The sequence below is a fragment of the Ostrea edulis genome, chromosome 8, assembly GCF_947568905.1.
Source record: "Ostrea edulis chromosome 8, xbOstEdul1.1, whole genome shotgun sequence".
In the NCBI taxonomy this organism is placed as follows: Eukaryota; Metazoa; Mollusca; class Bivalvia; order Ostreida; family Ostreidae; genus Ostrea; species Ostrea edulis.
In genome coordinates, this window is record NC_079171.1 from 15,807,233 (window position 1) to 15,879,321 (window position 72,089).

The window sequence follows — 72,089 nt, forward strand, 5'->3', positions numbered from 1 at the left end:
TTGAATTGGGGGACTTGTAAGTTTACTCTACTTGGAATTAATTTTGATGTAGAATTACAGAACATGTCAAAACTAAATTATCAGCCAAAGCTAAGCAGAATAAAATCAATCTTAAATCAATGGGAGAAAAGACATTTGACACCAATAGGAAAAATTACTGTTATCAAAACTCTGGTCTTGCCTCTATTAAATCATATTTTATGGCAATTCCAAATCCTGATGACAGCTATTGTAAAGAATTAGATAAACTATTCTTTTCTTTCTTGTGGAGCCATTCTCAACATAGAATTAAAAAAAGAGGTAATCGTAAAGCAATATGAGGATGGTGGGTTAAAAATGATCACTGTAAAGGCTTTTATAGCCTCTTTAAAATTGTTTTGGATGAGACAACTCCTTTTTCAGATAGGGGTTTACATAATTTTATACCAAATTTAGATCTTAATAAAGTTACTACATAAAAAACATAAAGACATCGCTGAAAAACAAATTTTGGGTTGATGTATTTGATTCTTGGATTGAGCTACAACTTAAACAAAATCCATTTACAGTAACAGTAGATACTCCAATATTTTACAATTCTAACTTTCTTGTGGGTGGGAAAGCATTTCTTAATAAATCCATGTTTCTCAATAATATTAAATACCTTAATGACCTTATTGATGAAGAGGGTTTGTTCCTGACTTATGAATCTTTCTGTAACATTTATCCAAAAGTAAAAATCAATTTTTTAGAATATATGAGTGTCATAAATGCTATTAAAGCATGGATGAAAAAAGTCAAGTTTGATAAAAAAAATTAATTAAATTAACAAACCCTCTGATTATGTCGAGTATATACACTCTTCTACGATGCAAAAAATCAACACAATTTTATACTCTTCTCAATCAAAACTGCACAGAACCTACTGGTAAAAGAAAGTGGAATGAAATATTTGAATTAAATGACACAGAATGGAAAATGATCTTCAGACTGCCCTTTAAAGTTACAAGTAATTGTAAACTGCAGTGGTTTCAATACAGAATTCTGAACAAAATTTTAGCTTCAAACTCATACTTATTCAAAATCAAAATTAGAGATGATAAGAATTGTACATTCTGTCAGATAGAAGAAGAAACAATTGAACATTTGTTTTGGGAATGTGATAGTGTTCAGCATTTCTTAAGAGAATTTGAAGTTTGTTTTGAACATAAGACCAATCTTCAAATATCAATAACAAAAAATAATTTTATTTTTGGATTTTTGGATGAAAAGAAAACTATACAAAATAATCTTGTTCTTTGGCTGAAATATTATATCTATACTATGAGGTGTAAAGGGAAGACACTGAATGTAAATGTTGCGATATCGCTAATGAACACATTTTATGAAACTCAAAGACATATTGCATATAAAAATGGTGAAAAAGATTTGTTTGACACCTGCTGGAACCGCTGGAATCAATTATTTCATTGAGTGTTTGTTTGCTGTTGTTGTTTATTTTTTTTGTTTTTTGTTTAAAAATTATCTTTTTTATAAATTTCAATATATATGTACTGTTTAAAATATATTAAATAATGACTGAATTCATCTCTCTCTCTCTCTCTCTCTCTCTCTCTCTCTCTCTCTCTCTCTCTCTCTCTCTCTCAGAAAATAATATATACATATACCTTTGATAGTTCTTATAAACATTTTGTACAAGTTTCTTTGCAGAATGTATGTATATATATACTGTGTGTATGTTTAAAATAATAAATAAATATATAAAAAAAAAAAAAAAAAAAGAAGTTTAATTTTAGCAGAGTAGCTCCTCTAGTTAAATTTAAGACATCCGAGGTCAGGTCATGGTCAATGAAGCTAATTCTTTTATCAATTTTTGAAATTATGCATTTCACCTACAATCAATAATGACTAAATCCATGCGTACATCTAGCATGTGTACATCAACATTATCAAATACGAATCAAATATTATGGAATATAAATCGAGATTTATATAATTATCGAATATAAATAACAAAGTTACCAAATGTAAATAAATAACAAGATTATCGAATATAAATCAAAATTTTCGCATATAAATATTAAGATTATCGAATATAATTAAAATTTTCTCATAAATGAATAACAAGATTATCGAATATGATTACAGAGTTTCGTATATAAATCAAGATTTGTATAATATTGCAACGTTTTACACACCGTAAGTGTATCTGTTCAATGCTGAATTTTTATATGCATACATACAGTACATCGTCGCAAACCACGGGTTATTGTTTCATTCTATTTCACAAACGTTTGTGAAATAGAATGAAACAATAACCCGTGGTTTGCGACGATGACATACAGTAGTACATGCAACAAAATGTAGTCTGTACAATTGTCATTTGATAAAGTCAATTAAAGTATATGTACCAGATCTAGAGCAAAACATATCTATGAGATACACATGCTATAGCTTAAATACCTTGTATACTATTTTTAAAAATCATTTTAATTTAGATCATTCAAAAATAATAAAAGCAACTTTTTACGTTTTAGCTAGACATAGGTTGTGTACATTGACGTCGCGTCATTGCGCGACAAAATCACATGGGACATTTATTTGGACATTAAGTATCTTTTCCTTTTCCTAAATGGACGCGGGATAAAATGAAATGTTGTATATTCTATATAGTAAATGTTATGTACTTTCTGTAAGTTATATTCATTAAAATATTCGCGTTGGAATAATGCTTAGAAATAAGACATAAAATGGTAGAATTGTTTAAAAAGCGCGGTATTTGCAGAATAAGGACATTTCACTGGACACCGATAAAATCAATCTACTTCATGGATATACTCAGAATTTTATAATACTGGTATACATTGTGCTCTACGATACATGTACATTATAAATGTAACAAGGATAGTCAACTTCCCCCTGTATTAGGCGTGCTACTGGTCATGATGATTTACATTTGCAGTCTATCTACAAACACGGGACACCACTGACAGGCACTGTCTTTGCCATTTTTAAGGTCGCTATATCAATTCTATGAACTAAATGTTTAAAGTAATTGGTTTATGGTTTTTAGATAAGGACGTCACAATCATACACCAATTCTTACGTTATTTGGGACAAAATCAATCATTTTATTAATCTGTGGATAAAGCGTATGCGTATTTCATGTAACGCGGGACAACGAAAAATGACGACATCTGCGTGTATTTATTGCTAATGAAATGCGTGTAAATTATATTTTATATAAGCTATTATCATTATTTATATATTTTCCTTGCCATTGATGTATAAGACTTTAATAATCCACAAAATATACAACTGTGTAAACATAGCGGAAACATTTTCTAATGCACGTATGAAAGTAACACCAGTACCGTGCGCGACGTCATGGCGCAATACTGCATTTCCCCGAAATTTTTCCAATAGTTTTATTTTAAGTCATCTGAGTTACTCAGGTGACCTATTGCTATTGAACTGCGTCCGTCGTAGTCCGTTGTGCGCCATGCGTTAACAACTGCTTCCCAGAAACTACTGGGTCAATCTTGATCAATGACCCCCCCCCCCCCAATAAGGGGCCTTAATTTTGGGGTAAATACTGTAAAATTGATGTATTTCTTTAACAATCGTTTTCTTTTCTCCCGAAGAAAAGGTGAGTACATAGTAATGGTGAGCAAGGACGCTTCTACCAAAATTGTAAATTTCAGGACCCCCGGTGTATGTCTTCTGACCGCAGGGTGAAGTCATACTTTGTATATAGTGTTTATGTGTAAAACACTTAAATAACATCTTCTTTAGTACTATTGATACTAAATTGATATATACAAGGAGCAGATGATCCTTTACCAAAATTGTAAATTTGATGATCCTCGGGGTACGGGTTCTGATCCCAGGGTGGGACCAAACTTAGTATTTAGTACTCGTGTTTACGTTTTCTGATACTGTATAAAATCTAAATGTGTTCTTAGAAATAACAGAAAAAAAATCTATAAAAAATGATGAGTTTTACAATCCAGGGTTTTGACTCTAGGATAGGTCCAAAGTAGCCATATCTTTTAATGTTTTAATGTTAACACATCTACATGTATTATATTATTTAAAGCCTTTCACCAGTGTATGCACTGTTTAGGGCATTGAAGTTTTAAGAACACATCTTGTTTTATATTGTTGCTGAACATTAGAATTTAGCTTATATATACAGAACAGGAATTTTTCTCTGGATTCCATACCCCTAAGGAGTAGTGGTTCTTCTTCACTAGTACTCATGTGACCGATAAGTCCTCTTGTTTATATTAGCGATATAGACGGTATGTGAAGATACAATGTACATATAGAAAGATACATTAGGATATATCAGTAAATACGCAACTAGGTTCAGGGCTTCCATAGTAAAATGCACAATGATCATGGGGTGAAATTGCACCTCAAATTCACAGCTATCATCACACTTGTTACGGTTAAACACAAAAACGATACTACCCATATGTTGACTGTGACTGAGCTACCGTAAATTCCCCTCATGGTAATTTCCCGTGACGTCAGTTGAATATCACATAACACTTTATTTTTGGAGATCAGCAAGAGGTCTTACTTCGGGTTCATGCGGGTAACCAGCTGAATTTTTTATTGATATACTCAGAAAAAAATAAAAATTCTTAACATGAAAAGTGTTGGGAGCAAATGCATACTCAAACTAACCATGCTGTAATTTAACAACATAATCAACAGTCATCAGCGAATTACCGGGGTTGTCCACATTCTTATATATATCATATCGTTAATATACAAGACAGAAATTACTCCCCGCACTTTTCAAACGCATAAATATATCTAGATTATATATCAAAAGAATTCATATTGTTTTTTTTTTTTATAGCAGATGAACCTGAACTTTGCCACTGTTTCTGTAGTATGAGATTATTTATGTACATGAGTGAATTTTAAACGCACCAGTCATTCAGATTAGGGGCGATTTCAAGGTCACAATATAATATGAATATCATCTTCGTGCATACTATATATTAAAAATGGAGAATGATCTGATATCATAAAGGAATAATATATATAATCATTGGACAAGATATGTTTCACGTATACAGCTTATCACCTGATAACAGTAGTAAATAACAACAAAATATTACGACATTTTCCCCGCGATACAACTATCAGAACATGTACTCTGCGTAGATAATACAGACTATAAGAACTCTTCAATTTCAGGAGATAGAATATTGTGCATGGAAGTCATCTTTTGAACGGAAAATTTGGTGATTATTTTCATACCTAGATGGTAACAATGCAAAATTGATAGTGACAGAGAGTTAGTTTAACAGTCGAATCACTCATTTGAAGGAAACATCAGTGTCACCTAAGTATGCATTCATTGCTAGAGCCGGCCAAAGCTTCCGGACATAAATCATGAAGCACTGCTCCGAGATTCGGTGAAGGCGTCAGTCCAAAAATTCAGCCAAGTCGAATCACAACCGAGATTAAGGAACAAGGTGAACGAGGAATAAAATATGTAAAAATCATTGTGAGAGTGAATGACGTCATTTGGGTACATATGCAAGTAAACAACACGTACGGGTTATTATAAGTAAATCACACGTAATCAGATCTTAATTGAATAACACGTACATTCATAAGTAAGCAACACGAATAGCTGACCATAAGTTAATGAAAGGCACAACTGATCATAGGCAAGGGTGTACATCTGAAAAAATGTACTACTATGGTTTGTTTCACTTATCATATTTGATTGATTTCCGGTTAACTAGTGGTCGCCCCCAAACCCCCTTACCAAGCTGATCGCTTATTTCGATCATCTGTAAAGTATATACATGTAGCAGTTTTTTGTTCGTATCAATAGTAACTTTAAACAAGAAGTCCACAGGCCTTATCGGTCACCTGAATGTTATTGAAAAAGTATCACTACTTTCATGGGCTATGAAATCTAGAAAAAAATTTCCTGTTCTGAATATCTAAGCTAAATTCTAATGTTCAACAACAGTATAAAACAAAATGTGTTCTTAAAACTTCACTGTCAGAACCCCTATTCCAGGGATCATGAAATTTACAATTTTGGTAGAGGCCTGCCTGCTCTACATCACCATGCATTTAGTTTTTCTTAAACATGTGTGGTTGTAGAGAAGAAGAGTTTTGAAAATTTGTCAATTTTGGGAAGTTTTTTCCCCATCCCCCAAGGTTGCAGGAATCCTGAAATTTGCAATTTATGTCTCCCTTGTCCCAAATATGCGTCATACCAAATTTGAAAAGAATTGGAATGATAGTTATCAAGGAAGATGTAAAAAAATGTATATTGTTCACACATTTAATAACTGACCAGTTTGGCTTCACCCTGATACCAAAACCGCTAACCTGGGATCATCAAATTTACAATTCTAATAAAGGACTACCTGTTCTTTCTAAATATCCATTTAGTTTCAATATAGTATCAACAGCACTAAAGCAAATGTTATTTAAGTGTTTTACACATAAACACTACAAACTAAGTTTAGCCCCGACCTGGGGTCAGAACACCTACAAAATTTACAATTTTAGTAGAGGCCTTCTTGTTATACATCACCATGCATTTAGTTTTTCTTACATGTGTGCGGTTCTTGAGAAGAAGATTTTTGAAAATTGGTCAATTTCGACAGTTTTTGCCCCACCCTTGAGGCCCCAGAGGTGCTGGAGTCCCGAAATTTACAATTTATGTCCCCCTTGTCCCAAACATGCTTCATACTAAATTTGAAAGAAATTGGACGGGTAGTTATCAAGAAGTTAAAAATGTTCAATTGTTAACGCACGACAGACGACGCACGACGACGGATGACTACAAATTACAATAGGTCACCAGGATTTACTCAGGTGACCTAAAACAATGAACTGAGAATATGTACTGAGTATTCTGTGTAATGATACAATGTGGTAGCTTATTTCTCTCTTTCACAATTTAGAATCTTTTAAAGACCACCATTACATGTAGCTCGGTAACAGACAAAACGATAAAACATTTTAAATTTGAATATGGCGATGACATCTAGAGGTGATTATTAAACAATTAACTAATTTCAATGTGTAAATCATATAACAGTTAATTACTAACAGGTGTTCATTAAGGAGAGTAACTCTAAAAGAAGACGAAACACAAAATCTTCCTAAACTGTATTCAAATAACAAGGGTGGCTTTGTAGGTAAAATGCATTGCTACAGTGTAATACTTTGTCTTTCAGATAACGTAGTGTAAGCCTTAAGATTAAATTGGAAATCAATTGTCCTTAGAAATATTGCTTTGACGATAAGGATGCTGTATTATAATATTCGAGACAATCAGGATACTATACCACAATATCCGAGACAATCAGGATACTGTATTATAATATCCGAGACAATCGGGATACTAAATTACAATATCCGAGACAATCAGGATACTGTATTATAATATCCGACTAGGTCGACAGTCAATATATTGTATCAAAATATCCTAGCAATCTGGATAGTTATCACGATATTCGAACGCGGAACACATATTCAATTGTTTACCCATCAGGCAAAACCAGATATTTCTTTTTTTATTTCATAGATAACCTATATAATATTAATTGCAATATCCATTATGAGACATACGGTCTGCTAATCATATGTTGGTGCGCGGGGATTTTGATTTTGTTATTCCCAGCATGTATCTATGTGTAGATATATGATTATTGCACATAATTACAAAATGTATTATCAGTATGATAGATGAATTTGATCGTTGGAAACAAAACATATATGTGCATTACCTAATCAGTACAAAATTGTTTGTGAATACAAATCTTATACTTCCAATAAGAATGTTGTTTCTGCTGAATAACGAGCAATATTTATCTTTAAATATGAAGTCGGCAGAAAATGTTTTATTTCTAATAAAATTATAGTTTGACATGTTTGATAATTATGCATGTCAAATGGACATAACCTGATCACAACGGCATATGTTAAATGTCAGGAACTAATTGAAGTAATTAATTAATGAAGAGGAAAGAAAATGCTTTCTTTGGTAGAGAACAAAATCGGTTAATAAGATGGATGAAATTATGGCACAACCTTGGCGGAGAACAGGTCACAATATATCTTTTACACTGCATGTCGAATTTAACGAGTATGTCCCACAGAACATTATATACATATGTTAGAGGACCAAGTAATCAGACGATAATTGTCAATTTTACATAATTATTCAAATGTTATAGTTCACGTGTCATCTTTCAATCCACTAATTCAAGATCTTATTAATTTCCTAATTAATGTTGGTAATTACAGTATGGTGAGTGTCCCCGTTAATTGCCTGGGATAATTACATAGCACACGAGCGAGGCAATCCGTAAAATTAACTCTCTGGAATCGCTAATCTTGATAACTTTAAATTGCTAATGCTGATCGGTGTACATTGACCTTAATTCAACATGTTTTAACCAAGATTTTTTTTATCTGTTTATTGATAGCCGTGAGATGTGCAAATTGGGCTGTCTAACAGAATGTCTTTAACCTATCCATTATCATATTGTCTTTTGTATGAATTCCTTTGATATTTCAACAAAAATTCTTTTGAAAGGCGTATATGATTATATATTTTTGCAGTTCATATGCTGTTTGTTAGCGTCCTTTTTCATACAAATCTACCGATGTTAAAAGCGATGTCTCTGCGTAGAGATGGCATGATAGTGCAAAAAAAATCCTAAAGCAGAAATGGCGATGGACTTAAATACTACCAATCAAACAAATCGGAAACACTGCTGCGGCAACCAAATAATCAAACCAGTGAAACAATGGGGACAAAACCGCAGGGGAACATCCAAACTGAAACCAGCGAGACATTAGAGGAACGCAATTATCATGATTCGTTTTACATGTTTGCAGAAATAGCATGGGTTGTACAATATGGTCTTCATTATACAATATAATATGTTCACAATTCAACACACTGCACGGCCATCCCTTGCGATAAAAGACTCGGCTTTTAACATCATAGACAAATGCTTGTTCAATAAAAATGGAATACAGACATATAGACATATTCGTATCCTGTGACCATTTATTTAGAAAATACTTTCTCAAACTCTGATGCTTCGCCGACCTACTTTTATATTCTTATGAGGCAAAATTTATTTAATAGTTTCTACACAAGAAGACATTTTTTTAATCCCTTGCTCATCATTTAGATATATCGACAACGTTTCATCTGTTAACGATTTTCATTTTCATTCATTTGCTGATTTAGTATACAACAGTGAACACGAAATAAACGACAACACAGAGTCCTCCATATCAGCTTCCCAAATATGTAGCAGTATTCCATTACATGTATCACAGTCCCGTGGGGATCCGGGTTAGGGTAGGTCCGCAGTACTCCTTGCTTTTCGTAAAAGGTGATTAAATGGGGGCGGTCCTTCAGATGATACAGCAAAACTGAGGGCACATGTCACAGCAGATGTGGCACAATAAAGATACCTCCCTGCTCAAAGGCCATAAGTGCCGAGCATATACCTAAATTTTGCAGTCCTTCACTAACAATGGTTAAACAATACACAACCAATCAGCTAACCGGCAGACGGTTTCTCTTTCAACTGATTTAATACTTGAGAGTATGTTTGGTATATAATCAAGTGTTTACGTAAATTGGAGCAAGGTAATGTCAAATAAGTTGGTGCTACAGAGGTTTCAACAGTCTCGTTTAAATTCAGCATTTCGAAACTTGTATTGGTTGTTATAATGATCTTATATTGCAAATACAATCTCGTCAGGCCCAATGCTGTCTGAAGTGTTTCATACCAATTATCAGGCCGTTCATCACATAATGGTTTTGACTACGTAATACTCCGTTTACCTGATACAAATAATGGCACACTGGGGTGTGACCGGTCAATGGTGGATGATTACGCGTCCTAAGCCTTTAATCCCACCTCTCATATGTACAGGTGTCCGTATTTGTCCTACTCCTAATTTTGAATTCGTTAAGAGATTGATCGTCACTTTTCATAATGTATTCCCATTTGTTTTGATGTAAAAAAAAAAATACAAATTATGATTTTCATTTTTCATTTGATACAAAATGGAGCTAAAGTAAAGTACAAACACGCCAGGTGTGTCAGACATTTTTTTAACATTAACATATGGTTTCATCAATACCTATTTAGCCTCATTCCCTGACCTGGGTCAAAGCAATACCAGCTTGTACAAGGATTTTATTCCCCGTGTATAGAGGTCGGTTCATTAACTAAGTAAGAGTTAACAGTAATTATATTCTGAAATTTAAATTGTGGGGGAAATTAGAAATATGATTAGTGAGGGACTTGTAATTCATTGCAGAGTTTGATGAAATACATGCTTTTAATGTTGTAAACGTATTTTCTTCTGCTATTTCTCATTAGTTACTTGACTTCGGTAAAACATAGTATAAATATCTTGGCATATAAATTAGTTTCCAAGTTCAATGAGATATTTTTTTTTAAAAGAATTAACGATTTTAGAAAACTCATATTTTGTGAGTCTTTAATATTTGCTGGATTTATTGTTTCACTTTGTGAGTCTTCAGCATTTGCTGGATTTACTGTTTCACTTTTCGTTTGGTTAACCCGAAGGACATTGAAACAAATGTGATTTTATTTTGCGTCTTAATACTACGTGTTAAAGTTTCATACAAGGCACTTGGAAATTGCGCATCTATATATGAAATACTCCTGCTAACCCGGATGACGTTAGTGAAGACAAACCATGCATCTTACGGTGCCAGAATTAGCTATGTATCATACCGTACCGGAATTAGCAGTGTATCATACGGTACCGGAATTAACAGTGTATCATACAGTACCGGAATTGGTCATATATCTTACGGTTCCGGAATTATCTTCATATCTTACAGTTCCGGATATATCCTCGTATCTTACGGTTCCGGACTTATCCTCATATCTTACGGTTCCGGAATTAAAGTTTGGCTCTGACGTTGATAATTTAGTACAGCTGTTCATTATATACTATGATCAGATCATTACATCTTCCAATCAAAATTATCTCAAAGTTTCTACTTGATGGAAATGTTTTTAAAGTGGTATTTGTGAAGCTTTATTCAACAACGTTGTTCAGAAGGGATCCATGTGTGATGCCATATACACTGATAAATGGCTCGTATTAACCTGATGTATTCGCCATAGTTTGAATGATGAACAAATATATAATATAAATAAAAGTTTTGTTTTAGAATGCTTTGGAGAAAGGACTCGTTTAAATGTAAACTTTGATATGTTCCAAAACTCTGTAATACAAATCACTTCATCAGAGCGACCGATGTGCTTTATCCGTATCCAGATTGTGAAGTCAATATGTAAAAGGCCAGTTTTGATTGAAAAGTCTCTGTGAGAAAAAGTAACATTTCCTTTGAATGACGGGATAATTTTAACTTGTTTTTCTGTACAAAGGGATGTGATTGTATACAAAAAATAAAAATTACAAGATTTAAAAAAGATTGAATAGATTCGGCTGGAGGGACTATGATATTCTAATTATCCTATATATCTCATGTTTTCAAATTGCGGACAATTGACTTGAATCCTACTCGTATCATATAAGCACCAAACACTGAACATCTAGCGATGTTAAAGATGTGACATAATGCTAGTCAAAATGAAATTCAACTAAAACAAAGAATAGAAAATAACCAGAGGCGAGATTCTTATACACACAAATTCCTGAACTTCTAAATATGCCAGGCTTTTTGTTTTGAAGTTTTCATAGCCCAATGAATTGAAATAAAGGAGGCATATAACTATGGGAGGTTTTCATATTTACGGCGATGCCAAGATTTGGAAGATCTCTTTCTCAAAATCATCAATACTTTTGTAACTTACAAATAATTCCCGCTTAAATAAAAACCATTACAAGTTTATCCACAACTTTTACTGAACGGAATATATGCAAAAAATGGAAAATAAGTAACGTCGCACCTTGCTGTATATAACAGTCATGGTAGTCATCGGGATTGTCTTTCTTCTAACAGCATATTGCTTCTCACGACCGTCCCTAACATACAACGATGCCTTCCATGCTTGTCTATTGATGATCTACTACAGTCGAGAGTGACGCTGAAAGTTTCTTTGCGTGAATTCTGGGGTCATGTATATAAAGATATAAAAGTGAGGTTTAATCCGATGCTGTGGGGAAGTCGGCTTGTACATTCAAACGTGTACATGTATATTTTTACCGGAGTTGATTGGATCATCATTCGGCCCTTTCCGTCATGTCGAGAAAAAAAAAAGGGTTTTTTTTTCGACTTCACGGAAAAGACCGAACGATGTTCCGGTTGCACCTGAAGCTTGGTTACGCGACCTTTATTCATAGATCTAGGATACCACATGACCGAACACATGAGGGAAATTCATCTTGCGCATGCACAAGTGCATGTTCATCGAAATCAGCAACTTTTCATAAACAATTGACAAGATGTTTTAAATTAAAAAGTTTGTGAAAACTAGTTTATAGTGTTCTTAATAATAACCGATAAATGTTAATTAATTCATTCAGATATCCATAATTAGATGACAACATATTCCCGTCAGCAACGCTAAAACAGAGGAATTACATTGTAACACAGTAAAACACATATAATGAGCACACTGATAACTCTAAAACAGAGGAATTAACACAGTAAAACACACATATAATGAACACACTCATAAGCTAAAACAGAGGAATTAACACACATATAATGAACACTCTGATAACGCTAAAACAGAGGAATTAACACAGTAAAACACACATATAATGAACACTCTGATAACGCTATAACAGAGGAATTAACACAGTAAAACACACATATAATGAACACTCTGATAACGCTATAACAGAGGAATTAACACAGTAAAACACACATATAATGAACACACTGATAACGCTATAACAAAGAAATTAACACAGTAAAACACACATATAATGAACACTCTGATAACGCTATAACAGAGGAATTAACACAGTAAAACACACATATAATGAACACCCTGATAACGAATTCATGCTCATTACGAAGTGATACAGATCCTCATATGGGAAGAAAATAACGAAAATTTCATTGGTTATTAACCGGTGTTTTGTTTTTGTACTCTTGGTTTTTTTTTTTCCTGAACAGTGTTCTTTATATCTTTTAATGGACATCATTTGTGAAGTCGCAATGAGTCTTCGAAATGAAATCGATCTTAAAGCCTATGAGCATCAACATGTTGTTGTTAGATTTATATTCTTGGGTCAAGATATTTTGTTGTCAGATTTATATCTCTGGATTAAGGTATAACGCTCAAACGTCATTATATAAGTATTTAAACCCGATTGTGTCCCTCGATGAATTTAAAATTTAAGGCTCAGATCAAATACATGGGGTGACTACATATGTACCTGTTACGTACGATGTATTGTTATCTTTTATGTCCGTCGGATATGACGTTCGAGGGTGCCTCGTATCAAGGGTCACGACCTCTGGGCACGCAAAAGATCGTTTACCTGATTTTGAAATGAGTAGGCTCACTAGCGGCTTTTTGGAAACTTCAACACTCACTACCAAACATATGTCAGTTAGTTTACCCCTTGATTTTCGTAAGAGGCGACCGAATCCTTCGAATGAGACCGTAAAAAGCGAGACCTCCGTGTCACAGCAGGTATGGCACAATAAAGATCCCTCCCTGCTCAAGGGCCGTAAGCGCCGAAAACAGGCCTAGATTTTGCAGCCTTTCATCGACAATGGTGACGTCTCCATATGGGTGAAACATTAACGAGTGGGATGTTAAACAAGATACAATCAACCAATAGAAGTTCAGAATTACTGGAATATGTAATCAAGTACTACAGAATCATTTAAATTCGTGGGGGCCAATTTTCGTGGATTGCAGAATTTTTACGGGTTCGTGGGGACGTAATTTCGTGGATTTATATATTTGTAAGAAAAATAACTCTGGGATGGAATTATAATTCTTTATTTCGTTGAGGATGTAAATTCGTGGGTGAGGAGTACCCACGAATTCAACGAAAATTGAGCCACCACGAATTCTAATGATTCCACATTATGTATTCTGACCAGCCTTCACAACCTCGTGTTCCCCCAACCATTCTTAAATTAGATTTAATTAAAAGCGACGGAAGGGTGTTATTTTTCAGACACACGGGATTCGCGTTCGTTCCATTGACCGAATATTGGTACTTATCTGTATTCATCTGACCTCGAATTTAAAACATATTATGCAAAACTCATCAGTGTTTAAGTCCAATGACTTGTTATTAGGTAAATATGTATTTCCACTCGCATAGTAAGCTGAAAAGATAAGGCACTAGGAGTTGGTCTCAGTTTCTCGAGCTACGGACCCATAATCTATGCAAACATTTGGATGTTTCATTTCAGTGAAATATAGTTATAGAAAAAAAAATTGATAGATCATTTCTCTTCTTTTATGACCATCTTGATTTTAATCAAATTGAAATTAATTCCTGTCAATAACAAAGTACGGGCCTCTTGTACATGGCTAATACCACCTCAACGTATTAAAAGTCACATAGGGCATGTCGAATCATTGTCGTTTACAGTTTGATGGATGAGCGTTCATTTTAGTACTACATTTGTATATTATACAAAATCTCTATGCAACTATTAATTGCAAAATCATTTTACAATTGATAATTGAAGTTTTAAGGAAAAGTTGTTTTTTTTCAATGTCAAATTTCAGTCGATACATTTAATATTGATCTGCGTATTCTTACAATATCTGGAATTTTTCATTTTCCTAACATCAAGGCTATGATTTGCAGACTTTCGGAAAATTTCATTATCAAAACCACCGCATGTTAGGAAACATTTACACCAGCCGATATTGACTCTTCGGTGAAATACATCGCTCATACACAAATATTTACATTCACTCTGTGCATTCTGCTTAATTCTTTTTCAAATCAGGCCTCAAGACCATAAACTGAGAATATCTTTTAAGTTTGAATTTCACATCCAGCTAACTTTTGAAATAATTTTCATAAACAAATAAGAATTTTGGTATTATGTTTGCATTTGAATTTTTGATAAACCTGCATTTTTCTTTTTTACCGATACGCAGCACCCAAAGCCTTACAATATAGCCCTGTGTTGGGCAACACATGTTATAACACGTGATCTCCGTTTTTTAATGTCAAGCGCTTGGCAAAAGGACCTTCACTGATGTTTAAAATCATCTGTTTGAAAATCAAACCCGGGAGCTAAGCGAGGGTCCTTACCACTGAATGAAACAAAAAAATTGTATACATTGCTTCTTAGTGCTGTATATCATCTGTATGCCCCCTACAAATGGTGTATATATATATATATATATATATATATATATATATATATATATAAAAGCACTAAAGTTGGATCAGCTCTTTGGACGAATAAGGCTTTTCCTAATTCGTTCCACTTTTAACATTGATTGGCAAGCCTAAAGACCAAAAACATGTAGTCTGCGTTGTAAATACGTTTGTAGATTAGTGTAGTTGTAGTGCTAGATGTATTTATATGTAGTTTTTGTTATTATGCTCTGTTGATATTGACCACATTATGTAATTGTTTTCGTTTGTCCTGAAGAAGGGACGGGTTGTCCCGAAAATTTGACAATCTCGTTGTTCGTGTCGTTGGTCATTTTAGTGCTTTGTATATATATATATATATATATATATATATATAAAGTCAAAAAATAAAATCCAATACTCAAACTTTTATCTATAGCGCTTTCGCCCTGCGGGCTCGTCAGTAGATTGTTTAAAAATCTACTGACGAGCCCGCAGGGCGAAAGCGCTATAGATAAAAGTTTGAGTATTGGATTTTATTTTTTGACTTTATTCTACCCCGATACCAAGAAAAAAGAATTTATTGAATATATATATATATATATATATATATATGGTTACATGCTGATACATAGCTGGTTACATGCTGCTAGGAGATTTGGTTCCGCAGGTCGTGAGTTCAACCCCGGGTAGGGGCGGAAGTGGGTATCCAAATAAAGTGAAATTTTCTGTGCTTTATATTAGATAATTTTTCACTTAGGGCATTTATGTTCATTTAAGAGTCCATTCATTGCTATTTCTGCGATATATATATAAAGCACTAAATAATCACAACTAGGTACTGAAAAATTTCGCCCCAGCCCGGGGTCGAACCAGCGACGTACGGCACCCACCGCCTAGCAAGATTATATATATATTTAATTGATTTATTAGAATTTTACATTTTCTAATGTTTTATCAGAATTTTACATTTGCTAATTATAAATATATATATATATATATATATATATATATATATATATATATATATATATAGTAAATTTTCTATTTATTTCTGTTGAGTTTTTCTCCGAAATTGGAAGAGGAACAAACTCAATTTGTTGATTTGATTGAGTGGCCTGAACATTTAGCATGAACAACTACATTTGTACATGATACTTTGATGTCAACGTTCGCTTGCAGGAGGTTCAAATGAGAAACTGGACCTTGAATACTCAACATTTATTTTCAATCAAAGGTGGTCATTATATACATTATCCACTAAAGGTATATGTATATGGTACATATCATAAGGGTAAACTCTTTAAATAATCAAATGATATGTGTGTAGGGATTTCCTCTTTCAGTCCGAAGTATTAAACTTCAACAATTAGTGAAAATGTCAGTAGAAAGGACATTGAATATTCTATGTTTTAACATGTTGACAGTGTTTGATGTGTGTGATTAGCAATAAATTGTGTTTGCCATAAAAAAAACCGAAGAAAAAAAACAACCCAAAATCCCGGAAATTTAACTGGCATAAGATAATTCAATGCATAAAATCGGACCACAATGACAACTGAATATTTTGTAGTCTCTTACAATGCTAAATAAATCAAATAAAGAAAACAATTTATAAGCATTCGTATATCTTTCTTTCCCTTTAAATGAATAAATGCCTGGGTTGGTTCAATCACGAGAAGTTGATTCTATTATGGAGTTATAAAAAACAAAGAAAACATTTGGAAATTTTGTTTAATCGTAATTAATCTTCATTAATTTAAGATATGAATTCATTTTATTCATACTTTATGATTTTAACTTCTTTTTGTCAAATTGAAAGATCGAGAAATTTCATGCATTAAAACAGCATAACATTATCCCAATAAAACATTAGTAAATGTAAAATTTTAATAAAACATTAGAAAATGTAAAATTCTGATAAAACATTAGAAAATGTAAAATTCTGATAAAACATTAGAAAATGTAAAATTCTGATAAAACATTAGAACATGTAAAATTCTAATAAATCAATTAAAGAAGAATTTGTAGATTGAGAAAAAGTAATACTAATAATCTAATATCCTCTAAATCCATCAAATAAATATTTTGATGATATAAAAATAATGCTTCTGGATGAACTTACTGTACTGTGTGATTCATAATGGAATGTGGTATAAAGACATCGCCCTCTTGATTCTTATATAGATATATCTGTTTTTATGTCAAATTGAAAGATCAGTGCATTCACCGAGAAATGAATGAAATAAAAAGCATCATATGTACATTCATTACATGTACAGCCTGTGCAAATGACTACGATGTCTAACTCCGGTACAAAGTATGTGTGCCGTAATAAACATTCGGTATTAAAAAGCAGCTTGTTGATTTTGTCAGTATGATAAAATATGAAAAATAATATGATTTGACAATTTCTACAAATTATTTACGAGTTTTAAGGAGCAAGCGCGAGTGAAAAACATTATCAGAAACATGATGGGAGATGAGAATTTCGTTTACAGTATGTAGTCGTATTGAATAGTGATTTCATGTTTAGGCATGACATTTTACCCCCTCCCTTTCCATAGTTCAAAGACATAACATTTTTTACCCCTTTTCATTGCCCAAAGTGGTTCTCTCTATCGTGTTTCCGTCTGACTGTCATTTATTGCTGAATGTGTCCCGCCCACATTCTGCCAGCCACCCCCGGTCTCACGTTTTTACTTTCAAAATTTCGCTTGCTACGTCACGTGATCATGAATATTTGGAAATGGGGCATTCATTATCCAACTCGGAAAATACATGGTTAAATAGAATTTTTTTTAAAAATCCAATTTAGATTGCATAATTTGCATAAAGTGTATAACTTAGATAGCACGGTATAAAACAAATGCGTTTTTATTCCTAATGCGATAAAGCACTGTATTCCTCTTCTAATTCCTTGATAAGATGAATGAAGTGTGCAGAAACTCTCTCTTTCCATTGGAAATTATAAAGCTCTTTCACATGAAGGATTCCCCTCAATCACCTCTATAATCATCCTTAATCTGCATAATTTTCTGTAAAGAAAAAGATTCATTATTTAAATTTTTTCACAAAATGAAAAAAAAAATCAACTTATTTCTCATTGTGAATGGGGCAGAATATCAGGCCATGGGAAGATACCAATAAATCCTTGGTTTTTTTCATATTCCATTACAAATGTCACATTGGGCGGGACATTTATGTCCTATGGACATATTTCTAGTTTTCAGGTGACTTTCTACACGTAATAAATCTTCATTTTTCACTAACGAACATGATATCTGGAAGTTTTCGATACTGGTTTTTGGCTGCGGGATTCTTGTTTGGTCGGGTTGTGCGGCTCGCGATGGGTGCAGCCAGGGCACCTGATCTCACCCCTGGTGTGTACAGTGGTCTGTGTTTGTCCTACTTGCACTTAATTTTGCATTCTTTATTAAATCGATCACGGTTCGTTATCTTCACTTTTCATCCCACACTTCCCATTCTCTACTAGTTTTCTCTGGTGTGTTGTTTCTCTTTAAGGACTCATTGTTTGTGTTGTGTCATTCTACACAGGATTAATTACCCATTTTCAGTGTTGTGCGATTCTTAACTGCAATTAACATGACTTACATAATTCATAAGTTGCAGATATGTTAATCATACCAATGTTTAGTTCATTTTAACAGGAAAACAAAAATCAGCCTGTATGAAAAAGGAGAAGCGACCTTGATAGAATTTGATTAAACACGTTGACAATTTCACATTGATGTCCGTTTTATTTCACCATCTCAATTTATTTCCATATGATATACTAGTACATTCATGTAGAAGCACAGCTGTTTTGAAGAAGAAATACGTATTTGATCTGATTTCGACCTAATGACAATGACAGTTTGTATTTGCAAATTTGATCATTATAACGATAATATACATTTCTAAAATGCTACCTTTCAACGAGTCCGTTGAATCCTCTTCAAATATAAATTGATCATACGCAGAACATGGTTTCACGTATCGAATTAGTTGACTGACATACACCATCATCAAGTGATAATGAAAAAATGCTACATAGATATCGGGAGTTGACGCTGGAGAGAAGCTGTAGTCATCTTCGTGAAAAAGTTGAGTTGCCGTCAACATACATGTATACGCAGATATGAAACTCTGTGTAATGTGTTAGATTCTTTTTCTTACACAAATTTATAGACATTGAAATTCTTTGCACCAACATGAAATACTACAACATCATGATAATATACAATTAATACGTATACATATATATCAAAATTAAAATGTTAACAACAACACAATTTTATGCACCTATCTCTACAACAATTATAAATGATTTTTGTATCAACGTAGGCTATATAATTTCTCAATAGCAATGTGCTTATGGCATTAGTATAATACTGAAGTTCATTGTAATCTTAATTTAAAAAAATAGTTTGTCAACGTACAACTATATAAAACCTATATGAAAAGGAAATATTTATTAGCTTCTTCAAGGCGTTTTTTAAAGGACTATACTGTATGATGAATGAATCGTGATTAAAAATAAAATTCAATTTCAAAATAGAAACAATCGGGTGATGATATTTTACAAAATACCCAACTATAACTTCATATATAAAACTATGTCTATTTTCCATGCAACTTATGTTGGATAAATCTATATAACCATGAAGCTGTTATAAGGTTTACAAAATCTTTATGCATTGCTGTCATATGACAAGCGAGAGACATTTAGCCTATCTTAACCGTAATTTAGATTTTCTAAATTGTGATGGAGGTCTATTCATACAAGAATATGATGTCAATTTAGATGGAGGTGCAACACGATTGCTAATCACAATCTATCATTCAAACCAGACTATCATATCGTCTTTTTCTTTATATACGTAAAAAAAACCAATTACTGTTGAAGTTTAGGACTTTGGTCTGAATGAGGAAATGTCTAAACATGATTTGATTGACATAAAGTTGTACTTAAAATCTGTAAGATGTATGTCAACATAAGCAACATTTATCATAACAAAAAGTCAGTCTTGTTTCCAAGTTTCCTTTCCATAGTCGACATTTTTCAATATCATCTTTAATTTTTAAACACATTTGATTTTCCAATCAATGGTACGAATACATACATGTACGAGTGACCATACATGTACCTATGGTGGCAGGGGACAGTTTCTTTGGTTTTGAAACATGTGGATAGGGGGTATACACCAAAGTCAAATTATGACAGACTAATGAAAAATCACATTTCCCTTTTATGTCAATACTTGTATTTCATATTAGTGTAGTTAATAAATTATGACCCTAAATTACATGTAATCTATAAATACTGGTGCTGGTGCACAAAACATGCTCTCAGCAGGTTCCCCTTTTTTGCTTTGATTTTCTCTCATTTGGGCTAATCCGCACCACCCCCACACCATCACAGTACCAAGCATGGGGATTGAGACACTGTGCACAATCAAGAACCCTATCTGCCCTTCTCAAAAATCTACCTCTCATATGGGGCCATCCACCTTCCCTCACAGCTACAGCCCTTTTGCTGGACCCTGCATGTTTTCACCGGAATTTCTTCAGCAACTGACCACGTGTCTTAGTTTCGTATTTGCACCCATCTATATGCTAGAAATCATGGTGACACCTACATGTTGTATATCAACATTTTTATTAAGCACTCAGCTACATTTGACATGCATCCTAAAATTATTGAATACATTTTTACACATGTAATATCACTTCAAATACGGGGTAATTCCATTTTTTGAAAAAGTTGACCGGCCTATAGTGCGAAACTGTCCCCTGCTACCTATACTACACAATACTTTACACTACAGGGAGAGATTTTCTAAGTTGCTAGAACTTGTAACCAATCCCTTTGTATATTCATACAATAAAATAAAATACGTTCAAATGAAAACTACACAAAACTTTAACAGAGATACTTTGTAGGATCCAGTAAAGGACCTACCAAGCCTACATCTTTACTACTTACGATATCTTCACTGGTCTGAAGGAGAAACTTCAAATTTACTGGATATGCTTGAACAACATATGCAAGAAGTAGTGTAAATCAAATGTGGATTCTTAAAACGTAAAACAAAAAGCTGAAGTAAATCTGAAAACACAAATCTTATCCTAAATCAACGGTATCAAAACGTAAGTCTTTTCAACACTTTACACGATCATTCCCCACGATAGATTAAAGACAGGGCTTTTTGACATATTTCTTCGATAAAAATGGATTACGGAAATATTCATATCTTTCTGCGTAGTCATCCAAAAAAAAAAAAAATACTTTGATAAATACTACTCTGTTTCAATTCTGAAGTTGATATCAAAATGATGCCGGAGTTCCTCAATGACAATATCTATGTAGTCGTCGGTGATCAGATCTTCCAACAGTCTATTGGAATTCCCATGGGCCCAAATTGTGCTCACTTAATACCTGACCTGTTTTTGTATTCTTATTAAACATATTTTATTCTAAAGCTTTAACATGAGAAACAAATATCTCGCTTTGGCCTTCAGTGCGACATTTAGATATATCAACATTTTATCTATCAAAAATATTCATTTTCAATCAATGTCAATTCGATATATCCTATTGAATTTAAAATTTAAAAAAAAAACCGCAGTCAACCATTGAACATCGATGTCAACGACAAACAAACAAAATAAAGTTTCTGACTATCGAGATCATTGCAATATGTAGTCCATTTCAAGAGAAGGACAGAATGAGATTGGATAGAAAGGATGAAGTCGATTAAGCACTTAAAATATTATTAACACCCGAAAAGCAAGAACAAAACAAAAGTCAGAAATCGTGAAATATGTTGTTTAAATATTTTTATGGTGACGAGTGTACTTATCTAAACGCATAAAGATTTGACTGTTTTTCAACACGATAATTCATCTTATTACACAGACTGGGATGAGAAAAACGAAATGATTGATGTGAGCTAATTATATTTTGAGGTAGCAATTGGGTTTATTTAAATAAATGAGTCATATTGTGGAAAATTGATTTCATTCTAGTTCAACAATGATACACGCATGGAACTTAGAAATCTAATTCAAGAACTTGATTTCATTTTAAACATTTGAATTGTTATTACAATTCATTTTACATTGCAAACTTATGATATATTACTGTTGCAAATGTATTGAAATGGAAAATGGCAAAACAAATCACTAAAACTTTTGTTGAATTTAGACAATATACCGAATATTTAGGATTTAGTTCTTGCAAAGGTCCGATCACACAATAATGTATTAAATATTACCTTTATTATTATATATTACCTTTATTATTATATATTATCTTTATTATTATATATTACCTTTATCACAATTGTATAAATCGTCATGGCGCTAATTTCAAACTTTTGTATCCGATCAATGTAAATAAGAAATTTCATTTTTGACAATATTGTGTATAAGGGTGGGAGGCAGAACGCTTCACGCCGTATAATGTACTCCATGAGGCGTGGCGGCGGGTTTGAATAGTATGCTTGTGTGTTCATGAGGCGTGGTGGCGGGTTTGAATAGTATGCTTGTGTGTTCATGAGGCGTGGTGCCGGGTTTGAATAGTATGCTTGTGTGTTCATGAGGCGTGGCGGCGGGTTTGAATAGTATGCTTGTGTGTTCATGAGGCGTGGCGGCGGGTTTGAATAGTATGCTTGTGTGTTCATGAGGCGTGGTGGCGGGTTTGAATAGTATGTTTGTGTGTTCATGAGGCGTGGCGGTGGGTTTGAATAGTATGCTTGTGTGTTCATGAGGCGTGGCGGCGGGTTTGAATAGTATGCTTGTGTGTTCATGAGGCGTGTCGGCGGGTTTGAATAGTATGCTTGTGTGTTCATGAGGCGTGGTGGCGGGTTTGAATAGTATGCTTGTGTGTTCATGAGGCGTGTCGGCGGGTTTGAATAGTATGCTTGTGTGTTCATGAGGCGTGGCGGCGGGTTTGAATAGTATGCTTGTGTGTTCATGAGGCGTGGCGGCGGGTTTGAATAGTATGCTTGTGTGTTCATGAGTCGTGGCGGCGGGTTTGAATAGTATGCTTGTGTGTTCATGAGGTGTGGCGGAGGGTTTGAATAGTATGCTTGTGTGTTCATGAGGTGTGGCGGCGGGTTTGAATAGTATGCTTGTGTGTTCATGAGGCGTGGCGGCGGGTTTGAATAGTATGCTTGTGTGTTCATGAGTCGTGGCGGCGGGTTTGAATAGTATGCTTGTGTGTTCATGAGGTGTGGCGGCGGGTTTGAATAGTATGCTTGTGTGTTCATGAGGCGTGGCGGCGGGTTTGAATAGTATGCCTGTGTGTTCATGAGGCGTGGCGGCGGGTTTGAATAGTATGCTTGTGTGTTCATGAGGCGTGGTGGCGGGTTTGAATAGTATGCTTGTGTGTTCATGAGGCGTGGCGGCGGGTTTGAATAGTATGCTTGTGTGTTCATGAGGCGTGGCGGCGGGTTTGAATAGTATGCCTGTGTGAAGCGTCATATATTTTTTTAAATGGTATATTTCTGATATCTACATTTTACTTTTATTTCTGTTGGATTCCTCAGCCTATAAATAGACGTGCTATATTTATGGTATTCTTACAACTGCGTTGCATTCGTGAGGGAATAGTTGTCATCACAATTTGTAGAGATGTCAAAGGCAAAAACATAATGAATGTAGATATGGGATAATGTTGTTTTAAAATTTTACAAATATTCGCACAAAACGACCAAAGTATACGAAAAGCTCGACTTCACGAACATTTCTCTCTATTTTGTATTGCTTGTGAGAGTTGTGGGTTTGATCTTCACCTTTCAAAGAATTCGCTCAATATAATAATAGTGTATACTGTGATTGTATTCTAACATGTTTGTTTTAACTTTTTAGGTCACCTGAATTCATTCAGGTGACCTATTGCTATCTGTTTTTGTCCGTCGTCGTTCGTCGTGCGTTAACATTTGAACATTTTCAGCTTCTTCTCTGAAACCTCTGAACCAATTTCAACTAATTTTGGCATATAGCATCTGTGGGTGGAGGGGAACAAAAATTGTGAAATTCGTGGTCCCTGCCCCCCTGGGGCCTGAGGGGTGGGGCAAAAAACATCAAAATGAGTGTAATTTTAAAAAATCTTCTTCTTTACTCCTGGACATCAAGAAGCCAAAATGTGGGCATAATTATAATGAGCGTTAAGCCCTCTACCAAAATTGTGAAATTCATGGCCCCTGGGGCAGGGGTTCTTGTGTTAGGGTGGGGCTCTATTGGTCATATAGTGAAAATGTAGAAATTCTTTGAAAATCTTCTCTGTCTCTGGGTATTAAGTAGACAAACTAATAGCATGGTAATGATGAGCAAGGATGCCTCTTTATACCCCCACCCCCCCCCCCCGCAACAAGTTGTGTGTGTGTGGGGGGGGGGGGTATACTGGAATCGGGTTGTCCTTCTGTCCGTCCGTCCGTCCGTCTGTAAACGCAATGGTTTCCGGGCTCTAAAGCATTATCCTTTCCACCTACAGTCACCATATCATATATATGGACTACCCATGGGATGAAGATGTTCCCTATCGATTTTGGGGTCAAAAGGTCAAAGGTCAAGCACACTGGACATCGAAGTAGCAATATGGTTTCCGGGCTCTAAAGTGTTATCCTTTCCATCTACAGTCACCATATCATACATATGGACTACCCATGGGATGAAGATGCTCCCTATCGATTTTGGGGTCAAAAGGTCAAAGGTCATGCGCACTGGACATCAAAGTAGCAACACTCAGAAAAGAGGTAGTTTATACTTATTACCAACACCCTTTGGGAGATTGGGGTAAGCGGGGGGTATTCTTAGTGAGCATTGCTCACAGTACCTCTTGTTAAAAATTGTGAAATTCATGGCCCCTGGATCAGGGGTTCTGGTGCTAGGGTGGGGCTCTATAAGTCATATAGTGAAAATGCATTATTTCTTTGAAAATCTTCTTCTCTGTCCTTGGGTATTAAGTAGACAAATCAATAGCATGGTTATGATGAGCAAGGATGCCTCTTTCAAAATTGTGAAATTCATGGCCCCTGGGTCAGGGGTTCTGGTATTAGGGTGGGGCCCTATTGATCATATAGTGAAAATGCATTTTATTTCTTTGAAAATCTTCTCCTCTGCTTCTGGGTATTAAGTAGACAAACTAATAGTATGAAAATGATGATCAAGGATGCTTCTTTCAAAACTGAAATTTATGGCCCCTGGGTCAGGGGTTCTGGTGCAAAGGCGGGGCTGACCACATAGCTATTCAATGTTTCTTCCATCCATAAGTAAAATTCTTATATTTAAACACAAACCTAATTCAAACATTGGAAGGTTGTTACATGATACTCAGGTGACCTATAAGGCCCCTGGGCCTCTTGTTATCTTCTAACATTTGTGCTTCTGTCTTTATTTTCATTCCAAAATACTATGGAGGTATATTATTGACATTACCACATTCTTGTTTTAACAATGTATTTTGATACTTTATTCTCTTTATCATTTTGATTCTATATATTTACTGTAACAATTTTATTTAGTGCTTCATGTGTCAAAATTCTTGAGATGTTTTTTTCGACAGCACACTTAGCATGGACTAAATCATGTTATTTCCAACTTCGTAATATCGGTAGAATTAGATTTCTTATAACGGAGGATGCGCACAGGACACTTGTTAGATCACTGATTATATCCCATTTTCATAATGGAAATGCACTTCTTTATGTTAATTCAACATCCTTGCAGAAGTTACAGAAAGTTCAAAACACAGCTGCCAGGCTAGTGACACGTTCACGGAAACACGAGCATATTACACCAATTCTCATATCACTTCACTGGTTATCTGTGACACATCGAAAGAAATATAAAATCCTATTGTATACTTTCAAGGTTCTATATGGATAAGCCCCGTCATACATTCAGGGACTAGTTCAAGTCTACCATCCACAGCGAACACTTCGTTGTGGATTCGTTACATCTTTTAAAGCCATGCGCTCTTACTAAACTGTATGGCGAAAGACGGTTTGACGTTTCTTCATCAACCCTGTGGAACTGCCTCCCGTTGGATCTTCGTGTCAAAGATTCATTAGCTGTTTTTTGTTTAAATAGAATAGGTCCTCAGTACTCCTTGCTTGTCGTAAGAGGCGACTAAATGGGGCGGTCCTTCGGATGAGACCGCAAAAACCGAGGCCCCGTGTCACAGCAGGTGTGGCACGATAAATATTCCTCCCTGCTCAATGGCCATAAGCGCCGAGCATAGGCCTAAATTTTGCAGCCCTTCACCGGCAGTGGTGACGTCTCCATATGAGTGAAATATTCTCGAGAGGGATGTTAAACAATATTTAATCAATCAATCAATCTAAGCATTCAAAAGTTATGGCCAAGCTTGAAAGTTTTATTTCAGAAGTAGGTCAAACTCCAAGGTGATGGTTATGAGGTCAAACTGTTTGGCACGAAAGGTCTTGTCACAAGGAATACACATATGGAATATGAAAGCCGTAACACTAACCGTTCAAAAGTTAAGGTTAATGCTTTTGTGGACAGGCCAAAACTTATATGTCTCCGAATCTCCGGTTATTGGAACATAAAAAGTTTACGATTGACAGAGATCCAATCGCCAATTGGAAGGTGCCATAAATTGACATACACCCTCAAACTTCGATCAAGCAATATGTGTATCGGGAAGGCTGCTGAACTACTACGACAACATTTTAAACAGAAGAAAAGTTTTTAAATAAAATTGTTAAAACAAAATTATTGAATTAAAATCATTAACAGAAATAAAAATATTTGAATCGAGTAGTGAAAACAAAACTATAAAACCAAAGTCAAAAACCAAAAATATAACACTACAATGTTATAAACAGACACAAAAATGTAAAAATAAAAATGTTGAAATAAAACTGTAAAATCAAAAATGTTAAAATGAAAAGGTGAATATGAAGAACAACAGTGATCAATTTCATAATTCCCGAGAGAAATTATACAAAATAGAGATTTGGGGAAACACGAACCGCTGATTTTGACTACGGATAATTTCGTTTACCTGATCAAGATATAGGACTAATGACGGGTCGACAGGGGATGCTTACATGACTCCAGTCTTTGGCACTCTGGTGGGTATTTTTTTTTGTTCTTACAAGTTTATTATTATTTCGGATTACCAATAGTTCGGCTTGAGCTTCACTGAAGAGACATTATTTGTCGAAATGCGCATCTGGTGCATCACAATTGATACCGTATAAGTTTTGTAGTACCCCTCCTAGGCACCTGATCCCACGTTTGGTGTATCCAGGGATCCGTGTTTGCCCAACTATCTAGTTTGTATTGCTTATGAGATTGATCACTGTTCGTTATCTTTGCCTTTCATACTTTTTTGTATGATTATAAAATTGAATTATCAGTTGCCGACTTTATTGTTGTATTAGCAAAACACGAGGTGCGGTATGTGTTTCAATTTCCTCAGAATCGGTTATTACGTATGAAGGTATATCACAGAATAATGACCTCGGTATTCTTTTGATCTTCGCAATAACCGTGGTAGAATAATGAATATTGACCATCTATATAACTGAATATACGCGTCATCAAAGTATAAAAGCACAAACTATCTATCTATCTATCGTGTTTGTAAGTTAGAATAACGTAATCTTTTTTATACAACTTCTAGATTTTATTTCTTATGATAGAAACTGATCTTGCTTCGGGAATAATTCAGAAACAATTTAAAAAAAATTATCTCCTTGCTTTATGTATCTAACCACGCGGTATTTGCGTTGACGTTTCTGTAATTCGGTGGTAAGTTTGCAAAACGAGAAATCCGTTAGTGACTTGGATGACCTATTTGTTCAATTGTCACGACCTTGATCTACAACATTTATAGCTAAAATACGTGTCGATTTTAATGGTTAAGTTTATAAGGACGTCAAATTCGCTTGTTTGAGGTCGGCTAAATCTTGTTATTGTCACTTTTAAGATGTAAATGTCAAAACATACATGTCATCTTGCAAAACATTTTGAAATCATAAAGACCCTGTTCATTGACGTTTAAATGATAAATACAGACAGGAGGTTTTTCCAATGGCTTTGTTCAAACTATTTAAGACTTAACCCAATTTAATTCCAATTCATGATTATAAATGTGCATTTCATTCTGGATTAATTATTATCAAATCAATTGCAAATTAAGTCGATCAACAGATATTCGTGAATCAGTACCCCTAGTCTTAATTGTGTTATTCGAAAATAAAATACAATTCTCTCTCATTCATGACCAGGATATCAGAAATGGAGCCTTAGCTGGACCGACATAAGAGCGCGCTCTTGCAGGACTAACATATACAGTTACATGAACGTGTACGTGTGTTTGATTCCCATTTTAGCAGTGTTGCAGCATTAATGGTGTAATCTTTCTTTGCACGATTTCTTAAATTATTTCATAACATGTTAATTTAAAATAGTTTTGATATCTTTTCTTTTCTATAACTTTCAATTTTGCGTTCTACAGGGTTAACGAAATTTGAACTTGGCATCATGCATAAGCAAATAAAAATTGAAATAACGATATTTATCTTGTGCTTTAATTATTTCTTTGTACACATGAACTCCAAATGCTGGCAAGTTTACGTGGTAACAAAACAGACGTATGTCATAATGAGCATTGATGATCTGGAGCTTAATGAACACCGACTGGCACAAGGGGAAGTTTCCAATCCTTTACTGTTGCGATGTGTAAAGGTCGATTCATTAACCAAATGAGCTCTGCTATTAATTAGGACAAAAAACATGTTTGAAATTCAAATTTTTCGCTGAAAAAATGAATAAATCACCATTTTCAGTGGTCGGTGTACATGTTTTATTTGATATGAAGCATTTCCTTTTAATGTATCATAATTGGTACTAAAGATATATTCCGTAAAACTAATGCTGCGCCGAATATTCTTCTCATCTGTTATCAGACATCAAAATTCAGAATGAAAATATCCAAGACTACTAAGTACGAATTACCTTGGAATTAAATCAGCCGAAATTCTGCATTACTTGACGTGGTGCAAACATTAATTTTCGTGCGAGTTTTATTTTTCCATAACATTTATTTTAATGTGGGTGTTTTTATGTTATTTGTTTTTGTGAAATGGACGCTACAATATTTTTTCACGAACGATTGAATCAGGGAGCGGACTTCGGACCAATACTATTGTAAATATCATATTACGGTATAATATGTCCAAATCAGAATAATTCTTCAAGCACGAAATTGATTCCTCATGAAAGTTCCTATGAAACTAGAAAACTAAAACATAAGGAATTCTACATTTTTAAAACCCTAGAGTGGAAGCGATTTGAATTCGTTTCTCTTAAATAATGATATGCGTAACTACGTATCGAGACGCGGTGCCGCTTAATATTTACCGCCTTGGAATTTTGCTTTTGCCTTTAAACACATTGTACATAGAAATGTACGGGAAATGTTGCACGATGAGGAGCTGATTTCATGTATCTTACCGCCAGGTCTGTGCCTCGGGGTTCTGATATCATTCTTCTATTAAAGTCATAACGAGTTATACCCTTCTAATTTGAGAACGATCGAATAAATTTTCTTCAAATCAATTATATATTTTGATAGCATTTTTGGTTCATCTGAGCATATCTATCTATCTATCTATCTATATATCTTTCTTTCTTTCTTTCTTTCTTTATGTACATTGTATATTTGTAATTTCAAAACTCTTAGATTTTTTCACCTTCATTAACACACAAGTAACACTTCGATAGCCCCCTGTAGCGGTAGAACACAAGTTAACCTAACTACCATTATCTTTGGTGTAAGTGGCAGGTATCACTAGTTAATTGACGTGCAGGACGTGATGGCATGCTGATTAAAATTACAAATGAAAGAATTTAATAACGGGAGGTCAAAGTCCCATGTTGAATTCTTGCACGAACAAATTCCTGCACTTTTAAATGAATCTACGTGCTTTGTTTTGAATTGTTTTATTACCCAATGAAATGTTATGAAAAAGTATACTTATATTATAATTAATAATTATACTCATTAGAACTATTGTCCTTGACTTTACAGAAGTATGCCAGAGTTTTAATATATATTTTTTTGAGAAGGTGTGGGTATGTTACTGAGACACATAATTATAGAGGGTGTGCATTTAATGAGATGGTAATAAGTCGATTAAAATTTGGTTGCAGAATAGAGTGGCCTCCACATCTGCTTCTACTTCCGATACGTTACCACTGAAACAATGGATTCTACTGTTCGTCCTTTCTATTACAATGTTCAAAGTCTGATTAGCAAAGGATGTAAACAGCGAAAAGGTAAGATAAGGACTACATTTAACGTATCCATTGAAAGCTAAAGTAGCGCAGTCATTCAAATACCAAGGATAAAGGACGGTGTCTAGTGCTTTTAGCGTTCAAATCTCACGCATGACGTAAATGTTTTGTTTATAATCGACACTGATTGATATTGATTTGAAAATATATTTACCGCCTGAATATAATAATTTTATAATTCTACCTAGCATTAATCAATATAAAAATATTCTATAAATAGAAATATGTGCTTGTCATAATCACTGTGAGTAATGTTCAATTTCCTATTTGAAAAGATTGATGATTGCACGTCATTGAGATTCTTCTTTTACTGAAGTTTTTGAAACGAAGCACGTCGGTTTTACAATATTAGCTCATACTAGAAATACGCCTTTCCTAGATTTGAGCACATATCACGAGGAATTTGATATTGGAAAACCAATCAAAATATTCTTCGAAAATTTATGTCATTAACATTTATTCTTGTCTCTGAATAGTTCCGCAAATTTCAGCTGGTCTGTAATTATGTGTCGTTATCTAGGCGCTCTGAATATCATAGGAGAAGGTGTGTTTCTTTGTTAGCAAAATTGTATCTCCTTAAGGAGAAAAAATATGTAGAATATCTTTATAACCAAAGTGTTGCATTTTCCCTCTTTGATACATCGACCCCAATTCAGTATGTAAAAGATTGACACGTTACCATTTCCATGACTTGACACCAGTCTAATGTGTAGAAATGTTGTATATTTCTTCTATCTAGTTCCCAACTGTAAATTCATATGTATTAAGAGAAATATCGTAGTATTTACTCTATTTGTTAATTTCTTTTTCGTTTATCAACTTTTAAATGGATTTTAGAACAACTAGGTTGCAGGAGAAAATAATCTTTCAAAGTCGGACGAAGTGAATGTCATTTATATCCTTTCTCAAAGAATATTGCTGCCTTGATGTTTAACAATTTATTCAAGATAATTTAGCATGCGGTTCTGTGCATTCCCCACCTGTTCAGTAGAAATCTGACAAATTACATGACGTGTTGTTGGAAAGAAAGGTTATCGATCTAGTTCAATGTAAGGACGTGCCTATGTGTGATATAGTGGGTTTTATGAATCATAAAAGCACTCGCCTATATGTTTAATATGATTTTCTCTTTTGATTGTTCATTATTTAAGGTTTATCATGGTGCACACTCCCTAATATTTACTTGAATGTTTGGTGTTTCGGTATAGCATGCATATTTTGAGATAAATCTGTATTATATCGCAAAGTCTAAATACCAGTTTACACTACAAAATGAATCTTAACACTCTATGATATAAATTCAACACCAAAATATCAACTTCAGAATTGAAAATCGTTTATCGAATGAATTTTGATGAATGGACATTTAGATTTCATCTCTTTGTATATCAATAATGCATATGAAATAACAGATTTTGATAATATCTAATAATTATGATTATTTTTATATTCGTATCAATCTTTTTTATGGCGGTAGTATTCCATCAAATTAATATTCAAACAATTTCCACGTGGTTAAGTTATCTTTCCTCTGACGGTTCCCCATGACAAACTTCTCATTAACATACACTTAGATATTGACAGGCTTAATAATTAGGCATTCACTTTTAATGATGACGATTTTATATAAAAAGCCAGTTGAATGCTGATTTGTTTTCATTATACTTGTAAGGTCTGGAGATTCCAACACGCGTGTGCGGCGTTCGATGTGGAACAACAGACTACCCGCAATGAAGTGGCGGCAAAAGTTACCCGCTATATTGTTTGTGCTGACCCTGCAAGTCTTTCTTGCTGGAAGCCAAGGTCAATTCAATTTACACATGTTGGTAAGTAACTTTTTATTTGATTTTTTTTTAATTTGCAATGTTTTCTAGTCTTGTCTATTACACACGTATTATATTGTTCTTGCATATTTTTTTAGTAGCCACATGTAATAGTTGAGATATTTTGAATTGTATATATAATCTAAAACTTTCCAAAGTGGTATTTTTCATTTGATTTATTTATATTTCATTATTTTGATTTACTTTATTTTGATTATTTACACATATTCTCTTTATGTCTTCACTTTATTCTTATTTGACACAGCAATACTTGTTGCAATTTGTGTCATAAATATATTTGTATGTATTTCTGCAACTAACAAAGCAATTGAGTATTGAATATTCGAGTGTTTCCTATAATATTCTTTTATTAATCGTGTTGTTTTAATTAAGAAAGATTCGTTGTCCCTCTGTACAATGTAAATTCTAAATATTTCCTAGTATGTAAGATGCATGCAGCATAGCTTGGTGTAGATGATTTGTATCAATACAATTGGCTAGAGATGACGAAACAAATGACTTAACCAATTCTTAAGACCAAATACTTCCGTTATTTCTCCTGCATGGTGCAACCTTGGTAACAACCTTATGCACGTATTATGCTCGGACCAGATATGTTCCTATTGGTTTCCTCATGACAGAATGTGTGATACAATTACATGTATGTCACGTGTGTTTAGTGATGTTACACCGTATGATTTATCATCACAGATTGCCATAGGCCAAGCATTAAATTCAAACTGTGGCATGTTCGAAGAAAAATCAGCAATTAGATATGCAATCCACCATCAGGAAATATTTAACGAATGTTGACAATACCACGGTGCTGCATTAATTTCACGAGTAGTACCTTTTTCGATACACTTGAAAACCAGAATCGAGTTTTCGAAACGGGCACCTTGCATGAAACAAAATTCTAAGGAAATTGAACCTTAAATTCTTCTTCTAATGAAGACAATACTAGAATTAAAATGATTTAATTGTTTAAATGACATCGTATAAAACACCGTATTATCAGGAGGTCCAATCTGTAATTTTAACCATGAAGAGAAAACGAGTGAATTGATTTATCGCTGTACATGAAATTGATCGAGAAATACATATATCAATCATGACAAATATCTCTAAAAGCGGATGTACATGTACTTATTGAATTAATGATTATCCATAGATGAGTCATGTTGATAAAACGATATATCAAAATCGCAACGTTTTACAAAATATTTGATTGATTATTCATTTAATCCAATTGTACCTGATGAATTAATTAGTTTGACAATTATTATTTCACCTCCCAGTTTGACTTCAACACAAATTCTGACAGATGACATTTTGGTCTCTTTTATGTGTTTATCAATTTAAATGAAGTTTGTGTTTTAGCGAAAAACTGGAAAATAATTAAGCAATCGTGATAATAGGGTTATCGAGGCACATAACGATTTCAACATATACCAAAGAACCATGAACTTGTAATTGTTAATTAGCATATATTCTCTAATTATATCTATCATTTCTACATGTTGTTCTTTGTTGTCATATGATATATATATATATATAAAACAATTTTTTTCATTCTTTCAGAGAAGGCATCTGAATGCCAGACGCCCATTTCCGCAACATGTCCCGAATAGCAGATTTCAAAATTTTAATCCACAACTCCTTGCTCGTGGAGGAGCCATTAACTCATCACCAAGATTCCCGGTACCAAACTTACTACCCCGGGGTACACCACAACTTCAACCAGGATCAGTGCAACCAACATTCCCAGGATCTAACGCTGCAGCACTCCCGCAGATGAACAGATCTTGGCAGCCCGCGCAACAACAAAATATTCAAAGTGCACCGATTCCACAGACCAACCAAAATCTACAAAACAGCCAGCCCAACCCTCATGCGAATAGCATATCCAATCCAAATCTTGTGCAGAAGCAGATTCACGAGTTCCAAAGATTGCAAATGATGTTGAGGCATATCAAACAACAAAAAGAAAGACAGCAACTGCAGCAGCAGCAACAACAGCAACGACGTCAACAACTGATACAACAAATACAAGCAATACGGAGAGCAAGGACACTACAAGGGGCTAATGCACGAGTGGCTGGCTCAGCGCATGTAGCGAAAATAAACCAAATGGAAAAGATGATAAGAGACATGATAAAATATAGAGACCAATTAAAAAGACAAGCAGCTTTTAGGCAAAAGACAAGGCAAGTCACTGTATCAAACAATTCCAACAGAGAGCAAATTTCTACTGCTGACGTTCAGTCAGGTCCCTCAATTCTAATAATGGACAAAAATACTGTGACCGAAATCCCAATATTAACAACGAAGAAACCGAATGCTAGCCTGGGTCAAAATATGATAGTATTCGCAAAAACAGCCAATATTCACTCTAACGTAGACTTACAACATAACAAAGGAGTTGAACTTAAAACGAATCAACAATCCAGGCAACAACAGCAGAATGAGGTAACCACTCCGCAGCCTGTGGCTTATCAAAACAACATCCAGCATACTGATAACCATTTCAAAGGACATCATCCCAGTAATTCACGTAGTGCGAGCTCTAGAATACAGCAACAACAACGACAACAAGAAGTATCTCAAAAAATTACATCTGATGTACTCGGAAATATATTTGAAAAGCATCCACAGGGAAACACACAACCTGCAAATTTGCATTCCCAACAAGAGCAGAGGCCCCATAGGCAAACGCAGCATGAACTGATGACTGAGAAACAGCATATTGCCAATCCTCAAAATAATCCTACGAATCCAAATGCAAGAAACACCATGCAGAATGCCAACATACCTAGTTCGCCACCTGAAAACTTCAACAGAATTAAAAGCACTATTAAAGGCAACCAACAACATCACAACAACCATCAAAATCTTAACCCAATGTGGGAACAGAATCACAATCCAAATGTCCACGTCTCTTCCAGTAGTAATCATCATAATAATGGACCAGCGACAGTGAATGGTCATCAAACACGAAAAACTAGCCATGGTAGTATAGAAACAAATACGCAACACTTAACGCAGACACAGCACATTCCACAACGTGCTACAAATGTACGGAGAAACAGTCCTACTCAGCTTGATCTACCTCCTCTAGGAATGATTCCAGATCAGTTAATCCAAAGCCAAAATAATATGCATCCTCCAACGACTTTACCGTCTACTGCAATGCTTTCGGTAGGTAGTCAACAACCGGAGATGCAATCCAGTTCTAATCACCACAGAAGTAGTCTACGTAGACAAAATATCGGCCATGAAAATCGAATATACACCCAAAGCCAGCAAAACACGAACCAAATAACAACTCCAATGAATCGTGGAATTAACCCAAATCCTTATAACCAACGCAGTAACATCCGATTTACAGTTACCACCGTAATACCACAAACTTGGGAACGAAAAGTCCAAGGAGGACAACAAAGCAAACATTTCCAATCCACAACGACTACAGCATCAAACCCACAAATCGCCAACGTAATGCACAGGAGTTCAAAAAACCACCCACAAAGAATAAATAGGCAACTGTTCAAACGACCACCAAGACCTTCTTCAACTCCACCAACAGCAACAGAAAATCGACATGGAAACTTTATCCACCATGGCCAACAAAGTAAATTTCACCCTCGAATTAAACAACAGATACTGCAAACTTCATCACCTGTTGTTGGCAATCCACCGCGGCAGTTTATTCCGACTACACTGCCATCCATCCCAACTACAACCCCTAGACCTTCCTTCAATGATTATTTCAATCAAATTCCTAGAAGTTCTCCAAGGAAGGTTAAAATCAACTTTAGAAAACCCGCTCGACAGCAGACCAACCTTAGCATTATGACACCACCCCCTATCATACCCACTCAACCAAATTATCCACCACCACCTACTCAAGTGCCAGCTCCAATGCGCTTACCAGAACTCTTGCCGACGCTACCTCCTCCACATCCAAATCTAGAACAAGTCCCGCTTTTTCAAATGAAACAAGCTAACCAACGGTCTCCTAGACAAAACATAACGCCACCTCCTGCTGTGCCTACCCAACCAAATTATCCACAGACCACAGAGGTTCCATCTCCACAGTACCCACAACACCTTCCAACGATACCACCTCCACCTCCATCCCCAGAAAGGAATTTTCAAACAAAACAAATTAATCAACAGTCAGTGAGACAACAGATGAATACCATTGTACCAAACATTCGCTATTTTACAACTACTGAAAGTCCAATGATATATCATCCACAAAGAAAAAGTCAAAGTGTAAATCATGGGAAAATACCTTTCTCTGGTGTATCAAATAACAAAAACATAAACCAGAATCAAATAGCAAATGCTAACAACAACCATCTACCTCAGACAATCCCAACAGAAGTCCAGCAGAGTGAAATTCAGAAATGGAAATCGGAAATGAGAATTAGCAATCCAAATTCGAATCACCAGTCTGGATCAAGTAACTTAAACTTTCATACAAGTTTGCCACCTACAACAACAGAAAAACCAAAGGTCATTACTCCAAGACAACGTAACGAAAATCCTTTGGCAAAACTTTTACGACTCCTTCAGCGGAAGGCTCCTTCCATTAAATTTGCATCTGAAAGGCATAATCAGCAACGTCCGCAACAGGTAAAGAAACCACATAGCAGACGTAACCAGCGTAGGCCCACCCGACCTTCAATGATACGACCAACTCAGATCCCTTTTACAGATTTACCATTTCACCCAAAGCCAAATAGCTTTCCTTTCAACAGGCATACTTCAGCACCATTACCACGACCAACAAATGTGCCACGAACGAACCGCTGGTCCAGCAGAACAATGCCACCAGTCGTTCCAACAACTTTGAAAAGCATGCCATTAAACACCAAACGCTTCGATATCTCTCCATTTTCTAGCTTTCCTGTTACTAGGCCAAATCGTCGTCCACAGCCAACAAGTCTTCCATTTGTTCAAACTTCCGCTCCAAAACCCACATCAATACCAGTGACAAGTAATGTACATTCTATCAAGCAGATGACATCCAGGAGTAGGAGTGTTCAACACAGGAAACAAAATATAAATCACACTGTGAATAATGTTAACCAAAAACGTAGAAAAAATACACGGAATAACGGTGTTAATCCAGCACAACTGTTAATTGCAGCTTTGATTCAAGCCCTCCAAAATGGGAATTTGCTGAAACAACTTCAACTTCGCCAACAAAATAATCAACACCCATCACATAGCAGTGAACCGCAAATACCTCAACAGCATTCAAATATCAAACAACATCACGAACAAGGGCCAAGAAACAATCAACAAACATCAATGAACATGTCTTATCAAAATACTGTAGACCAAAAGGTTCCTGCCACAGATCATCAAACACCCCAACAACTGGAAAGGCACCAACAGGTTCACGAAAATCATAATATAAATCACCCTCAAGTTATGCAATATAATCCTGATACACAGACAACCCCACCCAAAGATATGCCTGACTTAAGTATGCTACAGGGTCAAGAAATAGAGTTTACCGATGTAAATACAGGGTTCGGAGGAGATTCCCCACCACCGGTCATTATCCAAAGAATCCCAAAGAGGTCGAGATCCAGAAACAACAACAATTTCAATGGGAACTCAAACGGGGTACCGTATGAATTTCCAACAATGGCACTGCATGAAAACAGTGCTGTTGTAGTTGATACATCAATCCAAACACCTACAATTGATAATGACGATCTCTCTAATTCAACATCGGAAGGAAACGAGACGAATCAATCCATTGATCACAGTAGTCATAATGAATCGGTAACTAAAAATATATCAAGAATAATTGAGCAAGAACAACCTAAACAAGTTATTGAATCCAGTATGAAAAGTGAAACTACAACTCCACTTGCGGTCGTACGAAAAATAGAACTCCCAGATTCCGACAAAGAACCGACGGAGGAAAATCAGAACGTTAATGAACTTGACAAAGGTTTAAACACTATTTCTGATAGTAAACACGAGAACGATGATGACAAAAATATGTCACATTTAGAGCTACCAAGCATGTCACCAATGCTTCCAGAATATGACTTTCCTGATTTAGGCACACCTCCTCCATTGTTTATGACGAAGAAAGATCACACCACTACTGATCATAATCTCAAAGACAATGAGAACAACTTGGACATTGTCGCTCATGTGAATAGAGAGGTAATGCTGCCAGTATCGCATGATATCAAGGATGATACAACAACGGCAGCAACAACAACAACACGATCTCCTACAACAACAACAAATCCAACTACACCATTTACCTCCGATGTTCAAACAAAGGAACCATTTGTAAACAGCGTTACAACAACTGCCTCACCCAAAACGACTCTTCTGTCGACAACATCATTGATGACAGGGAAAACTGAAGGGGACATCGAATTCGAATCTTTGAGCACGAAATCGTCACTCACTACAAAAGAAACCACTCTTCCCCAAATCGAGGACGAGGACCACTTTACGACAACGACATCTACAACGTCTACATCATATACGTCAAAGGTTCCAGAACTAAAATCAACTACAATGTCACCAAAAACATCCTCAACAACTAACGCTCCAACAACATATACAACCACCACCACAACAGCAATGCCAACAGTAGCCATAACATTTCCTGCTGGTCAAAAATCAACAGCGCCACTGGTTATCACAACAGAGTCTTTGCCAACAACGAATTCAAGATCATCTACTAATTCACCAACAACATTAAGTATCAAGACTACAACAGAAACAATCACAGAAAAGCCTCTCGCACATTCCCGTATCAATGCCAATATGTTACCAGAGGTTTCGGATGATTTTATTTCGGATTCTGAGACGTTTACATATACTACACCATTTCCAATGCTTCACGAAAATATGGACTATAGAAACATATTTCCCGAAATGTTTGGCTTGAAACCCGTACACATGATACCAACGACAAGAAAACCCGATATGACAACTGGGTTCATACCATCAACTTCAACAAGTATTCCATCTTCAAGCATGACGTACCAAAAGGTACACCCGAATATATTTGGCCACACCATAATGCCAAAAATGCACAGCGAAAATGAGAGAACTACACTATCTCCTCTCCAAACAACAACATTACCACAAACAACAACGAAAACGTCAACAACAGAATCAAAGACAAGTGAACCAGCAATGACAACAGCTACAACTACCTTCATCACAACACCGTCTATATTTCTGACAAGTGTCGCATACCGTGATTTATTTCCAGAATTGTTCGGACGAAAACCTGATAGACAGGTAAATGCTGTTGAAGGATCTGCGAAGGATTCATTTACCACTCGACCTACAATAAAAATTACAACCACCACAACTGCCTTGCCAACGACAACACCAACAAAAACTACAACAACTTCCGCATCAACAACAACTTCCGCATCAACAACTTCAACTACAACTATAAAAACCACAACTAAACCATCTACAACAACACCAAAACCTGCAACTACTATACCATCAACAACAACAACAACAGCAGCAAAGCCATACATAGAAGAGAGACGACACACGATGCCTACTAAAGACTACTCGTTCACACTCCCGACAACCATTGATTATAGAGATTTATTTCCAGAAATGTTCGGAAGAAAACCATTGCCCCATATATATGACACAAAAGAGTCTGTCGTAAAGCAATTTAATACCCCCATGACAGCAAAACCTATCATTAAAACAACTTGGTCACCGCCAGTGCAGAAGACATATGTGGGGCAGTCTCTTGAGGACTCGAGGTTGCATAGGGAAGCAACTGCTCTATTACCCACCTCATCTTCATACAAAACAAACATCATTGATTCCGCACTAAAGGAACCAAGTAATGTAAAGGCTGTGAAGAAGTCTCCAGAGTTTTTCGTGTCCAACAATTTAAATGGCGGTAAGCTACGTCCACAGGAAGTTCGGTCTACTACACCTAGAACAGTAAGGGTTTTAGGCAGAGATATTGTTGTACGTACAACTGCACAGAGTCTGTCCGGGAACCACGCTTCTGGAAACGGACAGTTAAATGAGAATGCCGCAAATAAATTTACAGATATTGTCCAGGACAGCAAAGCAGGACAGTTGTCACAACTCAACGTTGTACAACCAACACCAGTGGTACAGCATACCTTTAACAATGCTATTTCACAAGAATCAAAACCTCGGGCCCATTTTGATGTTGTGGACATACCTTACGATCCCCATCTCGACCGAGCGGCTACTTTACTTTCGGGAAGTAAAATTCCAAACCAGTATCATGAAGCAGCAACTGAAGAAGCCGTTCAAATTCAAGAAACTGTCGAGAATACATTACCTAAAGAGTCTGAAAATTTTATTGATCTGAGTTCTTTTAGTACAAACTCATTGGCAGCAAATCCAGCTCTTCCACAAGAATCAAATTCAATGAATGATGTCGCAGACGTTTCTACACAATTAGACACCCTTCTTAGTGCTTTAGGAAGTGACATTATGATTCATGAGCAGAAGAGCAACGATGGTCATGTTCAATACAAAATTCAAGGAGGAAACAAAGACCTCCCTGTATTTGTTCTGAGGACCGGTTACAGATGGACAGAAACCATAGGATAAAGATACTTTTTATCAACTCCATCAGCGCATCACGTCTTCATTATTATTTATTACTTTCATTTTCACTCACTACTTTCGCTTCACTTCTCATGGATGCATGATCTGTTGAATGCATGTACATAAATATTACAAAATGAGTGCGATCATATTATCATCCACACTACCTTATCCCTAGAATTAGTCTGTGATATCAGATTTGTCATATTTCATTATTGTTTATCGTTATGAAATCCATTTGTTGTTATTTATTGATATAAAAGTCAGAAAACATTACACTCGACTTCTGTGTTCTACGTCAGCTTTATTCAATACATACTGGAGTATACGATATCAACATTCTCCAATAATACACACATCAAGTGTGACCAAACAATAATCGTGTATAGAATATTGATAACATAGAGGCAAACATATAATGAAATGTCTCTCACATGTTCATGTTACTAAAAACATGACCTTTGTTATTACTGATGAAAAGATGAAGATAACGAACATTTAATGAGTTTGATCAGCTTTCAAGTACACTCGGAGTTCTGTGGTTGTCATGGCTGCTCACCTAATATGTGATAATGCTACTCTTTCACCGGAACACCACGAAATGAGTGGATATCGAATTAATGGATACTTAATTAATATACGCATTCATATAAACCAGATCAAAACAAGAAATTGTTCGTTAGAACAGAATTTGAAAACAAATGACTTTCGATTTTAATTTTGGTGTCGTCCCTTCATCTGATACTATAAGATATCTGGATGAGCGCAGTAAATAGATCACGAGTGAATCCTTTGGTTTTGTTTATGATGCCTTATTTGTCCTGAGCTACACAATGTAGCATATTGTATATTGCAGTATATATCTCGTGACATATAGTCGGTACACGTAACAAATTTATTCAAATCCTCAGCTGCTCCGACGAAAACTAATTTATTGCAAGCAGAATCTGTTTTCAAGTAATAGTACTTGTGTTCCAGATAGTACTTGTGTTCCAGATAGTACTTGTGTTCCAGATAGTAATTTCGATCCACATTCTCTCTGTTATAGTTCGGTAGAGAACGGTAAAGAACAGACCCATTTTACCGCCATATCATAATTCTGTAGTAATATATAAGATTTTCTTTATCAAAATGGTGTAAATGTGCTATTTGAAGATTTACACTTGGGTGTTATTGTTGCTTAAATATGACCAGTGGTTGGGGCTCTCACTTCGCAACCGAGAGGCTCAATCCAGTCGACGCGTTAAACATGAGGCGCTTACTATGAGTAACGACTGTTCCTCCGCACAGTGCTCGGCATTAGAAGTGAAAGTCACAGGTCTTTCGGAAATGACATTATACAGGTGGAATCGTGTTAGGCGTTGGTACGATAAAGAACCATCACTGCTACGACCCTAAACGTTATACATAGGTCAATATTTGTGGTATTTCATCTCAAGCTTGTGACGTCTCTATATGAGTGGAAAATTATCGACTGAAATGCAAGAAACAAGCAAAAAAGAAAGGAATAACATCATCCATACAGCTTTTTAAGATTATCAGCAAACCATATATTTGAAAGTTCTGAAGAAAAAGAATTTCCAAAAAATATACGAGCAACAATACGAAACACCTAGAAATGATGTTTTGTTATTTAGAAATGATGTTTTGTTATTTAGAAATGATGTTTTGTTATTTAGAAATGATGTTTTGTTATTTAGAAATGATGTTTTGTTATTTAGAAATGATGTTTTGTTATTTAGAAATGATGTTTTGTTATTTAGAAATGATGTTTTGTTATTTAGAAATGGTGTTTTGTTATTTAGAAATGGTGTTTTGTTATTTAGAAATGATGTTTTGTTATTTAGAAATGATGTTTTGTTATTTAGAAATGATGTTTTGTTATTTAGAAATGATGTTTTGTTATTTAGAAATGATGTTTTGTTATTTAGAAATGATGTTTTGTTATTTAGAAATGATGTTTTGTTATTTAGAAATGATGTTTTGTTATTTAGAAATGATGTTTTGTTATTTAGAAATGGTGTTTTGTTATTTAGAAATGGTGTTTTGTTATTTAGAAATGATGTTTTGTTATTTAGAAATGATGTTTTGTTATTTAGAAATGATGTTTTGTTATTTAGAAATGATGTTTTGTTATTTAGAAATGATGTTTTGTTATTTAGAAATGATGTTTTGTTATTTAGAAATGATGTTTTGTTATTTAGAAATGATGTTTTGTTATTTAGAAATGATGTTTTGTTATTTAGAAATGATGTTTTGTTATTTAGAAATGATGTTTTGTTATTTAGAAATGATGTTTTGTTATTTAGAAATGATGTTTTGTTATTTAGAAATGGTGTTTTGTTATTTAGAAATGGTGTTTTGTTATTTAGAAATGGTGTTTTGTTATTTAGAAATGATGTTTTGTTATTTAGAAATGATGTTTTGTTATTTAGAAATGATGTTTTGTTATTTAGAAATGATGTTTTGTTATTTAGAAATGATGTTTTGTTATTTAGAAATGATGTTTTGTTATTTAGAAATGATGTTTTGTTATTTAGAAATGATGTTTTGTTATTTAGAAATGATGTTTTGTTATTTAGAAATGATGTTTTGTTATTTAGAAATGATGTTTTGTTATTTAGAAATGATGTTTTGTTATTTAGAAATGATGTTTTGTTATTTAGAAATGATGTTTTGTTATTTAGAAATGATGTTTTGTTATTTAGAAATGATGTTTTGTTATTTAGAAATGATGTTTTGTTATTTAGAAATGATGTTTTGTTATTTAGAAATGATGTTTTGTTATTTAGAAATGGTGTTTTGTTATTTAGAAATGGTGTTTTGTTATTTAGAAATGATGTTTTGTTATTTAGAAATGATGTTTTGTTATTTAGAAATGATGTTTTGTTATTTAGAAATGATGTTTTGTTATTTAGAAATGATGTTTTGTTATTTAGAAATGATGTTTTGTTATTTAGAAATGATGTTTTGTTATTTAGAAATGATGTTTTGTTATTTAGAAATGATGTTTTGTTATTTAGAAATGATGTTTTGTTATTTAGAAATGATGTTTTGTTATTTAGAAATGATGTTTTGTTATTTAGAAATGATGTTTTGTTATTTAGAAATGATGTTTTGTTATTTAGAAATGATGTTTTGTTATTTCCGGTGGATTGAATGTATTTTCATTATACATCATCTCATTGCATATAGATATACACTTCGAAGCATGATGCAACAATGGATGTAAATCGATGTATGATAATACGTTTCAGAATTGTACTGGAATCTGAACTTCAAAGGAGAACCGTGCATAAGTGCATATGTAATTACCCGTTACAGCACCAAAACTTCTACCGATCATATGAATGATTATAGTGAAGGGATGGGGGGAGGGGGGGGGGGGGGGGTTCCAGATATTGATCTTAATCTTGTATACGTTGTCTGTATCCATTATTTCATAATGTAATGTTTTGGATTCACTCTACGTCGGTAAATGACCCCTCGCGTTTCAACAGCATCTGAAATGTTCAGGTTAAGCAAGGAGGACTTTAACAGCTATAGATTCTGTTACGTGAGAATTAAACTTAATTTAACATTGAATGTCAAAGATGCATATCAATTTTCCTTGAACTGCTACCGTCCACACTATAAAGATGCTGAATAATTAAAGTCAAAGTCTCTTCACTACTTTTACTTTACGGACAAGTGACCTGTGGAGGTGACAAGAGAGTTTGACGATTTATCTGTAGACACAGAGTCGCCTAATCAAAAAATAATTGAATAATTAACAAGTGACTGACATTTCGAACACCTGGAATTCGTTACATCGGACATAATGTAATTCAACCAATAATTTTGAAACTCCCATGTAGTGATTTTTTTGTAATTCTGTTTCACTTCAGCCTGCTAAACAGAAATAAAATTCCTTTGTCCTAGATCACGTCCATTTGGGGTGTAATTATTATTAACACGGTGAATAATTGGTAATTATATAATGTAGATATTAAAAAGAAATAAATAATATCAATTAATATATACAATGATGATATTGGAAGTAATTAAAAAGACAAATGTGATCGTAATTGATTCCTGTGTAAACAAATTCATTAGTTATAACATTGATAGTTCAAAGCCGGTATTGTTTTTAAAAGCCGCAGGCTGGATCTTAGCCATCCATCTGCATATACCGGTACCTCATAGGTGTCGGAAGGTCATGTTATGCATGTACTTGTAATAAAAAAAAAAGTCCCAGTTTTTTACCAAATGCAATGTTTATCGATTGATCTGTAAATCATTCATTAACATTATGAATAAAGGCCTTATAACCACATTTCCACGTGTTTAAACACTTAACATTTACCATAATCTATCAAAGAGGTATTGTTCGTTTTACAAAACATAGACCACGTTACTTTATAATGCAAAACGAAAATAAGCCTTATATATGTTTCTCCTCTCTCTCTCTCTCTCTCTCTCTCTCTCTCTCTCTCTCTCTCTCTCTCTCTCTCTCTCTCTCTCTCCATTTTCTTTCTTATCTAAAGTTACCCTTGTTACACACCGTGTAACAACATAGGTAGTGAAACGCGAAACGCACATCCTTTGAAGTGAAAGTTCACGGGTCTTGTCATTTATCAATGAATATAGCAGCTAAATTGAACTGATGAACAAAGGTTCCAGTGGCGATTTTCATTTCTCTTGCTAGTGGACTGGCAAAGAAACAGTCATTACGTAAGTTAAACGTCTTGGTTTTGATGTAAGGCCGGGAACGAGAATGGAAATGAAACCTCCCGAGCGCTAAGTGAACGTCCTAAATGCTGAAAGACTGTTACCGGTATTTCTAAAACTAAACATTAATTACCTCATTGTAAGATTGCATGACTCAATAATGACGTCATTATTACATCATGAAACATGATGTAATGCTTTCATCGAGAATTGAAACATTAATTTTGGTGTGACAATACACAGAAGAAAAAGTATAAATAGGCAATGGTGAACACAAATAATCAATAGAGGAATGTGTATTAATAAGGATATGTTGATTTGAAATAGTTGTCAAAAGTTTGACGTACAGAATAAAACCTACAGACACACTTCATCGTCAAAGTATTTCTTGCAGTAATCTTTCCTTGAAGGGGTAGACAGTTCACATATTTGCCAATGGTTTGTAACAAGAACATACTGATTTAAACTTTCAATAGAACATCATAGCCTTATAAGGTTTTATTTTTCCTTTTACCACAATTGTCGTCAAGCTCTTCGCTTTAAGCAGTGCAGTCTTCCTGGTGTGTGGTTATGATTTATTTATTTGGTCACGGTTCATTGACGCTTTGAAGGCAAAGTTGTGATTGTTGGCAGAATTTGAATGTCTTACAAGTTCATATTTAAAATTCATTTGAACAACGATTTGTATTTGTTATTACATATTTCTGTGTTCCTTAGAAATTCAATTTAAGACAATGAATAAATACAATACTGGTGATTGTATACATTAAAATAAAAACAACCTGAAGTGTATTTCACGATATACTTTAGTAGAAAGGAACTAAATTTAGAGATTTCTGACTGTTTAGTACAAGTAGAGCAATAGTCATGGAAACTTGAAAATGCTCAATGTTTAATCATTCTCCTAAAAATTAGATTTAGAGCTATCTATTTCAAGAAGTTCAATATGTGGCGCTCCATTGCTAATCTTTTAATTTTAAATTTCCTGACATAATGGTGTACAGGATGTATATATATATATATATATATATATATATATATATATATATATATATATATATAATCCAAATAGAAAGAGTTGATATCACACAGTCAAAATAATTCAATAAAAAAAGCAGGAAAATCTACAGTTCCAAAATATATTTAAATCACTAGCGCTTTCTGGATTTAATTATTTAAAATTTGTATTCACCTGAGGATGGATGTTAAAATCCAGAAAGCGCTAGTGATTTAAATATATTTTGGAACTGTAGATTTTCCTGCTTTTTTTATTGAATTATATATATATATATATATATATATATATATATATATATATAACACGACTGAAGAAGACCGGTAACACAGTCGAAATATTTCTACAAAGTGTTGAGTTTATATATATATATATATATTACAACTTGCTTTAACGTAAATTAAATGGGATCATACAATATAGATACTGCATTTGGAAAATTTTGTATAAAGTCCTACCCGGGGTTGAACGCACGACTTAAGAGTGTGTAACTAGCGCGCTAGACCGCTTGATCACCTAGGCAAGTCTGAACATGCTTTTGATGACGACGGTTCAGCAGGTCGGGAGTTCTTCACCGTCTCATCACTTAGGACATTTATGTTTCTCTAAGAGTTCATTACAATTTCTGTGCGTTATATATCCTATTTTTGTTTGGAAAAAAATTATTTGCACGTAAAAAGCGGCAATATTTCAATGTTGCTGACATAAATAACACCGCAAATGGCAGAAAGTTAGGTCATTTTACCTTTTTCTTGGTCTATATTGCAGTTTACAGAAACTGACTAAAATTACATTATATACAAATTTCTGTCCCTTTGTCAAATGCATATTCAGCCAGTTTGACATTTTATATAATATTCGTATGTCATATCTCATATAATGGTGTATCTTATCAATATAATATTATATTCGTATGTCATATCTCATATAATGGTGTATCTTATCAATCCATTCTTTGCTATTGAATATGATAGATTTCAGTAATTTCTTCTTGAACAAAGTACACGTTTTACCATAATCAATGGAATTTCATATCAAGGCGAAAGCTGTAAAACTAGTGTTATCAATCATTGAACACGATGCCGCAGTGCAATTCGTTTTTTTTTGGTCTTCAGATTAACTTCTGTACATGTGTACTTTGGCTTGAGATCCGTGCGTTAAACACTACCAAGTGACCTATAGTCTTGTCATTTGTCTCCGAACATGTCAAAAGTTTCGGAAGTGAACAAATGTCAGTTCAATTCAAGTTAACATGATTATGACTACATATCACAGCGACATTTACACAGAAAAGTGTTAAAGAGTTGAAGTTCTGTTAGGGTTACATTAAAGCTATTTCAGATCTGTTTCTCAGTTGAAATGATCGCGAAAGTAGACGTAAATGCGATACATCAATATCTCACTACTAGTACTAGAACCACTACTAGTACGACTACTACTAGTACTAGAACCACTACTAGTACGACTACTACTAGTACTAGAACCACTACTAGTACGACTACTACTAGTACTAGAACCACTACTAGTACGACTACTACTAGTACTAGAACCACTACTAGTACGATTACTACTAGTACTAGAACCACTACTAGTACGATTACTACTAGTACTAGAACCACTACTAGTACGATTACTACTAGTACACTGTACGTAATATTTTAATGATAATATTGTTTCAACACAATAATGAAAATATAACCGTTACATTAGTGTACAGAACAGCGAGCACGTCGGACACAAATGCCATTTTAACCACACAACATGGTGCCGTTATTTGTTAGTGTAACGTAGATACAATACAATGTAGTTGAAACGTTGCTCTGGAATTTTAGTTTAATAAAGGTGAAAAATTCTAACACAATGGAATAAAATTTATATAGAATAAAATCATAATGATATAGACAATAATGATTCTTTTAAAGCAAGCAAGCATTATTTGAGACATTCCTTTATATGTTCTAGTTTCTGCCCTAAGTGGTAAAATAATACATCTGAATGTAAACGAAGTAATAGTTTCGGAAGCGAAATTACACAAATAGGCCAGTCATTTCTGAAAAGCAGAAATGAATCTATTTAGAAATTCACCGTGATAGACAAACAATTTATTGTCAAAATTAACAAAATTAAAAGTATTTTGATAATCAGGTATTCGTTTGTTTTAAATGTTTAACCCTGCAGAAAACAAACTTCGTAATTATATTTACAACCATAAAAATTACAGTATCACACCTAATATCCTGTACTACTTTTATTGGACACTGAGCATGCGTAGGAAAAATATAGAACATAAAAAATAACTAACTCAAGAGTAAGATTTTCAAGTTAAATATCTATTTTAAGTGTTTTTTAACCGAGCTGTATTTCACTACCACAATTAAATAATCTACTCAATATCTATAGCAATCTGTTGCATCTATATAAATCAAAAAGCCTGTTAAACTAATTAACTGACATACTAATTAATTACATTATATTTTCAAATCTTAACTCTAAGAAATTGGAAAATACTGAAAGTAGGTCAATTCTCACGAAAATTGAAATGGATTTGAAAATATGTTTTCTTTCAATTTTTTTTTTATTAGATACCTTTATCGTTCAAACTTTTTAATTAGATCCCAATGTTTATATAACACGACTATAATTTTATCTCTAAGAAAATAACAATTTACAGAAATAGGGGCTTGTATGATTTATAAAAAAAAATAATATGCGCCCAGAAGTTGCATTATTTTTGTAGCAATAAAATGCGTCAATACATCTTATTAAAGTTTAAAGAATATTGAACTTTTATTTTAGATATACACGGATCAAACTGATGTACGATATCCTATCTATAGTTGTATAAAAATTCAAATATTGATTGATGATTTCTATATAACTGATGGTTTCTGTATATCTTTTCATTATCTGCCTAAACTAGGCGTGTCGAATTTAATTACCAAGTTCGTAATTAAAAACTCCAGAATTATACTGCTCATTTTGGTCAATTGAACCCATGAAATGATTTTTGTAAAATGAAAATTAACATATAGAATAGAAACAGATCTTAATTGATAATGGCGAATCAGTATGATGACTTGTAATTCATATGTCTGAATGATAGTACAAAATTGAACAATGAAAAGTGTGATTAAACATTTTCTATCAAGACATCTTAATTATGCACTCTAGTTTTCCGCATGGCTTACAGAATCCTACGAGTCTTCGATAACACCTGATAACACACAACATAGAAAACAACACCCTGATTTCTATGCACAGTGTCATTGGTAGTGTATATAACTAAACTTATTTATATATAATTATTCTTTTTCTTTTTCTTTTAAGACGTTTGTTTGTTCATTTCTTATTATATACTTTATTTTTATATTGTTCATTTATATACATATATTATTTCTATTATCTATTTTTTTTTAAAAATTATTATTATTTGTGAATTATTCATTCTGAATGCACAGTTGATGTAGAATCTCTCTGGGTACGAGTTAAGTTTACTATTTATCAACGTAATATAGTTAACTCGTTCCGCCTGAAATTAATTATTTATTATTACACGTACTACTTCGTACATTGTGGATCAGCTCTTTGGACGAATGGAAACTGTTCCTAATTCGCTCCGTTCTTAACATTGATTGGCAAGCCTACAATCTAAAAGCATGTAGTCTGTGGTGTAAATACATTTGTAGATTTAGTGTAGTGGTAGTGAAAGGTGAAGATAACGAACAGTGATCAATCTCATAACGTCTATAAGCAATACAAAATAGATAGTTGGACAAACACAATTTTATGTAGTTTTGTTGTTATTCTCTGTTAACAATTGGCCAAATCATGTAATTCTTTTCGTTTGTCCTGAAGAAGGCACGGGTTGTCCCGAAAATTTGACAATCTGGTGACGTTGGTCATTTTAGTGTTTGGTATATCAAAATTATGTTTTTATATATTATAATAGAAATGGAATGTTTTGCTTTGTGAGTATAATTGTGTCTTTAAAAGGTGTATCGGACATCAACTTTATCTAAAAAAAAATCTCACAAAATTACCTGTAAAGGTTTACATGATAAACTATCAGGTAAAATATTACAAGTAATTTGGTGAGATTGGCTTTTCCCCAAAAAACACATGCCTTGATAATGAAACTTTGATTATATGTGCCATCAGTTAAACGTCATTGATTTACGTCATTTCATTCATAAAATTTGCGGAAGTAAGTGATGAACAGAGATATCTCGCGTATTATGAGAATTAAAACGATCAAAGTAAATTCCTATTATTATTGATTTTGCGTAAGTAACGACTTGTCAAACCCGTCAATGGGTTCAATCGCGTGGGTGGTGACGAATCACATGACAGACATAAAGAACAGCACGAGGTCACTGCGCTGACCCCGTACACGGTGCCTAGTCCGCCATCTGAGCAGGTACTGCATATTTACTAAACATGAACTAATTGTGTTTTTGTGACTTCCATATAATAGAATTTTAAATGAATTGAAAACAAATGATTGCCAATATTGACATGGTTCATATGTGTTTCTTTATATCATTTTGTTTTAACAGCAAATATACGTATCCTCAACTGCGTTATGATCACCAGGCAGAGTCGAGGTCATCATCCAAAACATTCTCAGGTGTCAGAAAGCAATAAGCGTTACCTAATAGACGCCCTTAAAATCATATTTTCTTAGAAGTTCATGGCTATGTCACTCTGATTCAAGTTTTCAGATGAAATCGGTTGTTTTTTTATTGCTTTTCTCAGAAAGGATCACAAGGCTAAGTGCCTCTAATTGATAATTTATACCGCTGCTACTTGGTATCTTTTGGTGACCTGTCACGTGTTAATCAGATCGGGAAAGTTACACGCCAACACCCACGGAATATGGCTGTGGAGTCAACGTACCGATTTCCACACGACAGGAGGAAATGTAATCAACTCTGAATCCACAGACACATCACTAACCTTAACTATATACAGTAATAAAAGTACAATGTGTATTAGAAATCCGTACAATAACTATTTCTATGGAAGGGTGTGCTGAGTAAAATGGTAAACTTTGTGAGTATAATACGTGGTAAGACGAATGCCTCGTACATGTACTTCCAGATCACAGAGATTTCAAGGTTATATTGGTTTACAGCTATTCCAAATCACTGTAAAAAAAAAAAAAAAAAAAAAAAACTTTAAAAAACAAAACAAAAATAAATAATTAGAATACGTGCGTTATTATATTGAACAAATAAGAACACGTGCGTTATCATTTGTCCACACTCTGGGCTTATCGGCACAGTAAATGTCAAAAACTAACTTTTGATGCAGTATTAAAGAAATGTTCACCATTACAAATGAACGATCCGGAGGTCTGCAATAAATTGAAATTGACTATGTTTATTGTCATGCATGTGAAGTAGATAATGAAAACATACATGCGTATACTTGCATAGAAAATCAAACTTTCTAGTCTGTATCATTGTCACTGCATAACCAAATACTGCAGAGATTTCTTTGTGATAAGAAAAACTACAAACTTTTCTGAAATTGATGGTCCATATTTCATTAAAACTGAACCAGAAATGACTTCAGGAAAGCTATTTGAATAAAAAAGAAATTTTAATGATAACTACATATATATAAGGGGAGTTTCCATACTATTCTCTGTACGACTTATCTATTAGATAAACTTCTTGTTTAGTGGATTACAAGATGATTGAAACTGACAGGTTCACTCTCAATATTTACATTTTCAATGTTTCTACCTTTGATATCTTTACAAATTGCAATGATAATCAATTTCTAATGAACACGCTGCGGTTGTAAACATTGCGCATATGTATCTTGATAAATAAAAATAATACGTCTATTTTAATGTTTGGAAATTCCGACAGAAATGAAAGTAGAATTGTAAATATAAGTAAATCACATTTTGTGATTTCGTGACGCCTCAAGTTAGCGCTTCATGAAAAGTATGCCGGGGTGCAGTAACGCATACCCTCACCTACTCTCAAAAACGGAATTTGTTTCTTAATTGACACTCACAGAAGATGTAAATTTCAATCAGATATCGCTACAACGTTTAATTTAAAGGAACACATATCATGGACGTACAATACTTTGAACATTTCACCTTCCCTGTCTGCACGGCACTGTTCATCCAAAATTCAAATCATGGAATCTGTCACGTTTGTGGGAAGCGGGGTGGACCGAAAATTTACGGTGTATGACAATACACATAATGCCGAAATGAAACTAGGAAATATTTTTGGGTGGATAATGATGCACAGTATAATACAGGAGGAAGGTCAGTTTTACAAGGAAACAACCACTATGGACGGAAGACGTTTTTAAGCACAGTGCATCTTACAGGTACAGGAAACAGCGCCGATCCACATGTAGAAACGTTTTACCATAAAAACTCATATTAAACCGATAGATGTCGTCAGATATATCATAGCTATCTATTTTTTAAAATCAATGATTAGCTATAGGGTCCCGATTTTTGGAGGGAGCCCAATTGTCTGTGCGTATATCTGCGCATTAACAATTTCCCGGGCTTTTCGGGCTCTCCCTGCACGTGAATGGTTTTCAGATCAAGTATCAGTTTGAGCTTTCTGGTCTAGTATTGTTGATATGCTACTGACCTTGAACTTAGCAATTGTCAGGACTTTTACAGTTTTCCGGAGTTTTAGCTCTCCTGCAGCTGTTGATTTGAAATAGTTTACCCTAACTCATATCAATTGGTTACAGTGTTCAATTAACGTTTCAATTTGGGTTGTGTTGACCCTTTTCGAACGAGCTATGTATTTCGAATAAATAATTCTACAAGCAGAACTCTTTTGAGATGATTGGCCTCACATTTATCTGTAGTTTATTATATCTGTGCCATGTGTTGTGCTGAAAAGCTTGACATTGTTAGAAGTGCATTAGGATTGAACACATTTTTGCATACCTTACATTACTTCCCGACTCGAAATGCATTGCATTCTAAATAGACATCTATGTTCGATATTTTATGAATGATTTACACTGACGTTTGCCCTTGACTGAGTATATGTGACATGAATCTTACATCACGGCTACAAAAAAGTGGAATACATTTACTTCCTCATAATTAGCTGTACTCATTAACACTAGACAGGTAAATTAGTGTTACAGGTTTTAGTTAGTTGTAATGATGCCGGAAACAATCAAGGTGTTTTGTTCAATGTTCAAGGCTATTTTATCATTTTGTGCTTTAGAAATATTCGTCCATCGCATCATAATTGCCAGTCTTCTTTTAAGATGGAGATACATAGCAACAGAAACAACTAACGCCTTGCGTTTCCGTAAGTGCTAAATAGTCGATTCTGTGTGCTAAATAGTCGATTATGTGTGCTAAATAGTCGATTCTGTGTGCTAAATAGTCAATTCTGTGTGCTAAATAGTCAATTCTGTGTGCTAAATAGTCAATTCTGTGTGCTAAATAGTCAATTATGTGTGCTAAATTGTCGATTCTGTGTGCTAAATAGTCGATTCTGTGTGCTAAATAGTCGATTCTGTGTGCTAAATAGTCGATTCTGTGGGCTAAATAGTCGATTCTGTGGGCTAAATAGTCGATTCTGTGTGCTAAATAGTCGATTCTGTGTGCTAAATAGTCGATTATGTGTGTTATATGGTCTATTCAGTGGGCTAAATAGTCGAGTATGTGTGCTAAATAGTCGATTCTGTGTGCTAAATGAGCTTTTCTCTCTTTAGTCTGTACATATATTTGGCTTTGTGTGCTTTATAGCTTTTTGGTTCGTGTTTCTTGCCTGATAGTCTGTTTGAGTTCCCTTGTAAACTTACATTAATACAACATTACACTAAAACAAACATAGCCACTATCCACAAATTAAAATATCTACATTAATCTCAGGAAAGGATGCACAAAACATGTTTGATTAATTTGACATACTTATTGTACCATGACACCAACTCTCATTCCGACCACATCGATTTACTTAATGAAGGTTAAAGGTCAAGTAGCCAGACTCTGATCGAAACTAGTCGAAAAGGATAATATTCTTCACCTATTTGTAATAATCATATAAATATGATATAGAATTATAGCATGTGTGAATAAATATTTTATTGAAAATAGATATTAACGGCAGACTAACAACTCAACTTTATGACAAACGGGATGATTTCAGTTTCTCCATCGTCAACTTCCCATATTTATGTAGCAATATTCCATTATCACCTGCCTATGGTGTTTATATATCTCAACTGAGTCGATAAGCAAGGGCTTGTTCTGCGTATGGTAAGTTTTTTAATCGAGGCAGGCTACTGACAAACAAGATTATAGTGCAGGCGTTTCAACAGTCCCATTCAAAGTCAGCATTTCGCAAATTCTATGGTCGTCATAACGATCCAGATTGTCAATACAATCTATCACTGGGTCAATTGCTGTCTCACGTGTTTCATACCGATTGTTAGAGCCATTCTTGGCACACTGATTTTGACTTCGGATAACTCTGTTTCCTGATCAATATGCAAGATATAGGACTCACGGTAGGTGTGACCGGTCATCAGGGAATGCTTGCTCCTCATAGGCACCTGGTCCCACCTCTGGTATACCCAGGGGTCCGTGTTTGCACAACTCTCTATTTATTATTGCTTATAGGAGTTATGAGATTGATCACTGTTCGTTATCTTCACCTTGCATACCTCCACATTTACAATAGTTTTTCTCAATACCAATCTTTAATCCCCGAGAGTCTCTTTACTGTAATGGCTTACCTTAGATTCTATCAATTCTAATCGATGCCCATATAGTATTTTATGAATATATATATATATATATATCCAAATTGTGTTTTTAAAAAAATCACAGTGTCCGATATAAAATATTAAAAGAAATAGAATAAACAGTACACAAAGTTAAAAATTTAACGCAAGCGCTTTCATTTTATAATCCTCAGGCGTTACATTTTAAAATTATTTTGAACTATTCAAAACTATTTTAAAATGTAACGCCTGAGGATTATAAAATGAAAGCGCTTGCGTTAAATTTTTAACTTTGTGTACTGTTTATTCATTTCTTTATATAAAGATATATATATATATATATATATATATATATATATATATATAACCAAAATATTTTTTTTTTAAATCACAATGTCTGTTATAAGATACTAAAATAAATAAAATAAACGGTACACAAAGTTAAAATTTTAACGCAAGCGCTTTCATTTCATAATCCTCAGACTTGCCTAGATGGTCGAGCGGTCTAGCGCGCTGGTTGCATGCTGCTAGGAGATTTGGTTCCGCAGGTCTTGAGTTCAACCCCGGGTAGGGGCGGAAGTGGGTATCCAAATAAAGTGAAATTTTCTGTGCTTTATATTAAAATATTTCTTCACTTAGGGCAGTTATGTTCATATAAGAGCTTATTGCTATTTCCGTGCTTTATAGATATATATGACTAAATATCACTTTCTGTTTTAATTGGAACGCTATAAATGCTGTCAGCCTTTCAGCGTTTCGTCCATCGTCGATAATGTTTAATAGTTATAAATACTTGCACATTCACTTGTTCCTATTACTTCCATGCTTACAGTAATACAAGAAACTATAAACCTGTAACACAATGTTGAAATGAATGGTTTAATTACTATCCAATATATATGCTCAGATTAAATCACTGTGAGCGATACCTGTTTCTCCACCCCTATGGTCAAACGATACGGACGGTGAGACGCAAGTCTCGTTACATCTTCGAGACTTTTTTTGTCGAGCACCATCTTCACAGATACATGTACAGGATGTACGTTCAGAGTGCGGAAAGTTCACCGTACGATAATGATAATGCGGATTAGAAAACTAATGTATTTAAAAGTCATTAAAATCATATTTTCACTGACAGGTATCTTTTTTATAGTGAAATTTAACGGATTCTTTAATTAATGATTCTGAATTGATGATCGCACCACTACTACCTGCATTATCACGGAATCTATGTATTTTTTGTTGTCTGGGTTTTTTTTTTTTTGGTTGTTTTTTTTTTTGTATTTCAACTCCGTATATTTTAATGCATCAACCATCATGTTGATATTTGACCTTTACTAATATTGTTAGATTTATTCCATGGTACCGATAGTATACGTGACGTCACTTCGGGGTCCTTTGCCCTTTTCGTGTTGGAAACTGTCGACTTCGATCAACATGTTTGCATTTTTAATTCTCAGGGAAATAAAACAAAGAAATCAAATGGTTGACATAAACCACTGATGATTAAATGTTTGAGTAATTAAACAACTGTTAGAATCTATCATTCTTGCATACATTTCCATTTCAAATCCGCTTCGATAGAATATGACATGAGTGAGGACCGCTGGTTAAGGACTTTAGTAATAATTCACACCGTGTAGTGGCCATTTCTATTATGTTTGTAAGAGTCACTTTTAATCAGTTTGACTTTTGATATGTTATTCAGTTAGACCAACAAATTGTTTGAAAACTTTTGAACCATGTCACTTATGGCCTTGTGTATGCCGATAAACCTGGTTAATTGCTGCTCATGTGATATTTGATGCGGCTCATATTCTGCACCGATTTCTGAATTTATAGAATTCAGTAAAACATATTTGAAGTTGACTACTTTTCCATCGTATAGTATTTTCATATACATCGTAGGATCTAGTGGGGTGGTCAGGGCTTCCAAATCCAGCTCCTCTATCGACAGATATTTCAATTATGAATACCTATATTCAGCAGTCGAACAACATTTGTATCGTTGTTACATTTACACTGAATAAGATTAATTAATGATAAACCCCGTCTTGTCGGGACATATTATTTGTTCACTAAAGCATTATACAACCAAATTTCATCCTCATGCAGTTTTGATGCATGTATTCATAAAGAAAGATTGCAGCATCTTTTTTTTGTAATTTACGGATTACGTACTATTGAGTATTAGTTTTAAAAACAGTTGAATAACATAAACGATACCTCAAACCGTCTGAAATTAACAGCAACACTTTTATAAGATTTTCGATTCTTTTATTGAAGTAACAGTGAGACCAACGGATTTCACATGTCATCACCATAGATACAACCTTCCAACACTCATAACAAAATAAATATACACACACACGCCATTCGCACATTTCGAAACAAAGTGGTCATTTTAATTTAACATAACAGGTTACATGCACAACTATAGTAACTGTCAATTAATACTGTCTCTGGTGCGGACAAATACGCCCGAATAATCCCTGAACCGTTTATTGCTAGATCGAATTTCCTCAGATTCAATGAGACCTCTATTTTTGTCAACCATGATCAATAGGAATCAGTTTAATCGAAAATAAATAATAACGAAAGACTCAAGACCTGATTTCCTAGATTATGACCGACGGATGTTGGTGTGTGAAGTCTCATACTTTAAGGCTTTTTGGCATTGGATTTAACAACAACAGAACCCGATTCATAAAGGGCCATTTGAGGGAGATTTCCTAAAAAGCTCACTGGTGCGACGGCGTTATTGGTTACTGGGTCAATGAATTGCATTCCTTGGCTTTGAGCTGCCCCATAACTTCCAGCTTGCTGTTGTTGTCCGGCGGAGTAACTTCCAGCTTGCTGTTGTCCAGCGGAGTAACTGCTTTGGTGTCCACTGGCTTGGTGGCTGCTGGATGCTGCGTATGATGAACCTTGACTTCCTGCCTGTCCACTTAGGCCGAGGAAATTTGCGCTTTGCAACTGTTGGGTAAGACTCTCGATGAGCATGTTGATCTGATCTGGAGGTATTCCTTGTCCGGACTGACCTTGAGCGAGCAAAGTGTCCAGCAACTGTTGTGTGGATGGGGGGATACTTCCTTGTCCTCCGGCTAGAACCTGTTGTGCTAGCTCCATGATTTGGGACATCATTATGTTTTGTTGACCACCTTGCTGTCCACCTTGTTGCTGGCCTCCACCTTGTTGTTGTCCCCCCTGGCCTCCTTGTGCGTATGGATCGACATGTCCGCCTTGCTGACCAGCTTGCATCTGAAGAGCCTGCTGTTGTTGGGCATAGATATCGTAAGAGCTGCCTTGGGAACTTCCCTGGCTTCCACCTTGGCCTCCTTGTCCACCCTGACTGCCGCCTTGTCCACCTTGACTTCCGCCTTGTCCACCATTACTGCCGCCTTGTCCTCCTTGAAGAGACATCTGTTGTTGAGCGTATATATCGTAAGCGCTGCCTTGTGAGTTTCCCTGGTTACCACCTTGGTTTCCACCTTGGGCCCCTTGACCACCTTGACTACCGCCTTGGCCTCCTTGACTACCACCTTGGCCTCCTTGACTCCCACCTTGGCCTCCTTGACTCCCACCTTGGCCTCCTTGACTACCGCCCTGGCCCCCTTGACTACCACTGAGTAGCTGCAGAAGTTGTTGCATATGGATGTTCACACTAGCAGATGGACCTTGACTGGCTGGACCATTCCCTCCTTGTGGTCCCTTGACTGTAGATCCCTGCGGAAGATTTTGGAGTTGGTTTTCTAAGCCAGCAAAGGTACGAACTTTGTTTCTGTCACCAACTATTCTGACTTTGTTTTTCGGTAAAACAGTTTCGTGTATCTTAGTATGGGAATTATACTGTGCACTGTAGTGTCCACTTCCTTGTTGACCACCTTGCTGACCATGTCCGCCTCCCTGTTGTCCATGTCCGCCTCCCTGTTGTCCATGCCCGCCTCCCTGTTGTCCATGCCCGCCTCCCTGTTGTCCATGTCCGCCTCCCTGTTGTCCATGTCCGCCTCCCTGTTGGCCTTGTCCACCTGCTTGACCTCCTTGAGTCTGTTGAGCATGAGCGGATTGTCCAGTGTATTTAGCACCTTGGTGTCCACCAGCATTGTTATTTGGTTGGTGGAGAGCTGTAGCACCAGCGTTGTTGCCGTTGCCATGAATGTTCATCATATTTTGTGGGAAATTGTTATTGATCACCAAGTTAATTGGAAGTTTTCCGTGTTGAAGTTGGTGAAAAGTTGTTTTTTGTTTATATCCTCCCTGAGCACCACTTTTAGGCTGTGGGCCTCCGCTTGGTGGTCGAGATCCTTTCTTTGGTCCTTTGGCTTTTGGTGCAGGGGATTTAGGTCTTGGCCCTTTTTTCGGAGCAGCGCCACCGCTTTTCTTTGGTGCCTTCTTAGGTCCCTTCTTGGGTCCCTTTTTGGGTCCTTTCTTTGGTGAACCCTTTTTAGGTCCCTTTGGACGTGGCCCTTTCTTTGGGGTTGCTCCTCCTGGGGATTTTGGTTGAGGACCAGCATTCAAGGATGGATAGAAGCCATTTTGAATTGGAGCGTGGAAGTTGATGAATATGTGTGTCTTTTTGGGATCTTTTGGTGGACGTTTGCCTTTTGGACCAGATTGTTTAGGCGGTGATGGTCTTGGAACTTTTAAATTAATATTAAGATTGTTGTTCATTCCTTGATTGTTTCCGTATCCACCCTGATAACCTCCTACAGCACCACCTTTAGCACCGCTTTTTGGAGCTTTGGGTGTTTTAGGTTGTCCCACTGGATACCTTGAGCGAGGTCCAGCATTGTTGTTAAGATTGACATTGTTATTAAGGCCTTGGAACTGATTGGCATTTCCAGCACTGTATTGATTTTGATTGTTGTAAATGTCAACATGCATGTTGGTAAATCCACCAGCACCACCTCGACCGCCTTGAGCACCACCTCGAGCACCACCACGACCGCCTTGAGCACCGCCTTGAGCACCACCACGACCGCCTTGAGCACCACCACCACGACCGCCTTGAGCACCGCCTTGAGCACCACCACGACCGCCTTGAGCACCACCACCACGACCGCCTTGAGCACCACCTTGACCGCCTTGGGCACCACCTTGTTGACCACCACTACCTCCTTGTCCAAAAACTCCCTGCCAGTGTGCTCCAAATTGACCAGCTCCCTGTCCACCTTGACCGCCTTGGGCGCCACCACGACCCCCTTGTTGACCGCCATGTCCTCCCTGTTGACCACCACTTCCACCCTGAGCGCCATGTCCAGCTTGTCCACCTTGGGCCCCACCATGACCACCCTGCTGTCCGCCTTGTTGACCACCACGTCCTCCCTGACCGCCTTGGGCGCCATGTCCACCACCCTGTCCTCCTTGCTGGTTGAAAGCACCTTGGAAATGGGCTCCAAATTGTCCACCATATCCTGCTTGTTGACCACCTTGCGCTCCACCTTGAGCGCCGCCATGTCCACCTTGAGCGCCGCCATGTCCACCTTGAGCGCCGCCATGTCCACCTTGAGCTCCACCATGACCTCCTTGGGCACCGGCTTGTCCACCTTGAGCTCCGCCCTGACCACCTTGCTGATAAGCACCCTGTTGAGCAAATCCTCCATGTGGACTGCCTTGTTGAGCACCACCATGACCTCCCTGGTTTCCTCCATAATAACCATTTCCTGCAGCGTGTTGATTCTGATTATTTTGAATACCAACATGAAAATTAGCGGGACCTCTTCCATTGTTGTTAACGTTAACGTTGTTATTAAGGCCCTGAAACTGGTTAGGCTGACCTGGTGCTGGTTGCCAATGTCCCTTTGGGGCTGGTGCCTTTGGAGGAGGACCTTGAGGTGGAGGGCCTTGATAACGTCCTCCTTGATTGCCTGCGTACTGGTTTTGATTGTTACCGATGTTGACATGGGCATTCATTGCGCGAGATCCACCATTGTTGTTGACATTGACGTTGTTGTTGATTGTTTGATGCTGGTTGACATACTGGGGTGGAGGCTGATACTGGGGTGGTGGTGGCTGATACTGGGGTGGTGGTGGCTGGTACTTAGGTGGAGGTTGATATTTTGGTGGTGGAGGTGGAGGAGGCGTTGTCGTTGTCGGGGCTGGTGTTGTGGTTGTTGTCGTTGTTGGTTCCGGTGTAGTTGTTGTTGTTTTCTTTGGTGCTGGATACATTGGAGCGTTGTGTTGAGTTTGGACCGGAGAATGGACATTGGCATTCTTTGCGAACACAATAGTGTTGTGCGAGTTCTTGTTGGAGGAACTGACACGTCTGTAGACCGAGTTGTCCACTACAGCTTGCTGCACCTGCTTATTACGCACTAAATTAAGGAAAGCTTCCAACATTCCTTTCTTCTGCAAGTCGTAGCTTCTCATGAAGACCGTTAAGGGATTCTTCTTGGCCTTAGCAGTGTTCAATTGTTTTCTGTAGTTCATTAATTCAACAATCATGTTCTGGATAAGTTGAATCTGGGAATTCAGCTTAACTGGGTTTGAATATCCCGACGTGGCTTTCATATTCACTGATTTTCCAAGCATCTTACCAAGAATTGTCTCTGCTCTCAAAACGGCTCCAGTGTGTGAGTGCTGGTGTTGCTGCTGTTGAGTTAAGGAGGCGAGCATACCAAAAAGTTTACGATACTCGCTCACCTGTTGTTGCTGTTGATTTACTGAAGAAGACACGGAGGAATGGTAGGAATTGTGTGTCTGTGCAGCTGCGTTACTGGCGGAAAATCTGTTGGCAAAGGAAGAACTGATTCCCGCTGGTAAACTTGGCTGTTTTGGTGGAGGTGGTCTGGCGTTGAAGTTCTGTACCGGACCATTATTTTGAGTTCCAATCATAGAACCAACATTTGCGACATTAGCAACCAACATCTGGTTCTGGTTGTTGGCCACAGCTTTAGACACCGACTGGCTAATGGATTGGGCAAGTGTTTTCTTCTGCAAAAATGATAAAATGAAATGAAATGCCTTTCAATTATTTACAAGAATACAAATGACATACATGCATATAACTTTAGTATTTCTTTTTAAATTTAGCATCATAGAATTAGGAACTAGAGCATTGTAATTCCCATGACAAACTACAATAGAAGCAAAGGAAAACTTACCATTCCTGGATTGAAGAAACCGTGACATTGTGCAAACAGCAAACATATGATCCCCGATAGAACCGGTAAAATCCCCATGTTTCTAACCACAAGGAGCTGTGCAGATCCAATGTGGCAACAAAAAAGGCTGATTGAGGTTCAATGGCGATATCAGTTATCACGTCCTGCCTTTTATATGTTTTTTAAAATATGCAGGTTCATTAAATTCGACAAATGAATGCCGTCAATCGCGGATTAATTTATTCCTGATGAGTTGACAGGCCCGTACCCCTTCGCGAACGAAAAAGAAATCTAAATAATTTGAATTTTGATTATCAGACTTCCTATGCATTATAAATTAATTAACCTTTGTCTAATTATTTATTCAGTTGAGAAATAAAACATATTTGCCTAACATGAAGTGAATTAGACCTTAGTGAGGAGTTATCATTAGTTCTTGAAATGCCATTACTGACCACTAATGGGTAAATTCTGAAAACCTGCTTGGTTTCACTAACGTATTGTCCTTAGTCATGTTTGATTAAATTGTTCTAATGTGCTGGATGTATCTGTATATGCAGAGAGGTTTGTCTCCGTGTGCATGTAAATATTGTTTACAGCATTTTGTTGGTTTGTTTTTATGTATAGGTGTATACATGTATTGTGTAGTTTGTTGGTCTGATTCTGTGTACAGGTTAATATTATTTTCAGTATTTTGTTGGTTTGTCTCCATTTACATGTAAATATTGTTTACAGTAGCTTGTTGGTTGTCTCCGTGTATATGTAAAGATTGTTTACAGTATATTGTTGGTTGTCTCCGTGTATATGTAAAGATTGTTTACAGTATATTGTTGGTTGTCTCCGTGTATATGTAAAGATTGTTTACAGTATATTGTTGGTTGTCTCCGTGTATATGTAAAGATTGTTTACAGTATATTGTTGGTTGTCTCCGTGTATATGTAAAGATTGTTTACAGTAGCTTGTTGGTTGTCTCCGTGTACATGTAAATCTTGTTTACAGTAGATTGTTGGTTGTCTCCGTGTACATGTAAATATTGTTTACAGTATATTGTTGGTTGTCTCCGTGTACATGTAAATATAGCAGGCAATTCTAAGTCAAATATTACCTTACCATTTAATGATTATTTACATTTATTCAGATATAGTGACGTAATATCTGCAAATGAACACATCCTGATCATGCGAGAAGACGTGTTGTATCGACGTGTATTAAATATGAAGTGGCACGTGTTTGTATACAATCAGAAATTTCTCGATATCTCTTTCTAATAAAATACAATTCTTAGAGTCATGTAAAGGGTGACTGGTGGATGGAAGGCAACAAAACGTTTTGACAGTTTGTTTGTAATTGCTCACGTATCACAAGTTCTGTTGTAGTGTATAGAATGACTTTTGCGCATCAGATACAACATTATACAAAATTACACAATGACTTAAATGACAAAGCATTGTGCATGTTCCAATAAACTACACGTAAAACGCAATATAAATATCATATCAATCATCTCCCTATGCGCTAGTGATTGTATTTCAAAATCTATCATCCATATTAGTTGCATTGGGTGCAGTCATAGTACTCTCAAATATGGCAAACTGTGTGTTGGTCGGATCCGCAGGATAATTCACTTATTTGGAGTATTACACGATTCCATGATCCCTTGTTACTTATCTTTACAACATATCATATTCATAGTCTATTGATTACGAATATAACATTATGCATGACACATTAACTTAAGGTTATATAAGTCAAAATATATTATCTAATCCATGTTCCCCAATCCATTCCATAATTTAAGTGTCTCAAAATAAAGACTGAAATAAAGCAATATTACAACAATATATAATGGTGTTCTATTTGTGATATAAGATAAACGCACAACACTGTATCATTATCTCTATAACAAAATGTTACAAGACGCCCTAACTGGAATCTTGTTTACACTACAGCCTTTTTGTTAGGTTCATTTGAAGCTGTGTTATCATGGTTAATAATGATAAAGCAAATCGAAGGCTTAGTACATGCGTAACTGTTTTTCTATGAGTAAGTCTGAAACCACAATGAAGCGGGTGGGGATTTTGAATGCATTTCAATATATTAGTATTAAACATATCATGCATTTCGCAGCATTGTCATCAATCATGTAAAATCAGGTCTTCTATTTTTTTTTATTTATGGCAAAATGTATCTCATCGATTGATCAAATACTTGACAGAATATCATGTAGTCATATTTATGAAATCTTCTATTTATTTTTATTCTCTGATAGATAATGAATAATTCACGGTGACACATGTACATACTGACGCGTCATTTGTGAAATCAATACTGTAGCTTTCCAGACGTCCACGGATAAATCTTTGAATTACGAAATTCAATTGATCTGCTTTTAATGACAAAAGTTTAATGTAATAGCATCATGGTAGATTTAAAATAGACATATCCGATTCTGCACATGGGTAATTGCTTATCCCAATGACATTATCGTGACATTCTTGTGCATTCAAATATATGTATTTCATTTAATAAAAGTTATTGTGGACTGACTTGTTGTTTCTTTTTCCATGTATCAAAAACCCAAAACAATCCACGTGTATAATACAAAACAAGACAGGTGATTGAGAGGGTATAGTGTTGATTTTGAGGGACTAATATTGAGGGGCTATGGGGCTGATATTGAGGGAGTATAGTGTTGACATTGAAGGATTATCGGGCTGATATTGAGAGGATATAGTGTTGACATTGAGGGATTATTGGGCTGATATTGAGAGGGTATAGTGTTGACATTGAGGGATTATTCGGCTGATATTGAGTGGGTATAGTGTTGACATTGAGGGATTATTGGGCTGATATTGAGAGGGTATAGTGTTGACATTGAGGGATTATTGGGCTGATATTGAGAGGGTATAGTGTTGATATTGAGGGATTATTGGGCTGATATTGAGAGGGTTAAAGGTTGATATTGAGGGGCAAATATTGAGGGGTTACGGGGCTGATATTGAGCGGGTTGAAGGTTGATATTGAGAGACTAATATTGAGGGGTTATGGGGATGATATGGAGAGGGTTTAAGGTTGATATTGAGGGGGTTTGGGGCTGATATTAAGGGTATGCAAGGTTGATATTCAGGGGATGTAAGGCTAATATTGAGTGGGTGTAAGGTTGATATTGACTTGGGTAAGGCTGATATTGAGTGGGCGTACGGCTGATATTGGAGGGAAGTAATGTAAAATGCACAGAACAGTGAATGTGAATGATCTTTCAAAACACAATGATCAAATCAGTATATTATTTATTGGTAATTTTTACTTGCCACCACATGTCATAAATTTGAATGTCTAAATTATTTTGCGAGGCCGCCCAGTGCTACAGTTCAAGTGGTAGAGCATGATATTAGACATCATCGTCATCATCATCATCATCGTCGTCGTCGTCGTCATCATCATCATTGTCATCATCATCGTCATCACCATCATCTTCATCATCATCGTCATCATCATCACCATCATCTTCATCATCATCGTCATCATCATCGTCGTCGTCATCATCATCGTCAAATTAGTTGAAGCGTACGTTCTTAGAACCCAAGGAATTTTCTTTTCAGAAATTGCAGTGCAAGCGAAACATCGTTTTTATTTCCTGGCGACGTAACAACAAGATAGAGATTTCCCTGCATTAAACTGTAGCATGTTCAATAACTCACATCGATTTACGATTGCGGTTGAATGGCTAACAATGTATGTGGTTTAATCGGTGATTGGCTATGACAAAGCTGATAGGTGACTAATTAAAAGATGAATGGCTGGTTTCGTTCTACTCAAGGTTACATTCAACACATAACTTTATACAAAGAGATGTCCTGGATATATCGTTACGTGTGGTCGCTTGTTTTTGAATAAATATCTAGAATGAAACACAAAACTATGGACTACATCCTCGAATAATTCAAATTTAACTCATATACAGAAAATACGGGTTATAACCTTCACACTTTGTGGCCAGGTTTTTGTTTTACTTTCACATTGTGTATTGGAGCATACACTCCTTAACTAAACGGAACACACGAGTCGCCTGCGGGGTCATTAGGACACATTGTATAATATCAATATTGATGTCATTAGGACACATTGTACAATATCGATGTCATTAGAACACATTGTATAATATCAATATCGATGTCATTAGTACACATTGTATAATATCAATATCGATGTCATTAGGACACATTGTATAATACCAATATCGATGTCATTAGGACACATTGTATAACATCAATATCGATGTCATTAGGACACATTGTATAATCTCAATATCGATGTCATTAGTACACATTGTATAATCTCAATGTCGATGTCATTAGTACATATTGTATAATATCAATATCGATGTCATTAGTACGCATGGTATAATCTCAATGTCGATGTCATTAGGACACATTGTATAATCTCAATGTCGATGTCATTAGGACACATTGCATAATATCAATATCGATGTCATTAGGACACATTGTATAATACCAATATCGATGTCATTAGGACACATTGTATAATCTCAATGTCGATGTCATTAGGACACATTGTATAATCTCAATATCGATGTCATTAGGACACATTGTAAATATCACATGTCGATGTCATTAGGACACATTGTATAAAATCAATGTCGAGTGTTTCAGTAACTGCTGTTTGTATTATTGTCAGTAAATGACTGCTAAATCTCTTATTGGTACGCAGTTCTAGGATGTAACACGTAAGCAGATGTACAAGCTACAAACAAGTGATCTCTAAGTGTCGTTATACAATGTAAACAACGTTCATGCTATGAAAGATTACCGTTTGATATAAGTAGTGTAGTAATGAAGTAGATATCAAACTCAACTCTGACCCGCAAGGTGCTGACGAACGGACAGACGGACACACTGCATCGTACGATAATATTATGTATAACAAAATAAGAAGAATTGTTTAGCTTGATTTCGTTAAAAATGTTCACCCCCTTGGGATATTTGCACTCTTTCTTATCTTTCCTTTTTCATTAAATGGATCATTTTGATTATCAATTTAATGAGTAGCATTGCTACATTTACTATATAATTTTTCCCCATGCGCATTACTATTGCATGCAACTCCAACAGAAATATTGTAATGCTTATATAAAACACCAGACTATTTTTCTAAAGAAACAGTATAAATTAGAGAAAAGGTATAAACGATGTAGTGTTTACACACCGACCCCGACAATCATGTCATACCTGCGATTAATTGAAATATGTATATAAACTACCTGAATTCAAAGGTGGGCGCGTTATCATTTAACATTGTGGAGTTGCATTCTTGGAAGTTACTTAGCATAAAATTGGATATGATCTTTCTAAAACACAATCGGACTCCACTGTGTAATAACACTCATATATACCAATTATACTGTGATATGCACTAGTGCAAACTAAAGGATCTATCAGAATGTTTCACCTATGTAAATACCACATTGCTTGACATGATTACCATATAGGGTCAATGAGAAAACATTGATGCCTGGCAAAAACTGGGGTCAAACAATGGAACGCACTGTAAAGCATGACTAGAATTTATTAAAACTGATGGTTTCACTTCAATTATGTTTGCCAGGGGCTTTATACTTGACCCTAATTGTCATACCATTATGTTGCTAATTATTTTTTATGGAGTTTTGTCGCAGAACGAGTGAGGTCACTTGTTGGCGATGGCGCTGTACAGACGTAAGGTGCCAAATTTCTTAATGATTTATTATTTGTTTCGCAAGATGGCTCATGGCGTTTGCTTGGGATCAGTAGAGAGCTAGTAATTAATTTATCAATTAATTGTTCATCCCCTTTGCTCCAAAGGAACTTCATAAACATACGCATACACATGCGGCTCTATCTGTACCAGATTCTGCGAAACACAAGATGGATGGCTCTATCATAAGGAATTGAGACATGCATGATTAACACGTGGATCGAAGGACAAAACCACACCACTATCAACAGAATTTCCGAAGTTGTGATGAAAAGTTGACCCATAACCTTTATGTTTTTCAATCTTCATGTTTACATCTCCGCGGTCCTTGTTCCCGCAATCCTCCGTACTTTTAACAGGGATACTTGGCTGCATTCTGTTGGAACGAAAATGAATTATACATCGAAACGTACCTGTAGATGAATAGTAAATGGTCCTTCGATTAAAAATGACAGATTATTGCTATCATGATTTAACAAATTGACAATACTGTACAAATTTACATTAGTGTCCATCCCACAACGCTGCATTGTGATACACAAGAAGCAAGTTAAACCGCAAAGCTTACAGTTAATAAAGAAGCAAGCTGATCCGAAGGTTACAATTAATAAAGAAGCAAGCTGATCCGAAGGTTACAATTAATAAAGAAGCAAGCTGATCCGAAGGTTACAGTTAATAAAGAAGCAAGCTGATCCGAAGGTTACAGTTAATAAAGAAGCGAGCTGATCCGAAGGTTACAGTTAATAAAGAAGCGAGCTGATCCGTAGGTTACAGTTAATAAAGAAGCGAGCTGATCCGAAGGTTACAGTTAATAAAGAAGCGATCTGATCCGAAGGTTACAGTTAATAAAGAAGCAAGCTGATCCGAAGGTTACAGTTAATAAAGAAGCAAGCTGATCCGAAGGTTACAGTTAATAAAGAAGCGAGCTGATCCGAAGGTTACAGTTAATAAAGGAGCGAGCTGATCCGAAGGTTACAGTTAATAAAGAAGCGAGCTGATCCGAAGGTTACAGTTAATAAAGAAGCGATCTGATCCGAAGGTTACAGTTAATAAAGAAGCAAGCTGATCCGAAGGTTACAGTTAATAAAGAAGCAAGCTGATCCGAAGGTTACAGTTAATAAAGAAGCGAGCTGATCCGAAGGTTACAGTTAATAAAGGAGCGAGCTGATCCGAAGGTTACAGTTAATAAAGAAGCGAACTGGTCCGAAGGTTACAGTTAATAAAGAAGCGAGCTGATCCGAAGGTTACAGTTGATATAAAATATAGATGAACTAAAATAGAATCCAGATGAACTGACGCATACGGTTAATATAGAATAGTGATGAATCGCAGCTTACGATGAATCGTGATGAACCGCAGCTAACGATTGATATAAAATCGAGATGAACTGAAATTAACGGTTAATAGAGAAAAAACAATCAATGGCGTGAAGGTTTCATTACGCCAAATAGCCTAGTGATACAAAGTCATCATTGAGATATGCATCAGTTCAACTCAATTCTATGTTAACTGTAAGCTTTACACTTCACGGATGGTAGTACATATATAAAAATAGAAATAGGTGGTTCGATGCATACAGTATTCTAAAACAAATAATATTTCTGCTCAGTAAATAACGCAGTCATTTTATCTAGATTCTGCATCAACCGCAAGTATCAGTTCAGCTCTATTCTATATTAACAATAATATCAGTTCAGCTCTAATATATATTAACTATAAATATCAGTTCAGCTATAATCTATATTAACTATAAATATCAGTTCAGCTATAATCTATGTTAACTGTAAATATCAGTTCAGTTCTATTCTGTATTAACTATAAATATCAGTTCAGCTATAATCTATATTACCTGTAAATATCAGTTCAGCTCTAATCTATATCAACTGTAAATATTAGTTCACCTATAATCTATATTAACTATAAATATCAGTTCAGTTTATCTATATTAACTATAAATATCAGTTCAGTTCTATTCTGTATTAACTATAAATATCAGTTCAGCTCTATTCTATATTAACTATAAATATCAGTTCAGCTCTATTCTATATTAACTATAAATATCAGTTCAGCTATAATCTATGTTAACTGTAAATATCAGTTCAGTTCTATTCTGTATTAACTATAAATATCAGTTCAGGTATAATCTATATTAACTATAAATATCAGTTCAGCTATAATCTATATCAACTGTAAATATTAGTTCACCTATAATCTATATTAACTATAAATATCAGTTCAGTTTATCTATATTAACTAGAAATATCAGTTCAGCTCTATTCTATATTTACAAATGTACTATAAATATCATTTCAGTTCTATTCTATATTAACCGCACGCTTTACATTTGATCAGTGCAAGTACAGATATAAATACACCCTACCCACCCTCCCAAAAATCCCCAGCGAAAAACCAAATACAAAATTTGTATTTGATACATATATATTTCAATATCGTCCAACAGATAAGGCACCATGACCATAAACTGAGGACAGACTCAAGTCAGAAATAACATTGTCATTTTGGTTCATGTTTACAACTTATCAATTTGCGTAAATAACACACTTTTGGAATTTTCCGAACTAAACACGGGTAATAAGTTAAACACTGAACGTTTTATTTCCTCTTAACAAATCATCATACAATGGGACTATAAAGTGATAGCCATCCCTCACAATGTTGTAATAAATGATATATTGTGAGATGAACAGTTGAAATTATAAAGCATTGAGGCTATAATATATGCACGTGTAATCTGTATAAGGATATCTTATCAATTTATCAACAAAGAGTGTGTACAGTATTATATCAAACCGAAGCTCGTTGTCGTTGCTTATCTTTTCTTAACTATACATGTAACACAATACAGCCTCCTTAGGGATAGATCGGGTTTTTTGAAGGGAGGGGTCACAAATCGCGCACTTACAACACACTCGAAGTTCAAATATGGTTTAGTTCAAGTAAAAATGACTTAATATGCACTTTAACTGTATGGAATATGATTATCATTTTTATCTCGCACCCCCCCCCCTTCGGACCCTCTCCCACCTCAAACGCATGTTTCCTAAATAGCAATTAACATGTTACTGCAAATTATATAAGGCGTTTCCGCCTAAGGCTCTCAGATGTGGGGTATCCTTTAATTACAAACACGAACCTTACTACCGGTAATTTTCATGACAGACCAATGGTTGGATGAGATTTTATGGACTGAACGTTCAGAGAGAGAGAGAGAGAGAGAGAGAGAGAGAGGTTTAAACAATCAGATTTTGTTGTTAGTACGTAAGTTGTTCTGTATTTATAGTTTGTAATAACCCACTAATCAGTCGCCATCAGGTATTTCTTTTAGAAGAAAGAGTAAGCAAATATATGTGCATCTCTTCTCATTACCGTAATTAAGCAATAAGTGCAAGCCACACTGTACTTTGCTTAATGTCGAGGACTGATTCACGTAAATGTTATGTGACAGAAAAAAAGTTGACTTGCAAGTGAATGAATGCTTCTGTTCATCTAACGGAGAGAAAAAAAAAAACAATCTTATTTTTAATTTTGTTTCGTTAAAAAAAAAAAATCATATTTTCCAATTTCTTTCCTCTTAAATTTTCTTTCACTGAGGTTGACAAAATTTGCGATACAAGTTGTACTCCATTTGCGTGTAATGTATTGCCGAACCTGATATTT

The 72,089-nt window shown here is 35.3% G+C and overlaps 2 protein-coding genes across 2 annotated transcripts; one reads left to right on the top strand and one right to left on the bottom strand.

Moving 5' to 3' along the window:
- Window positions 1-34,262: 34,262 nt before the first annotated feature.
- LOC130049616 (mucin-2-like) lies at window positions 34,263-41,093 on the top strand. The gene has a single exon (XM_056147465.1). It carries the CDS (start codon window positions 34,263-34,265, stop codon window positions 41,091-41,093), a length of 6,831 nt encoding a protein of 2,276 aa, XP_056003440.1.
- Window positions 41,094-58,115: 17,022 nt separating this feature from the next.
- LOC125661488 (uncharacterized PE-PGRS family protein PE_PGRS54-like) lies at window positions 58,116-62,735 on the bottom strand. The gene is made up of 3 exons (XM_056147015.1): window positions 62,658-62,735; window positions 60,711-62,487; window positions 58,116-60,650 (listed from the first exon to the last, which is right to left on the bottom strand). Exons 1-3 carry the CDS (start codon window positions 62,733-62,735, stop codon window positions 58,216-58,218), a joined length of 4,290 nt encoding a protein of 1,429 aa, XP_056002990.1. The 3' UTR covers window positions 58,116-58,215.
- Window positions 62,736-72,089: the final 9,354 nt, after the last annotated feature.

What these genes read in the sequence shown, in the direction of transcription:
- LOC130049616 (XM_056147465.1), top strand. Translation starts at nt 34,263, where the DNA reads ATGAACAGATCTTGGCAGCCCGCGCAACAACAAAATATTCAAAGTGCA.
- LOC125661488 (XM_056147015.1), bottom strand. Translation starts at nt 62,735, where the DNA reads ATGGGGATTTTACCGGTTCTATCGGGGATCATATGTTTGCTGTTTGCA. An exon ending in GTTTCTTCAATCCAGGAATG is followed by an intron (nt 62,488 to 62,657) that starts GTAAGTTTTCCT and finishes TCATTTTTGCAG; the next exon opens with AAGAAAACACTTGCCCAATC. An exon ending in TCAAGGTGGACAGGGAGCTG is followed by an intron (nt 60,651 to 60,710) that starts GTCAATTTGGAG and finishes GTGGTCAACAAG; the next exon opens with GTGGTGCCCAAGGCGGTCAA.